Genomic DNA, 72,089 nt, shown 5'->3' with positions numbered 1-72,089 from the left:
TCCACTTACATGAGATATTTGAAAGATTCCAATTCATAGAAACAGAGAGTGGGATGGTGATTGCAAGGAACTGGAAGAAGGTGAAACGCAGACTTGCTATTCACTGGCTATGAACTTTCAGTTACGCAAGACGAAGAAGTTCTGGAGACTTCTGTACTGCACTGGGCTCATGGTATGTATGACATACATACAGGCTGTGGAGAGGGGCGCTCTCCTGTGAAGTGTAATTTGTTAACTGCGAGCACTCTTCTCTGATTGTTCAATCCATGGTTCTGAGCCAAAAATACCCATAAGAACTGTGACCTACTCTAAAATGCCTAGTTCTCAATCCAAATAAAAAATTTTGTTGTAAAATACCTAATTTATATCTGATGTCCCTTATATTTGATGTCCTGAGGTTTATGAATTCCATATAAAGAAGGCTTTCTTGGTCCTCTCTGTATTTCAAAATTACCTTATCTTTGGGATTTTACTGCTGAGGATTTACACCTCCATGAGCCCAAGAAAGGCAGAGCACAGTAGTTAACAATGAGAGCTCAGGAGTCAAAAGTCCGAGGTAAGATCTTGAGTAAATTGTTTAACATCCCCAGATGTCAAATTTATATAGTGATAGTTTGTATCAGAGATAGTTATACATGGGGAGATAGAGAGGAGAAGGGAGTTGGGGGAAGTTGGAGGGGGAGGTGAACCATGAGAGACTATGGACTCTGAAAAACAATCTGAGGGGTTTGAAGGGGCGGGGGGTGGGAGGTTGGGGTACCAGGTGGTGGGTATTATAGAGGGCACGGATTGCATGGAGCACTGGGTGTGGTGCAAAAATAATGAATACTGTTATGCCGAAAATAAATAAAAAATAAATAAATAAAAAGAGATAGTTAGGATCATTAAATAGGTTCATCGATGTAATGTGTTCTATACTTCTCTCTCTCTTTTTTTTTTTTAAGATTTATTTATTGATTCCAGAAAGAGAGAGAACATAAGTTGGGGGGAAAGGGAGAGGGAGAGAAACAGATTCCCCTCTGAGTGCAGAGCCTCATGTGGGGCTCAATCCCATGATTTTGAGATCACCTGAGCCAAAACGAAGAGTCCAATGCTTAACTCTCTGAGCCACCCAGAACCCCTGTCCCACACTTTTCTGACACATAGTAAATTCTCAATAAAAACTGAGTTCCCAACTATCTCCTATGAAATTAATCTTGTTAGCCACACTTCTCTCCTACCCAGTACCCTAAACTGTATGCACCGAAGGTGAAACAGAGTAACAACAACTCATGCGAAAACCACACAGGCAGCAGCACCTTCAGAGCATGCAGGGTGAGCAAGTTGCTCTTGCAAAACTCTCAGGCTTCCGGATTCCAGAGCAGCAAGAGGCCAGCCTTTTCTGCTTCAGACCAACAGGTGCCTCCCCATGGAAGACTGGGTGCATCTTAGATGAAAGAATAAAAGGAAATGTGTTCTCTCAAACATACTTCTAATCCGGAATTTGGAAGGATAAACTAGTAGTCTTTGGAAATCACATGCAATCCATACCAGCTCTCCAGGTGAGAGCAGAGCCCAAACCGGTGATGGAGAATGAGTTTCATTGGGTGGTCGGTCCTCTGGCCCTACAGCTTGGAAATTCTTAATGATGAGGCAACGGGAGCCAACAACTAGCGAAGCCCAGCATGTCTTACACTCAATGATCCAAGACGATTACTGCATTTTCCCCCAGATTTATCTCCCACGTGCAGCCTCTCCTAAGTCCCGGGAGCTCAAATCCGGTCACGGGTGGAGTCCGCAGGCTCATCCTCTCCTTCACCCGGGCAACCTGCCTCCGGACCAAGGTTCTCCTCTTGAGCCCTCTGTCTTCTCACAGTGATAATTAATATTGAACTGTGCTTTAGCTTTTCTTCATCTCATTTAAGGAGAATTGGATTGTTCTTGTCACCCTTCCCAAATCTGAAACACTCTCTATGGTGATTTTAATAAGCTTTTGCCACTTATGTGAAAGCAATAATTTTTAATTTACAAAGGAGAGAGAAAATGGATATCACGCTTCTGCAAAACAGGTAAAAGTGAAGTGCTGTTAGAGCCTAATTGATACAAACTAATTAGGAAAATGACCAAGGAGTTTTTCCGATAGCATTTTAAGTGTTTCAGCAAAATTGACTTAGGAAGTCATATTCAAGAGTATAAAGATGATGACAAAAATCCATGGGGACTGATGACATTTTCAAAATCATCGCAGAGGTATGGGGGACAAATCTGCGCACCAATTCTTTGCCACCCTGTGGGGTCTCACCTAATTTAATCTCACTTTTGCAGAGGCCTCACACTGTCTCTGTATTCACGCAGCCCTCAGCCAGGACCAGTCCTTCTCCATCAGATTTCCTTGGGTATTACCTTCACATCTTTGGCCAACAAGTTTTAGTACATTATACATTTAATTTCAATTCCATAATTATGATGGTGGGCTGCTTCTCTTCTTGTTCTAGAGGCAAAGCTCCTCTAAGTGTGCGTATTCCCTTTCCATGTTTCAGCACCGAGACAGTACCCAAACCACAGAGAGCACTAATAAATATTTGTGGAATGAAGATAAATGAATAACCAAGTGAACTCTATGTTTGCTGACTGCTGATGATTCAGAACCGGTGACTCAAGTGTGCTTGTAGGCAAACATGATGACAGGTCTGGTAACATTCACGATATAATATCTGAAGGAAAATAATTTGAAGGTGGACCCCATCGTTGGAAGATTTATTTCTTCATGCGTACACTTCCTGTAGCTTCAGAGCTACTCATTGTCCAAGCACCCTTCCAGAAGAGTGGCCTGGGTGGTGTCGTGGAGAGATTAAGAAGGTTTATAACCTGGAATGTGAAGCCCACCTTCCTGCTGGGATACCATCTTGGACGTCATAAACTGTCAGTCACATTTTTTCTGGCTTTCCATCTATAGAAATTTGTGGGCTGGAATATCTGAGTTTCTCAAGATCCTTACCCAACAAAAGACAGGACCAGAAAGACAGAGTCCATCTGCCGACGTCTCTCCCAGGCAGATCAGAATTGGATAGTGCTTGTCTCCTGTCAGGGACTCGAACTATGGGTCATCTCCAGCAAGCATCTAACCCAAGGTCTTATCACCAATGCTGATAAGCCTCGGGAGATAGCAGTCCACGTCAGGACTCTGTGCCGAGGAAGCATCTCTTCTGCACTTTTAGAGCTAGATTACCTTGTGCACTTTCTGTGTTTGTAGCAACTGCTCATCCTAAACATTCTGGTCACGTGGTATTTACATTTAGACCTAATGTTACATATTTAGCATGAAAGTCGTAATTACCAATAAAGTCAAAGCATTTAAAACTGCAGTTTGTGTGTGTGTATACACATACTACCTATGTACCTGTACATGCAAATATTTAAAAACAGTATTAGGAAAAATATTTTTTGCACAAGATGAAAAATTTAGACTCACCTTATATTCAGTAACCTAGCTATTTGGCTCATTTTAGTTTCTAAAACAAAGTTCACAGCTCTCTAGAATTTCAGTGACTAATGGTGAGAGCACATCCTCTGGGGCTCTTCCACCTCAGTTTGGATCCCAGACCTCTCTCTTCTGGACTATGATCTCGGGCAAGCTCTTTATCATCCCAAGCCTTAGTCTCTTTTTCTTTAAAATGGGGATGATGATAGCACCTACTTCATAGGCTTGTTTTAAGCTTTAAATTAGTTAACATTTGTAAATTCAGTAGTTTGTAGCACATAATAAACTTTTCAGGTGAACTTGATAAGTGAATAAAATATCATATTTTTCAAACTGAGGGCTGTTACCCATGTGAACACAACAATGTGCCATGGGGTACTCAGCACCATAAGATGCATTCCAAGACCTACCTGTGGTAAGTACTGAAGTCAATGACGAGGAATAGAACAACTTTATTGTAAGTAAAGGCAGATGCATTAAGGAGTAGACATTTTAAGATAAAACATGGGCTTTCAAGACGTTAATTTTTGCAGCTAGTTCCTCTGTTGCAAGACATGCCATTCCTGTCCGACGTATCTTTCATCCCTTCCTTACAATAATCCAAATTCTAATCAGACTCTCAGTTTTCTGAGCCCATTCCATACTTTCCTATATCGCCTCTGCCAGTGATGACCACTCCTCCCATCATGGCCACCCACGGAAATCTAGCCCCCCTTCCAGAGCCACAAAACATTTTCTTTCCTGGGAGGATCTCTTGAGGCTGCTATTGAATGTAACTTCCCTGTCGTGAACGGCCCGAACACTGTGTGACTACTTCACGACAGGTGTCACATACGGAATAGGCACGTCTTCTGGGCAGGAACACTCCCACGCCTCTTGTTAGGCTGTAAGCAACTTGAGTTCGGATATGATTCCTCCTATTCTGCTCTTTCCTTTCCCCCACAGGGCACCCAGCACAGTGTCTCTCACTTTACGAGGTGTTTATTGAGGTGACTGGCCCCCATGTCTCCATCAGGAAAAGCCAGCCACAGGGCAGTTGGAAATCATTCATCTTTTGTCACAATGGCATCAATGAAAAGATAACTACTTCAAATGGGTTATTGACTACAATTCCAGGAAAGTACCAAGAACAAGAGTTCTAATTAATCATCCAGCCACAAACTCTTAACTTTCCGGTGAGTCCAATTTACTTTTCCCCAGGGGTCCTGTTAGCTTGGCTCAGCATTTGCGAAGAGAAGTGGTTCAATAAGGTGAGCAACACCTTTAATGAGCAGCCTCTTTGCAACAGGGTATAATTCATACCTCAGCATGAGAAGGAAACCTAAACATTCTTCCTGGGCTATGACGTGACAAGCAATTTCTTATCTAGTCCTGCCCCTGAAGATTCTAGTAGCTGTATTTTTGTTTTACAGACTTTCTTTGGAGATAGTTGACATCAAGGTTTACAGGAAACAACATGAGAGCATTAACTAATTTTTTTCTAAAATATTCCCTGCATGCCCGCTATATACCAGAATGGTCAAGATGGAGATGAGTCACAGTCAATAGTGAAATTCAGATAAGTAAGTGCAAAATTAAGGGCAGGGTGATATGTTGTGAGAGTGGGAGTATGGTTTGCCAGACAAATATAGAGGACCTAGAGTCAATAGGAATTGCTTGTAGCGTGTGAGAGAAATCAAGGAAAAAGCCCGGCCTTCTGTCCTGATTACTCAAGGGACACTAGGAAAAAAGCAGGTTCATCCAGGGTAAGGGTGAGGATGATGATGGTCACTTCTATGCTGACCAGGCTGAGGATGAAAGGTCATCAAGACATCCGAGCAGAGATGTACATTAAAGGGCTCAAAAGCAACTGAGGAATTTGGGAGAGAGATCCTGATAAAGGCACATATTTCTTAGATACAAAATAAGTAATGGTGATTGAAACACCAGGGAAGATTGAGACCGACAAGGGAAGATGCTTCTAGAGCAGAGTCAAGGATAAGTCCAGGAGGTAGGAGGAAAGCCAGTAAGGATGTCATGGAGGTCAAAGGAGATTCAAAGAGAAGGGACAGGTTGTGCATAGCCAACACCAGTGAGCAATCAAGAAAGATGAGTACTGGAAGGAGACACAGGATTTAGTCAAAAGAATTCTCTGGTGACCTGAAAGTGTAATGTAGTGAAGAGATAGGGAAAAAAGCCAGTAAGGAGTGGGTGGAGAGTGATGGGAACACATGCCCAACAGAGATGGTAAGCGTTCGCTGCTCTTCTCAGAAGCTTGATGGTGGAGAGAGAGCACGTGTCATCCCAGAAGGAGACTTTAGCACAAGGAAGGAGTTTTAAATGATATTTGGACCTTAAATATACTAACATATTTTGAAAAAAATATCCAGTAGCAAGGAAAAGAGGAAGAGGAAGCCATGCATAAAAGAATGAGGGAGGAATCGGTTTTAGGGCACGGGCAGGATAACATTTAGCACATTGAATCTACAGAACTTAGTTAACCAAATACAGTGGCCCATGGAGAAGTAAAGCACCAAATCATGAAAGTGAACTACGTTATTAAACTCAGAGTTCTTATCCTACCAATATGCAGAATTCCAGAGGTCCCATGTAAGCTCTGAATCTGCCTCTGATCCTCGGGGATGTCTTGGAGAAAGTATGTCATGTTCTCTGCAGCTTTCCTCATCAAAAACAACACAAGTTGGACCAGCTGCTCTACAAGGTGTCTCCCCATGGATGGGGCTCATTTGCACGCAGAGTGTAAGCTGAGGAGGCTTCGGTAAGCGCCTCCAGGATCCTCTCCTTCCTTAAACCCCTTTTGAGCAGGTGTGGGTTGCTGGCTGCAGAGCTGGGAATACCCAAAAGCCTAGGAGTGTAGATACTCTTCTGCACTTGCTCCCTCAAGATAAGGTGAGGACTTGTTCCTTTATAAGGCTCAGAATGTTGGGCCCTTCCTTGCTAAAGCTAATCTGCTGGGTGTAGAAGTTACTCCCTGGTCCCATCCCCCAAATTTCTTTCTTAACATAAGCCATTTCACTTCAGTGAGGGAAGAAGTGTGTCCTCTGTCCCTCACATTTATTATTTTTCTCTTGTATTTATTTTTAATACCCAAATCATCCTCCTGGAAACTGCAGTGAACTGGTTGTTCAGACTTATTCCCCTCAATATGCCCCCCTCCATCTCAAAGGTGGAGTCTTCCACAAATACTCACCAGCCTGTGATCAGGCTGTTTTCATTTTAGCTTCCTCATTACACCATCGGGTCATACTGCCACCACCACCCTTCAGGTCATCTTTGCTCAGCTCTGATGACCGTTTCACAAGATTGTGCTGCTCCTGGGGAAAGGAGGGGCCAGAATGAAAGACTAAGCTGAGAGTAACTCACTTCTGCCACTAGAGGTGGCCACTCTGGGACACCTGGACAAACCGGACCTCAGATTCAATTCCAGGCTGTTTCTTAGATTCATCCTCATGGGAACGGGGAGTTCCCCACAGCTGACAAATCACCACTGTCTGGAGTCCACGCCTTAGAATCCAGGCACAAGATCTCTGACCCTGAAGAACAGTATCTCTGTCTCCTAGTGTAAGTGCTGCCTTCTTGAATCCGCATTACCCATCCCAAGATTAACCTCTACCTTGGCCGATTGGCAATAAATACCCAATACTTTCAGAAGGTGTGTATTCTGCATTCCATGACCCTCAAAAGATCATCCCAACAGTAGCCCGACATTCTTAGTCTAACTGACGCCTGCCCATTTTAAAAGGATTTTTATTTATTTGTTTGACAGACAGACGCCTGCCAGTTTTTAATGGTATTTCTACTCTCAGATGCAACTAATTTCTTCACCTGTTGTTTTAGTCCAAATGAATGGTTCTCCATCTGGACCATGTGGGAATATCAGCTCTGGACCTTTGAATAACAAATGCTCACTCTGGACACACCCTCTGCTATGCACTGAATTGTGTCCCCCACAGTTATACACTGAAGCCCTAACCCTTGAAGTGACTATCTGGAGATAAGGCTTTTAGGAGGTAATTAAAGTATTGAAGGAGGTCATGTGGGTAGGGTCCTAGTCCAGTAGAATTGTTGACTGTGTAAGAGGAAGATCTCCCTGTCTGTCTCCTTCTCCTGTGTAGGGACAGTGAGAAGGTGGTCATCTCCAAGTCAGGACGAGGGCCTCAACAGCAGCCAACCACACTGGCACCCCAGTATGGGAGCTTACAGCCTCCAGAACTCAGAAAATAATCATTTGCTGTTGTTGGCATGACTATGGTATTTTGTCGTGCAGCCTTTGCAGACTAATGCCCTCACCTGGCATCTCTAGGGAGCAGCACAAGGACAAATAAAGATGAGCCGCCTCTGCAGCCGGACCTACTGACCACTGGTACAGCCAGCGCCCAGGCCTATTTCACAAGTAGCCATGTGCCTCTACTGAGAAGGAAGGTCGTTTCTTCTCTGAACTTCTGCTCCATTTTCAGACTTTCTGATAGCTAGCAAAAGGCTCGTGTACCTTCCCCGTCCAAGCTTCGGTTACGAAACTTCAGTTTCCTATCTTACCTACATCGTTCTGGTCTCCTCTTCGAGTAATGCATAAGGGATTATTGGGTATGGCCATTTCTCCCACATCAAATATCTAGCGCACCTCTCTCCTAGGTTCCTTCTATGACAGGAGTTCTGGACCTCATTAGCTTGTGGACCCTCTTTGAGAATATGAGGAAAGCCGGCACTACGTCTAAAAAATACACATGCCTGCATGCCGACAGATTGCGCATGACTTGGGGGCTCGGGAGATCATAGTTCTGCCAAGGCAAAGTTACCAGTCTAAAGAGTCATGACCTACAGCCTCGCTATGCCTGGTCTTCCCATGAATATTGTCACTGAACGCAGAGTTTCAGGGCATACCCAGGACCTACTCATCAGAATCTGCCTCTGAATGAGACGCCACGTGACTGTGTTCGCACTAAAACTTGGGAGGCACTTTACAACAACTCTGGCTATAAACAACTAATTTATACACATAGTATGAGCAGGATGAGTTATTATAATTAAACAATTCCCACTCTGAGGGTTTCTCTGGAGGGAACTGAGAGAAGAGAACAGGCATATCGCCAATGTGCTTCCACAGAGCACTAGAGATGGGAGTCTTCATCCATGTACACTTCCTGACCTGGCTCCTATGGCCCCTAATCTCCACCTTTGGAGGAGACTTCCATTCATTATGAATATTCCTACTGAGCATCTTTTCCTGATAAAATATCCCCAGTCCTCAAATAAGAGGGGCAACAGTGAGGTAGTCACCAAAATAACTCCTCTTACTGCTCTTTGAGATTCAGGTACTAAGTCAGATGGCGAAAAAAATGATCCCTCAACACGTTTCCATATGTTCTGACAACGTAATCGCATTGTATCATTTACAAACTTCACATACTAAATTAAAAACTGTATTGACTTCATCTTCTTGGTGTGAAATCACCCCTAGAGCCTGACCTTCTATGAAAGTCTCCACAGCTGACAAATCAATCTCGTTCTCGCCAGTGATGAGGGATACACTTCTCTGCTCCCTGAGCAATTGAAATGTACAGCTGTCTCTTGTACATATTTTAATTAGAGATTTTTCCTTTTCTGTGCCCTGGGGCTTTTTCTGAAGGTACATTTCCCAAGACTCGTGATAAAAATAACGATATTGCATGGTGCAAATTCACGCAACAGAACACAGGTGCCAGACTTCTACTTGGATTTGTCATGGCTGAAGGATGTAAAAGGTGGTTGTCCAGGCTAAAAGTTAGGGAGCAGAATGGACGAAAGAAAGTGAAAAGAATGCAATGTGCGTCTGTAATTCCAGAAAGGCCGCCATGACCTCCAATGCCAAGCCTTTCTCCTCCCTTCACCCAAAGACGCTCAGAGACAACACACAAGACAAGAATCTAGTCCATGTAGGCTCAGTCACTAGCTTTTGGTTCCATAGATTTGTGTAGGTGGATTCAATGATTTTATGATGTGAGTCTACCCGGGCAAGAGACTGTATTGAATCTATCATCTTCTCTCCTCTGTCCCATCTCTCCTTCTCTGGAAGAACATTCCATGAACACTTTCTTCCCAGGAAGCTGCCAAACCAAACCACCTTGCCCACAACTGAAAGTGTCTTCACCTGATCATTGTGAGCCCAATCCTCTGTAAAACCACCCCCAAATCCTTCACCTGCTCATGCACACACACACACACACACACACACACACACACAAACACTCAGAAACAGACTACGGGGGAATGCTTAATGCTTACAGTAAGCTTCAGAAGATAGCAAACGTGTAGCTGAAAGTGATGTTAATTTTTGCACAGCAGCACAGTGAGGAGACAAGACATAGGAGTTGGGATGTGTTTCGATTTAAAATAGTGTTTCTAACCTCTGGAGAGATGTCAAGTCACTCTGTTTTTATATTCCTGGTCCAGATCTTCACTTCTGATGGAGCACTGGTCTGAAATTGGGGCATTTTCACACACTGCCCCTTCCCCAAACTGGGTGACTGTGGGCGGTTTTCCAGTGTTCAAGTATTATATATTATACATACCATTTGAGGATATAGCCCTGCCTTGAAATATCTGTTTAAAAAATGTGACTTTTTCAATGGTATTGTTGGGTTGCATTAGTCAGAGCGATGCTGGGAACTCCAGTGAATGTCCTTCAGATCTCGGGGCATGAGTCCAACACACATCTATGTCTCTCCTGCATGCACCTCCAGTGACATCTGGGAGGCTCTGCCCTAGGACTGTACTCACCAACCCGGACTGCTTTCTCTGGCAACACCCCCATCTTCGACATGAACCTGCCCTGTGTGGCCAGCACCCAAGGAGAAGAGACCGTGGAGAGTCATATGGATGGCTTTATGGCCAGGCCGAGGAGTTGGTACATCACCATCATCCTCATCCCATTGGCCAGGGCTCAGGACTTAGCCCCAACCAAACTGCAAGGTAAACTGAGATACTGTTTTCTCCATGGCCAGGAAGAGGGAAATGGAGCAGGTGCTCCCTGTCAGCATGCATGCACGCCCTGGTCAGCTTGACATTACAGAAAACTGACTGTAGATTTCATGAAAGCAAACACACAAATCATCCAACGTCTGTGCTACGGCTTCATGGTTTCCTTGCTGCCAGGTACAGGATTCTGTTTTGCTAAAACAAAAGCAAAATGTGGTCTGAGTGTGCATGTGTATGTGTGTGTCAGAAAATAGTCCTTCTCTGAAGAAGGTGTAATAAAACAGTTTAAAACATGTTTTTTTAATAATCCCTAGAAGCCCTAACAGCAAAGTCTGCATTTCATCTGTTGTCTGAATCCTGACTTTGACCATCTTCTATTCATCTTCCCCACCCCTTCCTTCTCTCTGCCCGCCTACCCATGAACACCAAGCCAGTGGGCCTCTGGTGTTCTAAAATTAAGTTTAATGAAAGCCATTTAATGCTGAAAAAAAAAGAATTCATAAAAAAAACTGAGTACAGAACTGACCTAGATTACATGGGAATTCTATTTATGATAAAGGAGATGTTTTAAATTAATGTGAAAAAAAGGAATGTTTGGTAAGTACTGTTAGTACAATTGGTTATCTGTTCAAGTAAAAGAAAACTGTAACTTCCTCTCCACCACAATAAAATTTCAGATAAAAAAATGTAAACATTTAAAAAATTGACATTATAAAAATCCTAGAAGATCACAGATGAGTTATTTATAATATTAGAATAATGAAGGTTTTTAAAAGTAGTACACAAAATCCACAGTCCATATTAGTAAATTTGACATAAAAATTTAAAACTTTTGTGTTATAAAGATACAGAAAATTGGTTACTAATCATTCATTTCCTGTGATATACTATTTCACAATTTAATAAAAATTACATACTATAAGTAAATAGAACTTGTGGGAAAAGAGAGACATTCACTTTTCATTAAACTTTTGCTATGTTCTGAAATTTTCAAAAGATAAGCCAGTAATATTTTTTAGTACACAGGTTTAATTTTCCTCAAATTACAAAAACTGTATACAAACCAGGCAAAGAAAATAAGAGATCAATGAAAAGACGTCAAATGGTATTGATGGGCATTTTTAGAAAAGCTGACCAATGGCCAATAACCATGAAAAAATTCTAAACTCAAAATCAAAGACATGCAAGTCAAAAATAATAATGATAAATGTCATGTGTGTTCTTAACTTACCAGCTACTTAAAAGGGGGAAAATATTGATGATGCTGGTGCTGATATAGGTTGAAGAAATAGACAATCTCCTTACGAGCAGGTGGAACTCTATGTACACAAAATTGTGGCATTCGATTTACAAATATAAACGAAAATACTAAATATAATTAACCTTTGCCCTGGAAATCTACTGCTAAAATTTTATTCTACATATATCTTGCTTTTAAAAGCTTTGCAAAGGTGGGGCACCTGGGTGGCGCAGTGGGTTAGGTCACCAGCTCTTGGTTTCAGCTCAGGTCATGGTCTCTGGGTCATGGTCTCAGGGTTGTGATCTGAGGGTCGTGAGATTGAGCCCTGTGTGGGGTTCCGTGCTCAGCATGGAGCCTGCTTAAGATTTCCTCTCCCTCTGCCCCGCCACCCCTGTTCTCTCACAAATAAATAAATAAATCTTAAAAACAGTAAAGAATAAAATGTTTGCAAAGGAACGCATGTGCAAGGATGCCCCTTGTAGCACTGTTTACAAAAGCAAAAACCAAATAGAACTGAAGAACCAAGAGTAGGAGGCTCATAATGTGTTATGATCAATGCAGATATTAGAATATCCACAACAGGGAGAATGAAGAAGCTTTTTCTGTACTGATGGAAAAAGACTTAAAAAACATTCAAAAGGAAAAGAGCAAATGCAAAAGAGCAAGCTCTCTGTTTTTATCTTTGCTTTCGGGGGGGAAGAAATCTCAAGATACTGTTAAAAGTTTGCATTAAAAAGAACTTGTCAGAAAAGAGAGACATCTGCTTTTCATTGCAAACGTTTTCTAGGTTCTGTAATTTCTAACTTTGTCTAAATATTTCTTATTTATTTAATTTATAATTATGAAAAACAATTATAATTGTGGTTGTTGGGATGAGATTTGAAGTTCATATTTTGCTAGGGATAAATCCTCCCCTCGCTGAGGTAGCTTACAAAGGAGAACCATAACGACCCATCCAAATCCTTTCCCATCGTGTTCTACTGCAAATCCACTACCAAATACAGGCACTATACGTCTTCATATATAGACGTACACATCTATACACTCCAGCAGTGGCACAAGCTCTATTTATAACAGCACACACCCTCCCTGGTGATTTTCAAGACTGACCACAAATCCCCTGCCCCGGTGTTTTGCAGTGCGACACAGCAACTCCCCCACAAAGGGGGAGAGCCTGGGTCTCCATCCCTGCCGCCGGTGGGGCCCAGACCAGTATGTGGGCAGAACGTGACTTGACGTCAGTCCCCAGCCTGTTGTGAGGTCTCCCTGTCAGTGGTGGGGGACACAGTCAGGCAACCTCCAGCCATACTTCAAATCTGAGTCAGGTCCCCCCTTCTCGAGACAACCTTCCCCAAGCCCACACGTTTACTCTCTGGGCCAGTTATGGGCTCACTTGTGTTCCCTCAAAATTCCTATGCTGAATTCCGAACCACCCCCCCACCCCCTGCTCAGAGTGCCTTCAGAGATGCGGTGGTCAGGAGGTGACCAGGGTAAAATGAGGTCACCGGGGCACACCCCAGTGCGATATGACGGGTGTCCTTATACGAAGAGGAGATCAGGACACAGTCACACACAGAGGGATGCCCGTGTGAGGGCACAGGGAGAAGAAGGCTGTCTGCACCGCGAGGTGAGGGGCCTTAGGAGAAACCAATCCTGCCGACACCTTGATTTTGGACTTCTAGCTTCTCCAGAGCTGTGAGGAAGCAGACTTTGGTTTTTAAGTCCCGCATCTTCGGTATTGGTTACCTTGTGTTCTTCTGACTCCTCCTTCCCCTGCCATGTTGTAGGCATACGTGGAATCCCGAATCTTCCCCCTCGATGGGGGCGTCGGGTGGAGACTTCATCTACCCATCTTTGTTTCCGGAGAACAGAGCAGACCCAGCGGCTGGAAAGCTGGAGCCTCCGTGCAGATGCCAGCAATTTCCTTCTGTGCCAATTTTCACGTATTCACTGCTGTTTCTCGCAGTTCTTGGTCCCTCCTGGGCCCTGGTGTCTGGCACTTGGGCATCTACAACTCTTCTCCGCATCTCCCTCTCATGCCCAGGTCAGTGGTCGCCCTCTGGTGGGCTCTCAACCATGACTGACAGACCCGACAGGACCACAGAAGCCGGACACGATGCTTTCCAAAGCAAGAGGGAGGCCGAGCCAGGGATCTCTCCTTCCATTCCAACAAGGCTGAGTAACGAAGTTGGTCCGTCCTCGATTTTGTTCAGGTAACTGGAAATGCAGACAGACCCAGGAGGCACTTTGGAGATGTAACAGCCTGAGTGTGTGTCTGCAGAATCAGAGCTCGCGCGAAGCCCGAAGCAGGCTGTGACACTGAGGGGGAGACTCGGGAAGCCTGGAATTGTGACTTCGCACCGGCCCGCATCTGTCTGCAGGTCAGGCACACGAGGGGACGATGACTCTACTCAATGATGCCCCGGGAAAAGCAAAAAGGTATTTATTGAAAATATGAAGCCACATATTGTTACCCATCTGAGTAAAAGTTCTCCAAGATGTAGTCAGGGTAAGAACACGAAAGACTGGTGGACGTGTAGGGTTTTTCGGTCTGAGTAGTTTCTCACAAAGAGTTTTGAAGACCATTTCACCAGGCAGCCCAGACCCCCACAGCGTGTGCTTCTGCCCACCCGCTCTCCTCGCTTGTTAGGAGCCAGCGTGTGTGTGTTTCTTTCTTCTCGCTTTGAGCATCTCCTTCCCACGTCGGCTACTGTTTTTCCTCTCTTCCTTGCAGTAACACCCCGAGTTCCTGCACATATTCATTCCACGCCCACTGTACCTGTCTTCTCTAGGGAGCCACCTGTCACCACTAAAGTGTCGTTATTGTCATTTTCTGCTTTCGTGCAAGCCAGCATAAGGTGTTTTATAGGGTAGACAGGGCGCTGTTATTCAACCGTGCAGCATCAGGAGAGACCGAAACTAGGCTCTGTACACCAATTTTAGTTCAGGAGAAATCACTGATACCCTTGAAGAATGAGAGTGATGATGTACTGTATTCTGCTACTCACGAAGGCAGTGTCGATTGGGAGCTGGAGGCAGACAGTGGGAAATTAACATAAATCGAGATTTCTTACATTGTGTGTAGTTGGAAAGTAGCACTCTTCCGAGGAGGAAGTCATAAAGCACTATTACCAGATGTTTTCTTGGCAGACTTTAATTACTCTCCTGCTCCCTGTCGTTTTTAATGATACCCATTGGCGACAGCTACTAATGCATGCTTCCCTGCTTATCCCCTGGGATTTCAAGTTTTTCATGTGTGTCTGCTCTTCCGCATAGGTCTGAATTGTCAGGTGATTACAAAATACCATCAGCAACTCTAACAAACAGGCCAAGGGTTTGGAAGTATAAGTGGGCGTCTAAGTATCTATGTGGAGAGCAAAAGGTGAAGATCGTGACAATGTTAATCCGGGAAGACCACAGAGCGCGATGGAATATGGCGCCGTGCCCAGAGCTAAAGGGTCACATTCTTGGCTAAAGGTAAGCACAGTGAGCATTCAAAACGTCTGCGCTCAAATTTCCTTCCCATCTGGAAACACTGTCCTTACTAACTGCTGACCACAAAGATTGCTTCTACTGGAAATAGCAAGGGAAAATGATCAGTCTTCATAGACGACTGCCAATAAGAAAACACTGCACAGGGGGAAAAATCTGCACAGGAAAATAAAAAATTCCCTAATTTCAGTCATGGCTTTTCTCCCAGTGTAATAGTAAAACTAAATTGAAAAAGATGTAAGACTATCAATAAATTTTACTGATTTCAGGCAAAGATGTCACATACAGGTTCCTAAATTTAAAACTCTTTCCTCCTATTCTAATCTTTCCTAAACTTTGGCTCTATCCCGGTGTATTTCCAAATTCCTGGGTTTCTGCCTGCCCTTTCAAGGATTATTTTTAAGAGGATTCTGGCCTTTCTGTGGTTAATGATTTAAGGCAGAGCCAAACTGGAAACTGTCACCAGGAAAGTGACAGGGGATGCTTCTGTTGACAAATCCTTTCAGTATCGCACTGAAGGCCTTACTGAGTCTCCAAAGAGGGTAGAAAAAAGATCTGAATGCATTCTTATTAAAATTTTTGAAGAGAAACTTTTGTTTTGTGGAACTGGAGTCTGTAAATGCATGTCTCCCCAGAACATGAGGACAGTTCATTTTATTGAGTAAATGAAATATGCCTTCCAAAGTACTGGTGCAATTTTAGGGTATTTAACCAACTTCTCCATTCTTAAGAGTATACGCATCAAGGTAATCCTTTTCTACTCATTCTCAAAATACAATTTAAGGTGATCTGAATTACTGAGGATTTACTACATTGATTCACTTCTGATCTTGAAAGAATAAAATGATTTGTTAAAAATAAGATACTTGGAAGCTAAATGTGCTTTAGAAAACTGAGCAACCATCATGTGCTTTTTCTTTTTGTTTTTAAAGGGAGAAGGACCAGCAAGGGTATAAAATTTTAAATCAGAAGCTCACTTATGAACACACACAGAAGCAAAATATTTTTAAAGGAGGTTATTATGGCATGAATCACTTTTATGAGGCCGTATCAGACCTGCAGAGGCCGTTTGACAGAATATCTATGAATTGTCAATCACCTAATTATGCTGTTTGACCTTCCTTCTCCTTGAACTTCACAGCCGTAGTTAGCTGGACAAGAAAAGCCGACATACCTGAACAGATGTATTCACAGCCTCGGTTCATTCTAAGTAGAGGACATTCTCTGTGATTTAGAAACAGAGTTTCTAGCTTAAGACATCATAAAATTGAATGAAGACATTACTTTCCATTTGTCTGACCTGAAAAGAAGTATTAAAAATGTAAATCACCAAATTACCTAGATCATTCTAGGCTCGTCGAAATATCTAATTCATTTTCTCCTAGACTAAATGCTCCATGATTTGCATTGTATACATTAAGTAAAATAATGTGATATACACTGATACCAGTGCAGGGTGATTTTTTTTTCCAATTTTTTTTTTCACAGTGGGTATTAGAACCGTACTAGAAATACAATTACTAACATCACTTATACTGGTGACACCAAGGAAACCAAGGTCCTATCCCCATTTAGAATTTAGAAATCAATTGAAATAGTAGGTCATTTATGAAGGGAACCAGCCTTCAAACACATTTGGACTCCTAAGTCTGTATGCATTTCCTTTTTTCTTTTTTTATTTAAATTCCGTTAGCCAACATATTGTACATCCTTCATTTTGGAAGTCGTGATCACTGATTCATTCATTGTGTACAACCCCCAGGGCTCACCCATACGCACTTGAAGGAGCAGTTTCACCTTCCAGTCACAGGCGTGGCGTGGCGGAGCAGCATTCCAGACAGACCCACAGAAAGGCCTGATAAAATTAAAAGAACATAGCACAGACATGTTTTCTTTCCTTGGGCATCTTAAAAGAAAAAAAACAAAGTGTGCAGGTTGATAAGAACGGATGAAAAAAAGCAACCGAAGTCGTAACCAAGGGATTTTCCTGCACGGAGATCCTGGGAGTCGAGAATTCCAGGACCATGCAAGGGTTTGCTTCGGACAGACCATCTGGATTCACCGCCAAAGCGTGGAGAGGAGAATCAGCACACCTAGGCTTCAGACTGACATTTGAGTTCCTTGAATGTCAGCTTTCCTCAGGGTCTAAAATGGGGAAAATAAAATCTGTTGCTCTTTTACTTTCTAACACATCATTTATAGAAAGATTCTGATCTTAAGACCAACTCCTGCAGTCTAGAGTCTAGGCAAGTATCATGATCGTGCGGAATGTCAACGTGTAGGTTATTCGGAGTTTCCTGCAAAGGAATTCAAAATAAAAAACAAAATCTGTCTGTTGATGGACTTTATGAACCACATTAAGTTTTCCAGATTCATCCACATCTGCATCCACAGTGATGCAAATGAACTGAGGAGCCTCCAGTAAACAACTAACGTACACATTATTTCCTTGCCTTCTGCCCAGTACTGACCATGGTGTGCTAAGCAGTAAAACCAACATACGATTCATAGACTTCCAGCTTGACCGTTTTATAATTAGCAGATTATAAACCCAGAAAATCTGGATTAAAAACCCAGAAAATGTGATTTCTTGGTGTACAGAGACGCCCAGTACAGCACAAAGAGGCTGGCTGACTAGGAGGAAAGGGGTTTTTTTTTTTTTTTTTCCATTTCCCTTAGGGAAACCAAAAAATTGTGTTTTTTTTTAAATTACTAAAATAAAAAAATAAAATAGGACTTTTTTCCTAAATAGAATTATGACTAAGTTAGCTAACTATAAGCTCTTTTGAAAAAAGAAAGATTTTACAAATGTTTAAATTTACCTTTGTGTTTTAAGAGATCTCACTGACCGAAGTTATCATGCCACTTAGTCATGTTAAGTGTCCCAGAAAAACTGAAAATGTAAATTAATGGCAGAGCATTTTATGCCCAAGGCTAAACCACACATACTACCTACCAGAGATAGGACCTGCACACAAAGCCCTGCTTGGTTCCCTGCAGGCTCTGGGGAAAAAAGCAGAGATTGCTTCCCATTCTCCTTTATCTTCCTTTGGTCTTTCTTTTCTAAGTTGTAACGGGTTCTCCTGGAGACCCACAGTCCTGAGTCTGACTCCGATCCTTTCAGTGTGATGCGTCTCCTTCCAAACTCTAAATGTCCAACTAGCACCTGACTCCTTTGTTTCACCAAAAAGAAAAGAAAAGAAGGCAAACCCTCAAATTTCTTGAGATCCAAACTCTTAAATGTTTAATAACAGAAGCAAATTCCACTAAACAACCAAACTATTTTCTATCAAACTGGTTCTGTGCAAAGGACAGCACCTTCTCGACGTTTGTGGTTGCTCACCCCGAATGCCTCAGGGACCGAACTCGCTCTCCAGACTTCGCCTCTTCGCCACACTGAGAAATTCCCAGACCATCATCGTCTCCAGCGCTTGCTGCCATTCCTTCCCGCCACCTCCCTGTCTCTCTGGCTCACGCTACACTTCAGCGAAGACTTTAATGTCAGGGTCACACTCATTTATTTCTCCCTAATACAATTCCTTCCCATGTAACTTCAGTGTCATTGGGAAAGCCCATCCGGTGTGCCTGTCTCAAAGTTCTTCTCACCTTTCAGTTCCTTCACATTTCTTTTCCATTTTACCACAGTGGTTGTTCCCCCATGGTCACATCCTGGATCGGGTCATCTCTTGGAAATCCTTCACATCTGCAAACAGGAACTGTGAGATGTCCCAAAGCCAACTCCCCCCTCTTGTCCTCTCTTCCTCCCACCACATGGGTGGCTTTTTTGGCTTCAGACACCCGTCGTTTGACTCCTCTTTCCTTTACGTTTGTTAAGCTACCGTGCATCGAAGAGCGTCAGCACATGGGGCTTCTTCCATTCGTGTTTCTGTGCCTCACGTGTGCGGCGCCAGGCTAGACCAGCGGTTGTCTTCCATGCGTGGAGAGATGCTGTCGTGCAGAATTGCCCAGTCCTCTCTCCTGGCCTGGTGTAATCCACTCCACCCCTCAGGCTGTGTGACAGAGCGGTCCGCGTACGTCCTGCAGACCACTCCCTCCCCCGTTCCCTTTGCTGACTCATAACCTTCACCTTGAGTTTACTCCAAATTAATGAAACCTTTAAATCTATCTACACGTCTAATAGCCTACCTGCTTTTCCATCTCTTCACCTACTTATTCAGCCACTTATTCAAAAATATTTATTAAATTGTCCATAATATGCTAAATAGTATATTAGATGATGGGGTAAAAAGAAATTCTGACAGGGATGTTTATTCTTGGGGAGCTCATAGAATAACAGAAAAGAAAAACATAAATAACTGCAGCTTCATGCTTCATGGGTGTTTTATTATGTTAATGGAAAAGGTAGGTAAAGGATGGTTATGTTTCATTTGGGGACTCTTGATTGCTCAGAAGCATTCCAGGGTGCAACTTGCCTGCACCTTGCCTGCACCTTGCCTGCACCACGGACGCATTCAGCTACATCTTTTCAGCCGTCTCTCACCACAATGACTAGGAGGAGGAATGCCCAACAGAAGAAAAATACAGAGGATGGGCCTTCTGCAACAGAGCTAATGGCTATCGACATAGACAATATGTCAGAAAGGGAATTCAGACTAACAATTATCCAGGCAATAGCTAAGTTGGAGAAAGCCGTGGATGACAAAATGAAGTTGATTAGGGCAGAACTGAAAGCCACCAGGGATGATGTTCACAATGTTCTCAATGTCTCTGTACATTAGGATTATAATTGATTTTAGCTTACACTTTTTACTTATTTGATTTCTTATAAAATTTATCACTTGAATATGTATTACCATTAAAATAAGAGAAGTGGTACATGTTGGTCAGGACTCTCCAGAGGAACCAAACCAATAGGATGGATATAAATTTTCTAAGGGAAGAACTCGTGGGATTGCAGAGGCCAGCGTGTTCAAAGTCTGCAGGGCAGGCCGGACACTCGGGCAGGATTTTGGGGTTAGTCTTGAGGCAGAATTCCTTCTTCTCCAGGCAACCTTGGTTTTTGCTCCTAAGACTTTCAAACGACTACATGAGGTCCACCCACATTATCAAGGGCAATTGCCTTTACTTAAAGTCAGCTGGTTATAGATGTCAATAACATTAACAAAATATCTTCACAGCAGCATCTAAACAAGCATTTGTCCAAACAGCTGGGTGCCTAACCTAGCCAAGCTGATGCATAAAATTAACTGTCCCAGGATATTATGGACTGAATTGTGTCCCTCCAAAATTTATATGTTGGAGCCTTAATCCCCAGTAGGGCTGAATTTAGAGATAGGGTTTAGAAGGAGGTGATAAAGGTTAAATGAGCTCAGAAGGCTTGGACATTAATCTGGTAGGACTGGTGTCCTTCTATGAAGAGGAAGAGACACAGAGATCTGAGGACTCAGCAAGAGCTGGTCATCTGCAGGCCAGGAGACTGGCTTTCCCCAGAAACCACCCTTGACGCACCTTACTCTCATACCTACCACCTCCTGAAATGTAAGAAAATAAATTCCTGTGGTCTAAGCCACCTAATCTGCGGTGTTTTGCCATGTCACCCTAGCAACAGTAATACATAAGGTATTATTAAAGAAGAAAAAAGAGAGAGAAAGCCACCTACTGAAGACAATGATTGGTACAATACTAATATTCAACCTGGCTGTGTATCAGATTACCCAGGGAACTTTCACAAGCATTGTTCCCTCGCCCAAACCCTGCGGTTCCCACTCAGTACTGGGGGATGAGGAAGGCGTGCACCCACATGCTGCACTGTTCACAGCAGCACGCTGCTGAGCAGAGACTCTGCAAAGAGGGTTGTGACATGGGACGCTGTAGTCAGGAGGAAATCTTATTATTTCTGTTTGCATGATATATATTTGTATCATATATATATTTGGGCCTGAACGATACTGAATGTGAGGACTGACGTCCGCGCTCCTGCGGGCCCAATATCAAGTAGTCACTCTAACGAGTAAATGGAATGAGGTCCTCACCGTGACGAGTCAACCTCTGATGGGTTAACCCAGGACAGGTTTTCTGCACTCCTTTGTTCACCCTCAACAAACACTGTTATGGATACCATACGTGCGGCCAACTTACAGAGGGCAAGAAATAGATTTATGGGTATAATCAAATCTCAGTGAAACAAATCCCCACAAAATGGACAACTGGCTTTAAAGGACTCCAGTACAGAAAGTGATTATTAACATAAGGCTCACAGTGCAAGCACAGGTGACCAACAGGAGCGGGCAGAGTTTCCAGAGTCTCCTTTAGTCTTCAAAAGAGGCAAAGGCTAATGGTCTCATCGAGTTTGACCAGAGTCAGTCCAAGACCCTCAGAATTGTCAGAAGACCATTAGTGCAGATTTACATTCACCCACATTAGCCATCATACTGTGCATTGAAATATTAGCAAAGGATAATTTGAAGTGGTGGCGATTTTGGGAAAATGTATGTCTTAATCCACTTTATCTTTAATGTAAGATTTTTCATATCTCTTTTGGGATACATTTCATGATTCATATACTACATTAGCACATTAGTGCGCATGGAGTCTACCAGATGGTGCTGAGAACTGGAATGGGCCGTAAGACTTGAGAAAATGACAGTTGTTGGGGTCCTTGATAATGATGGTTTCCATGGGATTGTTGGGTCGAAGTCTTGCTTGAAATACACTCGGATGAGAATAGAGGTGAGAAAGTGAAGACAAAAAAAAAAAAAAATAAAATAAAAGTGAGAAAGTGAAGACAAGTCTTCTCAGGAAATTTGCTCTCAAGGGTCAGGGTGAAATAGACTAGGAGCTTACGGGATAATCACGCCATGGAAGGATGTTAGAAAGGGAGAAAACACGGCATTTTTAAATGCTGATGCAAATGACCCTGTGAAATTAAAATTTGATTACATAATATGTAAAGGGAGTAATTTCAAGAGCAAAATTCCAGAACAGATGAGAAGGGGGGGGGGGGGAGTCTGGTACACAGCAGGAGAGCTGGCCTTTGCCAGGACAAGAATCCATCCACTGTCATTGGAGAGTCAGCAGAGTTTATGGGTATAGACCGAAGCCACGGGCAGAGCTGGGAGAGGGTAATGAAGTTCTCCTCTGATTGCTTCTCCATGAAATCAGGAGCAAGTCTGTCAGGGGATGAGAATCTATGTGCACCGATATATGCAGCTCTTCACCTAGTGACCATAAGAAGCTTCATGGCAAAGGATGACCCACATTATGCAACTAGTAAAATCTATGGTTTTCCCTGAATGTCTTGAATAGCAAGCATTAAACACCACAAACTCTCAATAACAGCTCATCAACTTCTAATTTCTTGTTGTTATGGAATTAGAGTAAAACCCTCGGGGCCCCTGGGTGGCTCAGTGGGTTAAAGCCTCTGCCTTCGGCTTGGGTCATGATCTCAGGGTCCTGGGATCGAGCCCCGCATTGGGCTCTCTGCTCAGCGGGGAGCCTGCTTCCCTCACTCTTTCTGCCTGCCTCTCTGACTACTTGTGATCTTTGTCTGTCAAATAAATAAATAAAATCTTAAAAAAAAAAAAAAAAAAAAACCCTCATTCTCCCTTTTATGGACCACTCCACACTGATGTTCTTCATATCTGGATCTGGATCCACTGCCCACTCTTGTGTCTCCCACCACTCTTGTCCCACCGACTCCAATTTTTCTGTTACCATGTCCTACCCTCTGGATGTTCACTCCCATTTTCAGAAAAATCCAGTCTTGCTGAAAATCCCCATAGAATAGGTTCAGCCCCAACTCTATGGCTGCATGAAATTGTGTTTGTTCCCCCAATCATAATGACACGCCTGTCCCAACTGAACTCTCTTTGCCCAAATCTTCAGTGCTCATGTCTTATCAGTGTGTCTCCCACCAGGTGCTTACGATCTGAAAAGCGAATGTCCCACTCTCCAAGAAGATGCTTCCTGCCTCCTGCTGTGAAGTAGCCCTCGGACAGCAGCTCTGGGGTTGACCAATTTCCGTCTTGGCTCCCAGTGTCTTGCTGGCATGGGCCAGTAGAAGCAGTTGAAAATGAGAAGAGAGCCCAGAGGGAGGGCTTCTAGAGAGGCCCTTCAGCACTCTAAGCCAGGACATGGGACTCAGAGCAAAGTCCTTTGCAAGCTTACAGCCCGCCCATCTGCTCCTTTGTAAGAGACCAAACAAACCGTATTCTCATGCAAGCTTCCCACGTGACTATTCTCTCTGCCCCTCACATTCTGTGCAAACACGTGGAATCCTAATGGTTAAAGCACAGAAAGGGCCAGGGGACTCCAGGTCAAACCTTCATTTAGAATACCTCTCTCTGGCGATTTAGAGACATTCGCTGCGGCAGGAAAAATAAAACAAAACAAAACACCAAGTTATGTAACCTGCCCGCTATCACACACGACTCTTATTATCACCACCTGACCAACACAAGCAGAATGAGGGCTTCACTTCAGAAGTCATTTCTGATTCAGGGAATGGGTCACGGCAAGTTTAGAGGTAGGGACCTGGCAAAGCACAGCCCCACAGAAATTCACAAAGAGGAATATGCACTTGGAAGTTGCATCTGATGGGCTTCTTTCAGGCTGAAAGAGATTCTTGGCTCAGGGGAAGAGATGTGGCATGACATTACAATCGAAGGAGTGACGGCGCCCAGCCTCCCTCTGCGCTGGGTCTGCTGGCTTTCAGACCAAGGCCACAGGTTTGGTTTTGCTTCTCTTTGCCTGCTCCCTCTCAACTTTATCCCCAAAGAACTCTATCTGGATGGACCTAAAATCACTGACTTGTCGTGGCTTTTTTATTATGCACCCAAGACCCAGTTGGTTTCAGGTGAGGAGGGAAGTCATAACCAGCTATAAATATGCATAAGTCCTCTTCCGGTTATTGATTTTCTCCTTCACACCTAAGTGCTAGCGAGGGAAGAAATGGAATGGAATGTCTCTCAGCCTGCAAGCCACAGAACTTGTTGATGAGAAGTAGCATCAACTTAGAGAACCTTGAGAGGAGGGTTGGGGCACGAGCTGACACCCCAGTAGGCAAGGAGTTATCACTTATGAGGAACTAAATATTGCAAGTTTCTGTGAAGGAAAAGAAGTTTTTCCATTATTCATGCAAGCACAGTTAATGATTTCATTTCACATTCAACCAGGGAGGCCTAGCATGACTAAAAATAGAAGCTGATCTCAAATGCCACAGGCATCGGTTTCATTGGTACCTATAAAGAACGAAGCACTTCAAACAGAATAATAAAAATAGTACCACATTTGTTCATAATGGGTAAGAAAATCCAGGCAAACCAAACTTTGCAGGCTTTTGTTTCTTGGGTAAAATAATTCTACTTGATTAAGTCTATGAAAATACCATCTCAGTTTATAGATTTAAGCCAACCTGCAAGATTCATATTAACTTTATTGATCTTAAACTTCATCTGATCTTGCCTGTATTTTACATTTAGTTCCATGCCAAAGAGATGTATGTTTTAGGGTATGAGTAAAATTTAGAGGCTGGCAGCACTAAGCCTTCACCACTATTCCCATTAACATTTTTCTAGCTATATTTTAGATAACATTAAGAATTTATTCATAGTTTTATTAGGTGGTATACTTGATTCATGTGGTGCTGCCCAAGCCTGCCAATAAATACTGGCCTGTCCAATGTATTTCATTCGCCTGAGGACAAGCACAGATCTATAAATCTTCATTCAGTGTCCCAGGATTCAAAATCTAGCCCAGGGTCCCTGCGCAAAGAGAAATTCAGAATCAAACAGTGCATGACAACAGCAAGAAGGGCAGGAAGGCACAAGACCAAAGTGATGTGGAGGCATATAAAGGAATATTTATTCGGAACCCAGAGAGGAGGTGAGCACAGTAAGCCAGAGGCATTGGGTGGAACTCCAAGTTTAAGAACAGTTGGTCTGAGCCGTGACAAAGAGGCTGACCTTGGAGAGGTGGAGAGGAAAATTTGGAGGATGGTTGCCATTAGGTAGAGCAAAGAGATTGAGCAAAGTCAGAAACGTAGAAAATGCATAGCAACTTCAGACGGCAGTTTACCCGAGGCGAGCTCCTCGGAGGAGAGCGGGGGAGATGGAGTCTGGTACTAGAAGCCTTGAATGCCAGATCAAAGAATTCAACATTTATCCTCTAGATAATAGGGAAGCCTTAGATATTTTAGGGTCCACTGATAACATCATAAAGCGTCAATTTAGGAAGGCTAGACTTCGTTGGCATACACAGGGAGAACAAGAAGCCATACTTTGGAAGCTGTTGCATGAGGGCAAGTAACAGGCGACAGCGCTGCAGTGAAACGGTACGGGAAGGAGCGGACAGCTGGAAGCAGATGGGAAGGCTGGGGTCGGAGGGTGCAGCAGCTAGCCGCAGGTGCTCAGGAGAAGGTTGTGGCGGGGACAAGAGCTGGGAATGGGAGTCTGGCCGGAAAGGGGCTTGCGAGTGGCCGCGTGGTGTCAAGCTCTCGGAGGGAGAGATGAGGAGGAGAAAATGAGTGCGTGGATTCTGAATGGCGGGGCTGTAAGCCTAACGTGGTTATTAGCCGCAGGAAGGAGCAGACGGAAAGCTGGATTCTAAAAGCAGCCGAACAGTTCTGAAGGACAAACTTCTGTTCAGATCCCAATGGTTTCAGAGTTTGGGGTTAATCGAAACTGTAGGTCTGAAATTGGAATTAATCGTTTTCTTTAATTTTATAAAAGAACACAGAAAAATTAGTAAAAACAGATGGGAAAATAGGCTATTGCTAAGAATTTTTACATTATTAATTAAAAAATGATTTAAAACATTAAGAAATCATTGTTATGCTCTTATCAGACCTTTGGTTAATCTGGACTCTAGGTCTGGCTCCTTAACCTGCTACATAAATGTCTTGCATTGCTGGAGATGGACGGTAGGTGGATGATGGATAGACGGGTATCAGGGTGGTATTAGTTCTTGTGGTACACTAGTAACACCAGGATTCGTAAATAATTGCTTATATCCAAGAGAAAGTTATTTTCAATGAAAGAGGAAAATTTAACAAGCCTGAGATAATGCGCACCGTGGGGATGCTTCCAACTAAACCTTTGGAGAGAGGTTCAACCACATGACAGTGGGAGAGTTGCCATGTAAGCCAGGAGGCGGGAGACTAGGGTCCCAGGCTCATTTCCATTCTACGAAACATCTGTGCTACCTAGTGCATGTCTTGGGCTATCTGTGGCTTCAGCCGTGAGTCATGGTAATTATGCCTTCCTTTGCCAGAGGCAAAATATTCCTTAGAGCCATTTTGTTGCCTAAGGCCTCTGATACAGATAATAAGAAGTGACAGGCCTCGCAGTTCAAACATGGTGGGAAGAACCCACGCAACAAGGCATCATTCTCCCGAGTCCCTACCACAGGAGAATGAAGGGGTAAAAAGCTCATGAAACACAAAGACAAAGCAAGGAGAACGGGAGACAGTGGTGAATGAAATCAAGTTTTGGGAGCTAGAGACCAGATGTACCCGTGAGTGGTAACTCTTTTAGCAGAATGGGAAAAGTACAAAATAAGGGCCTACGGTGGGAGATCCCAGGAGGAACGTGGTATCATGTCGCAAATGAAGAAGGTCCAGGAACCCAGCGGCCATCTATGGAGGAATGCCTGATGCCAGTGTGGGACGAGCAGAGTCCCCACCTCTATCCCAGCCAAATGCTGGCATTTTCTTGTTGGAGAGACTGGGCCACAGAGACTCTCTTCTTCGGGCACCTGGCTCAGCCAAGGACAGGCTGCCTTCCTGAAGGTGAATGAAAGTCTAGAATAGTGGTCTCCCAAGGAAGTCTCTGAAATGACGAGAATGTTCTATGTATAAGCTGCCGCATGACTCACAAGCCACTCTGGCTCTTGAACACTTGGAATGTGGCTAGTGCAAGGGAAGAAGTGAGATTTTCATGTTAATTCAGTTTAAGCCATTTAAATTTAAATAGCTCCATGTTGCCCGCTGTCGAAGAGCAGAGGTCTAGAACCTGCAGGTGGTGGTCCCTTTGCCTTTATTTTCCCCACCCAGAATCTAGGGTAACAGCAGCCAGCTTAGGGCACAGGTGGAAGAGGATGGCAGATTTCTCCTGGGAAAACTGAGCTGCCCAAGAAGAAAAACCTAGATACAGATGCATCGGTGGGTTCTCTAGGAGAACAAGGTGGTCTCCATCAAAACCGCCTGCAGGACAACCCCCTTCAGGGAGGCCCTCACTTGCATGGTACGGTGAATTGGGGTTTTTATCAACTCCCTTTCAAATAAAAATGGGCAACCAAGCATTGTCAGTCGTTTGAAGAAGACCTCTAACATGCATCCACGAAAGGATAGGAAACTTTTCGTGGGGGGCAGTGTGATGGTTATCAGGGAGCAGCCAGCACGAAGCCCCGGGGAAATTAAACCATAGAGAGAGAACAATTCAATCAGGGAGTGAGGAGGGAAGGAAGGTGAGGAAGTCTGACGAAGGCTGAGGTCAACAGTGAGAACACACAGTCCATGGCAAGAAGCCAGCTCCAGGCAGTGCAGGAGACTCTGAGCTGTTAGGTTCCCTTGAACTTCACGGGTGTCGCAGGGGCCACGTAGCCTCTCTTAGCTATACTGTTGTTCAGGCATAGTAGGGAAGAACAGCAGATTCAGGGCAAATTCTTCCCCACCATGGAGCTGAGGAACAGTAGCTGACATCTGGATTTGTTTTTGTTTTTTTTAAAGTAGCTCCATACCCAGTACAGAGTCCAAGGCAGAGCTTGAACTCAGGACTCTGAGATCAAGACGTGAGCTGAGATCTGACTCTTAACTGACTAAGCCACCCAGGAGCCCCTGACATCTGCATTTTACTTAGAATGTAGACTAATTCAGCCTAGGAGCCCAAGCCCTCCAGAGCCCCTGGGAATGGTTCCCTTTCCCCCTCCCCTATTCCCCACACCCGCAGTGTGACGTGATGGAGGGCAGCCCTATGGCCTGACAGCCTCCGTGTTCCATGATGGTCCTGAGTGGCTTGGGTTTCACAAGCAGCCTCATGAAATAGGCACATGACAATGAAAAACTTCCAATTTAAAGCAGCTTCGAATAAACATTTATTTAGAACAAGGAGATAATGAGCGATTATTTTCATTTCTAGAACATCACAGATGTTGTTCATTAGGGTATGTCAATCAGAAACAATTCTTTCATGTATGTGAGTTCATTGTCAAGAATTCCCAGGGACTCATTTGAATAAAGTTGAAGGGCTTCTTTATAACCCAAGTCTAGAATCTAAGGGAGCCATTGAGGGGGAAATGCAGAGGCTAGGGTGTCAACACACACCAAGACATTTCAGTTGAGAGCTTAATACACACAGCCTTTTCATCTGTGTCCCTCATGATCAACAGAAGGTTTTTCTAACTGATTTTTGTTTAGGGGTTGCTGCTTGTAAAATATGAATCAAGTAAAAAAAAAAAAAAAAACTCTACATCGCAAGAACCAAAAAATACAACATAACTTGCATCCTGGAATTCAGCCTCCTAGCCAGCATTTCGTACATTATCAATATAACTAAACATTTCAGAAGTACAAGATCTGAGTTCAGATCCCAGCAGTACTATTTGCTTGCTCTGTGACCATGGGAGAACCACCTAACCTGTCCATCTGAACTTTGGCTTCCTTATCTGATACACGTGGTACTGGGCTGTAAAGTGAGGAGTATACTAAGCATGAAAATTCCAGTTATTAAAGAGAAGACAGAGTCCAGAGAACCCATACCCTAGCCATGGCTACCCATGAATATTAATCAATATTTAGTCATCCGAAGAAATGTCTATCAGAGCCACTTGATTAACTTAATATATTATATTTAGCACAATACAGTTCCTATTGTCTCCAAAAGACATTCATCAATATTTACATTCTGTTCCTCTGTTTATTGAAATTTCACAGAAAACTGCCATTGGCATTTTCTATAAAATGAGCAAAAAGTCACTTTCCAGAGCTATTTAAATAAATAGCACCGGGCACCTGGGTAGGTCAGTCAGTTAAGCACCTGACTCTTGATTTCAGCTCAGGTCTTGGTGTCAGAGTGGTGGGATCAAGCCCACGTCAGACTCCGCACTGGGGATGGAGTCCACTTGGGGGTTCTCTCTCCCTTTCCTTCTGCCCCTCGTCCCGCAGTAAATAGATAAGTAGCACATACCTCTCTCAACAGACACACATTCTCAATGTACTTCGTTACAAGACATCCCTGCTGCGGCTGATTTTGCCTGCTGATAGCGAGTTCAGGGATTTGTGGAAGTAAAAACACTATTTTTCATTTCCCTGTTGATAGTCCTGGAAGACCATGACCATGCACTGCCAAATCTGGGGCGTAACCACGGCTGCAAAGACTACATTTGTCACTTAATTCAACACCCTTTACAATATTCTTGGCCATCATCATGCAAGGCCAGGCATGTGGTGAGCGACAGTACGGGGACAAAGACCTGAGTTAAAGCAACGCTAGCAGAAGAGCAAGGCCCTAAATTCTGAATTGGGGGCTCAGTCACGGAGGGGGCTCCATGCTGGGTGCGGAGTCTGCTTGAGATTCTTTCTCGCTCTCCCTCTGCCCTTCCCCTACTGTCTCTCTCCCTTTCTCTCCTCTTTTTCTCTCTGTAATGAATAAATCAGTCTTAAAAGAAATAATAATTAACGATGGGGCAACACCTGAGCTGCCAGTGCTGGTGGAGCTTAGCAGAGGAGGGAGGTCAGAGCTGCACAGCCCGCACGTGAGCTCGCGGGGGTGCGAGTCCGCCTCTCCCCGGGGTGGGACTGGTCATCGCAGCGGATTCTGCCATGTCCCTGCTTTGAGTTAAGGGCTTTAGACATTTCAGACGAAGATAAATTTTAAGACCAGCTCAAAGATCCTATCCGCTGAGAGTTCCGAAAAATGTTTTGTTTTGTTTTACTTTTGGATCGTAGGTCACTGCAAGAAATAAAATACAGAAATACATGAAAATTAGTCTATTAACAAAATATCCAGGTCTTCATTTACGGCCAGGGTTGAAGCAGCTCTTGCTTCACCTCTGCCCTGAAGCGGCAGAGAGTACAGAAGATCACCGGGCCCCCGCTGCCCGGCCAACAAGCACAGGGTGTCTGCTCGCACAGCAAGAAGCCAGTAACCTGACCGAGGGGGAAGGTAGGTCAGCACACGGATTTGTCAGCATTTTTTCAGCTGTGTGGCCTAGGCAAGTCACCTCTGCACACAAGGGCTCGGCTTCCGCATCGTGAACTACAGGTAAGGGCGTGTAAAGCATTTCGCATTTACCTTGCAGGGTTGTTGGGAGAGCAGAGGAGAGGACAGTGTTGGAGGAGGCCGTCGAGAGGTCGTGACCGCTGGTTCTGGGCACCTGGTGGCTTCTCACCTCCTCTTCTGCCCTCGGAATATACATCTGGCCCCTGTCCCCATGCCCGCTGCCATTTCAAGGCATGGCCTTGAGAAGCAACGCATTGCTGGGACCATCTGGCCTGAACGTGTGACTGAACTCTGTGAAGGTGTCGCGACGCTCTCTGAGGATTCTGGCAGGTGGGCCCGCGGGTCTGCTCGGCCTGCGGATCTGCTCGGCCGGCGGGTCTGCTCGGCCTGCGGATCTGCTCGTCCCGCTGTCGAGACAGGCCTCTGTGAAATTTCCCTTGCTTATGAAACCTGCGCATACCCGTGGACGCGGCTCCCCTCTTTCCTGAGTCTCTCCTTGTGAACCGTGGGTAGGAGCTGGTTTGCGAACCAACAACAAGATGGTCAGAGGTGAGAGGAGGGAGGAGGTAGAAGATCTGGGCTTGGGCCTTGAACTTAGCCGGCCGGCATTCCACGCCCGGCTCTGCCGCTGACCCCCTTCACCTCGGAGCTTTGCCAAGCCGTTTGCCCTGGTGTGCAAGGGTAACGCTGGTCGCCGTAGACACGCGGGGGGCTTGAGGAATGCTGCTTCACATTTAAGAGCTTATCACACCATAAGAAATTCATCATGATTTCTGGCTATAAAAGAAAAGAAACTTAGAGAATAAGAAAGGTTCATAAGGAAAAGGTTTCGAAATGTAAAACCTCCTCCTCTGCTTCCCCTTCTGCAGAGTGGGTGGTGAAGGAACCAGGAGATATTCAGCCCTCCCCCAATCAGTATAAATTTTGCTAAGCAAAATATAATTTTGCCAGGGACAAAATGTGTTGCTAGTAGAATGAGGGTTGGTGTTTTTGGAAGCAATCGGTATGATAGCCATGCTTTCAGCCTTTAACCCCTTGGGCAATTTCTGTAATGATTCTGTTCATACTAACAGACTTAGCTTTGCATTTCTGTATCAGACCTTACAGCACATTTCAATAGTATCCACACTGCCAATTTGAAAAACTCATCATCTAAAGGCATATTTACTATTTTTCTAAAGCTAATCATTAAGCAATTGTAATGATCCAATACAAACATTAAATTATTAAAATACTGACATAAGAAGATTTCTCACTACAGGCTTTGGGAGAAACTTACTTGTTTGCTACATAGATTTCATAGCTATTTAAAACAATCTGTTTCTATACAGCTCTCATTGCCTATTCCATTATTAAGAGAGATAACCCAAAGACAAAGGTAGTCAGAGGGTAGTCCGAGGGTAGTCAGAGGGCAGTCAGAGGGCCTTTCACAGCTCTTCAGGGTCAGATGTTCTCTTACAGATGTCTGATCCTCTGAATCCGTAACACTGGGTGAGCACAGAAGCACTCCGCACGAATGGACGCAGTACCTCCAAGATCAGGCCCTGCCAGCATGGCTAAGGCACATGGAGGAGGGGCCCAGATGCCCATGGTCCCCTTCTTGCTACTCTGCTTTCTCTCTCACTGCCTTTTCCTCAGAGATGAAGACCCAGAGCCAAGTGAGCTTCCCAAGGCCACAATGCTGGGTCAAGTTTCCTGATTCCCAGCCCAGTGCTCCTCTACTGCTCCGTTCCATCTGGGATCCAGGGAGCGAGATAATGTGGAATGAGCTGGACTTGAACTATGGTAAGACCACTGGAAGCATTCATGAACACAACACTTCACTGTAGTTCTGCCAGGAAGAAGGCTGAATTCTCTTGGATTTTGTGTTTTGATGTTTGGCAGGGCTTCGAGTTATGAATGGCTTTCCATTATTCTCTTGTATACAATAAATATTCAAATCAAATTTCCACACATCACTCCTTATGCTTTTGGAATAAATATCTGTCAACGACTTGATTCTACAGAAGCTATTGTGGGATAACAGAAACACACAGTAATTATCCCAACACCACTGCTGTCACCACACCCTGACGGCAAGACTGATGCCATCCACAGGAGCAGAGAAACGAATGTCTGCGGTTAAACGTCGGTGTGTCGTGTACCCACCATCCTTGTCAATTACATGCTCCCAGAGAGCGAACTGAAGATTTATTTACAATCCATTTTTCTAGCATTGATTAAATTTTTAGCCATTCTAGTGTTGGAATATTTAGTCTCGAGATGAAGAAAGACACATTTGGTTGTGTTTATTTTCTGGAAACACATAAGAATATATTCTTCAGAAAAATAAATTTTGTGAATAAGCATATTTACAAAGTCATAGTTATGTATAGACTTTTTTAAAAAAATTTTGAAAGAGTATTTATTTATTTGGGAGAGAGAGAGAGCACAGAAGGAGAGGGAGAGGGACAAGCAGACTCCCCGCTGAGCAGAGAGCCAGACATGACGCTCAAACCCAGGACCCTAAGGTCATGACCTGAGCCAAAGGCAGTCACTTAACCGACTGAGCCACCCAGGCGCCCCAGTATGAAGACTGTTTAAACAAAGTATCACAGCATTGTTACTATGAATGCTGCTAAGAGACTAGATGTTAAAAGTTTTCACCACCATAAAAACAAATTATAATTATGTATGGTGATGGATGTTAACTTGACATTGTGGTGATCATTGCACAATATATACATACATTGAATTATTGTATTGTACACTTGAAACTACTGTAATGTTATATGTCATTTATATCTCAATAAAACTGTAGTATACTTTATTAAAAAAATAAAAATAAATAAATGATCAGAAGTGATCATGGCGTACCTCCCCATTAAGTTCAAATCCTATAAGCTAGCTGTCTGAACAGTTAACGTTTGAGAAGTACGAGATGCTAAAATAATGCTACCTGAGTTGGTTCGGATTACTATAACAAAAGCAATATAAGCTGAGTGGCCTGTAAACAACAAACACTTATTTCTCCGGAGGCCGGGAAGTCTACGACACTGGCTGACTTTGTGCCTGGTGGAAGTCCACTGCCTCCCTCATAGACAGTGTCATCTCGCTGTGTCCTCATGCAGGAAGGGAATAGGGAGCTCTCTGGAGCCTCTTTATAAGGACCAGAGTCCTATTCACAGGGGCTCTGCCCTTATGACTTAGTGTCCTTCCAAACGCCCCACCTCCCAATACCATCACCTTGAAGGTTAGGATTTCAACATATAAATTTAGGGGTTATGGGGAACATAAATGTTCAATTATAAATACTTTTGGTTAAAAATAAGCAAAGGACATTTATATCACACAAAAGAAGATGACCCCTTTTATACATTTTATAAATTTTTATTTATTTTTTAAATTTGTTTTCAATGTTCCAGAATTCATTGTCTATGCACCACACCCAGTGCTCCATGCAATCCGTGCCCTCCTTAATACCCACCACCAGGCCCTCCCAAACCCCCAACTCCCTCCACTCCAAAACCCTCAGTTTGTTTCTCAGAGTCCACAGTCTCTCATGGTTTGTCTCCCCCTCCAATTTCCCCCTACACCCTTCTCCTCTTTTATATTAATGATAAGTTCAGTCTTACTGCAAATAACATGATATATTGAGTCAATAATCAGCATGATGAAATTAACTTTTATTATTTTTAAACCAATTTATTGAGGCATGATTGACCTTAAAAAAACTGTACACATTAAATGTATACAACTTGTGAAGTTTGGAGATAAATATATTATCACCACAATCAATGCCATCAACCTATCCATCGCCTCTAAAAGTTAGCTCTTGATTGATTGATTGATTGATAAGAATATTTAACCCCAAACATGAAAAGGTGATCAACATAACTAGCCATCAAGGAAAGGCAAATTAAAACCACAGTAAGACATCACTTCTTGCGGGCGCCTGGGTGACTCAGTGGGTTAAGACTCTGCCTTTGGCTCAGGTCATGATCTCGGGGTCCTGGGATCGAGCCCCACATCGGGCTCTCTGCTCAGCAGGGAGCCTGCTTCCCCCTCTCTCTGCCTGCTTGTGATCTCTCTTTCTCTTTCTGTTAAAAAAAAAAATCACTTGACATCTGTCAGGATAGCTATTATTAAAACCAAAGGGGTGCCTCACTGGGTTGGTTGGAAGAGTGTGCAACTCTTCATCTTGGGATTGTAGGTTTGAGCCCCATGTTGAGTATAGAGATTGCATGAAAATAAAACCTTTAAAACAGAGGGCGTCTGGGTGGCTCAGATGGTTAGGCATCTGCCTTTGGCTCTGCTCATGATCCTGGAGTGATAGAGTCCTGCATTGGGTTCCCTGCTTAATGGGGAGCCTGCTTCTCCCTCTGCCTCTGCTTCTCTCTCTCTCTCTGTCTCTCATGAATAAATAAATAAAATCTTTAAGAAAATAAAAATTTAAAAAATTTAAAAAACAGGGCATGTGGATGGTTCAGTTGGTTAAGTGTTTGCCTTTGCTCAGGTCATGATCTCAGGGTCCCAGGACTGAGCTCCACATCGGGCTCCTTGCTCAGCAGGGAGTCTGCTTCTCTCTCTTCCTCTGCCTGCCACTCCCTCTGCTGTGCTCTCTCTCCATCTCTGTAAAATAAAGAAAATTTTAAAGAAAAAATAATTAAAAGATAAAAAACAAAAACACAAGTGCTGACAAGGACATGGAGAAAAGGGAATCTCTGTGCACTGTTGCTAGGATTATAGATTGGTATAGACACTATGAAATACAGTAAAAAGGGTCTTCAGAAAAATCATATATGGAACAACCATACGTTAGAGCTGTTCCTCTACTAGGTAAATGTCCTAAGGAGTTGAATTCAGAATCATTCTCTCTCACTCTCTCTCTCTCTCTCTCTTTTTTTTTTTTTTTTTTTTTTTTTTTTTTTTTTTTGAGAGAAAGAGAGCGAGCCCATGCAAGAGAAGCGGAGAGAGGCAGAGGAGAGGGAGAGAATCTTGGAAGCAGGCTCCCACCCAGGACCGAGCCCAACCCGGAGCTTGATCTCATGACCCTGAGATCATGACCTGAGCCAAAATCAAGGGTCAGACACTCAACTGACTGAGCCACCAGGCTCAATCACAATCTTGAAGAGATGTTTGCTTTCCTGTATTCGTTGCAGCATTATTCATAGTAGCAAAGACATGGAAGCATGCTAATTGTCCATCAGTGGATGAACAGATAAAATATGATGTGCACACACATTATTCAGCCTTATAATAAAAAGGAAATGCTGGGACGCCTGGGTGGCTCAGTTGGTTAAGCGGCTGCCTTCGGCTCAGGTCATGATCCCAACGTCCTGGGATCGAGTCCCACATCGGGCTCCTTGCTCAGCGGGGAGCCTGCTTCTCCCTCTGCCTCTGCCTGCCATTCTGTCTGCCTGTGCTCACTCTCTCTGTCTCTCTGACACATAAATAAATAAAATCTTAAAAAAAAAAAAAAGGAAATGTTGTCATTTGTGACAACATGGATAAACCTGGACACCATTATGCTAAGTGAGGTAAGCCAGATTCAAAAGGACAAATACTGCATGATCTCACAAAGATGGGGAATGTACAACAATCAGACTCACAGAAGCGGAGTGTAGACTGCTGGTTCCCAGGTGCTGGGGGGTGGGGCATGGGGGTATGGGTCAAAGGGCACATGGTTCTGAAAAAGGGGCAAGTCCCAAAGACCTACTGTACATCACAGTGCCTACATTAACAGTATCAGACCATGTGCATAAAAACGTGCTAAGAGAGCAAACACTGCTTGTGTTTGTAGCTAAAAGTTAAAAGAATTATACAAACAAAAGTCCATTTCTTTTTTCCTTTTTTTTTATTTGACAGATAGAAATCACAAGTAGGCAGAGAGGCAGGCAGAGAGAGGGGGAAGCAGGCTCCCTGCTGAGTAGAGAGCCCGATGTGGGGCTCGATCCCAGGACCCTGAGATCATGACCTGAGCCGAAGGCAGAGGCTTTAACCCACTGAGCCACCCCGGCACCCCCAGAAGTCTATTTCAATCTTTTTGTCTGTAGTGATTTGGATCCATACTCTCAAAGGAAAACTGCCTTTAAAATTTCTGACCTACTACCAGTGATAAACTGTTGTGACAGTACAGTGAAAAAAAATCCCATGACAAAACATAACAAAATATATCATAACAAAACATAACAAAAATAACAAAATACCCAGGAACCAGCTTAATAAGATGTGTTATGAACAAGATATGCTACTTTTATAAAGAAAACCAGGAAAATATTTTATAGGAAAATAAAAATGACTTGAAAATATAAAATCTGTTGATAGAAAGACTGACTACAGTTATTTATAAATTTCTCAAAATTAAATCAAAATCCCAACAGTATATTTTCCTAATCTCACCAAATAGACTCAGAGTGCTTTTGGAAAAAATAAACAAAAGGTCGATAATCAAAAAGATACTGTAAGATTAATGAAGGAAGCTTTCTCTAAAAATATTAAACTGAATATCAAATAACCAAAGCAAAAAAAAAAAAACAGTAAATGTTAAGGATGGGTCATTTAAGAATGATGACGATCTGGGTAATTTGGATTTATATTTTTACAGTCTCTGTGATTTCTAGGGTGGCCATGAAACTCTTCTCCGTGTAGACACAACACAAGATTCCTGAGAAGCAGGAGTCACTGTCAGCTTCACTCCCCTTCCTCGCTTGTATCCATTTCAGAGGTGTGGGTGCGTGATGTAATTTGGTTCCACAGCACGTTGATTTTCTGTTTCTCTACTGGTTTTGTCCGTCACCTTATAAACATCTTTTTATCACAAAAAAAATCCTCCCTTGACCCACACCCTACCCGCAGTCCCCTTCTCCTCCTCCAAAGCACGTCTCTCTGAGAGGAGGTTTGTGGGCGTTGCCTCCCACACACACCCCCACGAGTCTTCCTTGGCCACCACCTGGCTACATGGCACTTACACTGCACGTGGAAAAGTCACCTCTGAGCCCATGTTACAAACCCAAGGGTCACATCTCTGTCTTCATTTGACTGCACCTGCTAGAGGCATTGGTCCCAGTGGGGCAGTTCACCTTTCTTGAAGGATTTTCCATCCTGGTTTCTGTTCTGTTTTATCATTCATTGTATTATATAACTCATTATATTAATAATTATCTCACTTGTTAGTGCTTCCCCATGTTGCTATGAGCTTGAGAGCAGACCGTGAATTAGACTCATTAGCTTTACTTTTAAATGTGAAGCTATTATAAATAATTAGTATTTCTGAAAAGTCTGTCCCAGATTTATGGTGGTATTAGAGGACATGGGAAGATTATGTAACATAACACTGGTCACCATGATCCACATGGTAAGTGGGAGACAGCATTCATATGAATGAAATATTTGGCAAATGCCATACCATGGTGTATAGTGGACATTTAAGTTGAGTGGTATATTAGTCAGGGCTATGTTTATGTATATTTACAAATCTTTCTCAACTTATGACAGGGTTATATGACAGTAAACCCACTGTAAGTTGAAAATATCATAAGTCAAAAATGCACCTAACCTACCAAGCATCATAGCTTAGCCCAACCTCCTTTAAATATGCTCAAAACACTTACCTTAGCCTATAACTGGGCAGAATCATCCAACACAAAACCTATTTTATATAAAATGTTTATTATCTCATGCAATTTATCAAATGCTATACCAAAAGTGAAAAACAGATTGTTGTGTGGGTATAGAATGGTTGTCATTGTCTCAGATCACGTGACTAACAGAGTTAGGGCTCCCTGCCACCGAGAGGGTCATGAGTAACATGAGAGAGGGTCATACCACCAGCTCAGGAAAAGATAAAAATTTAAACATCCAAGTATGTTTTCTACTGGATGCGTATCACCTTTGCACCATCCTAAAGTTTGAAAAATCCGAATGCAAACCATGGTAAGCTGAGGACTGTCTATATGTGTATTTACACACACAGACATATGCTGTATACATATATTTATACACATATACATCTACATGTATGTATATACACACAGATATACATGTATATACACATGTGCATACAACATAGATACACACATATCCACATATATCTTTGTGTGTATACAAAATAAATTTATTAAAATAACTGGCTCACTCAGGAAGAAGGCCAAGAAGCCCCTCAAACTTCCACCTGGAGAAGCAGGAAAGCCAATGATATTACCAATCTAAGTTCAAAGGCCTGAGAATGAGGGATGCTTGTGGTGTGACTCCCAGTCTGAAACCAAAGGCCTACGAACTGGGCAGCCACTGGGCTTCAAAGGCCCAAGAACCAGGAGCTCTGATGTCTGAGGGCTGGGGAAGATGGATGTCCCAGTTCTAGCAGAGAGAGAAAGAATTTACCCTTCCTCCACCATTTCATTCGACCAGGCCTTCCAAGGATTGGATGATACCCACCCAATAGGTGAGAGCAGATTGTCTTTACCCGTTGTGCTAAATGTTCATTTCTTCCAGAAATGCCCTCACAGACATACCCAGAAATGATGATTCACCAGTTCCTTGGGCCTCCTTTAACCACTCAAGTTGACATAAAATTAAGCATCATAGGTGGCAAAGAATATAAATTACTTATCTTATTTTTTAAGTAAAGATATTTTTCAAGTCATAGCAAATGTGGTTGGAAGGGGCCATATGTGTGACCTAGTGTTACTTGATTTTGTTGGTTCACTCTAACAACTTTGAGTGCAACAGGTAGAATTCAAGACACATTTCACCAACAGCATTCCTTTGATCTTTGGTCTGAATAGATGTTTTCAGTCATACAGTAATTTTCTTACTATTTGGTTCTTTCTAGATGCTATCTAAACTAGCCTTTTTTATGTCAATAACTTCGTAGAAATTGCAATAAAATACATTATCTCAGTTTATATTAGTTGTGGTTTAGTGCTCCAGTGAGATTGGAGATAAATTCTAAATCTCTGAAGAGCTGGGAAGAGCACTCTACTTCCAGCAGTAGGACAAACTCTAGGAGAAGGTTTGGGGGGGGTTTGCACATAGAAACGTAGACACACATTTGAGACTATCTTCTTCTGACTCTTCACGTCTAGTGGATGATGAGCAAAGAGAAGGGGAGCGTCCACAGTCTTGCACCTCTGTGTCGACGTCATGAAGTTAGAAACAACCAACCAACATTGACTTGGGGAATAAGAATCCACATAATGGTCCCAATAACCAATCCAAAATCTAGACGTCTAAATGATTGTTTGGTATCAGTAAACATGATTTCATTAGTTCTTTCTCTTTCTAATGTTTATTTATTTGGTTTTAGAGAGCGGGAGAGCAGGGAGAGGAGCAGAGGGAGACGGAGAGAGAGAATTTCACACAGATTCTGCGCTGAGCATGGAGCCTGATGTGGGGCTCATCCTCACAACCCTGAGATCGTGACCTGAGGTGACTCCAAGAGTCAGATACCATCCACGGAGCCACCCAGACACCCTCTATTAGTTCTTTAATGGGAATAACAATATCTGGGCTAATGAAAAAGAAAAGTCCAATAAAAAATTGATGCTCATCCTTCTCTCAATGGCATCATGATCTGAAGAGGGTTGAGACAATTATAAATGAGCTTCAGACCAGTTTTCCGTGTGGTGGTTGTAGTAGTCACAGATAAGGTAACTGGGAAGAGTCACGTGGTTCATCGTCTTACTGGACTATGTCTCATAAGCAGCACGAGGAAACCTCTTTACTAGAGCAAGGACTGTAGACCCCAGAAAAGCTGTGTATGGCAAGACCCATGTTGGTCAGCTCCCCTCGTACCCACTGAGAAACTCAAGTCTCGTGAAAGATGAGCACATACATAATCACAGGGTTAGTAAAGCAGTCCACGGGTCAGAAGCCAAATGAGTCAAAGAAATGGCTTCACCATCTGTACTTCTATTGGGGCCATTCTGTTTGCTCCAATGGAAACCTTGGTGGATGTTTGACAAGGAAAAGCTTGTCTGTTAAATGGCACCTGTGCCATGTGGTTTTGGCTGCCAGTTCACAGCCAGCATAGAGACCCTCATTAGGGTGACGGCGTAGCCTGCGTCTGGCATAGTTGGGAAGACCCACCGGATGTCCCGTGGGGGATTAGTCACCTCATCCAGGTCGAGCTGTCAGCAGGAAAGTGAGACTATTAGGTACAATAGTTTGTTGGCAAGTGTGTTAAACATGAATCAAAGAATAAATTACCTCCATAAATCACTTCACGGAGCAGAACTCAGAGTCTGTGCCCAGTATTTGATAAAACCAATAATAACCAGCACAACAACACAACCATTTTTTTCTAGAACATTCACACATTTAATTTAAAGAAGTTCTAACTCCTGGCCACAAGAAAAGGTGCGCCATGTTTTCAAACTAAGTGGCTCCTGGGCTCCCCTCCTCCCAAGGACACACTGAAGATAGAGCCACACAAAGAGCAGTTTCCTCTGAAAGAAATCAGAAACTAGCTGGAGGACCCTTATCCATCAGTGGAATGAGAAACCCACATGGAAACAGGTAGGAAAGACAGACACTCTCCACGTAAACCTTACCCCTGGCTCAGCACCACATGATCAGGAAGGAGCTCCCAGCCCCCAGCTTCTGCCTGAGGAGCAGATGTAATAAAGATGGGTTGCTTGTTTTATTTCGCGTATCCCCCAGGTAGCTAAAAGCACTAGTGTGGATGCAAGCTCAATCAAGCTCATTAAACTCTGTCTTTCTGAATTTCAATTACAAAGAACAATTAGTCTATGCTTCTTAACCAACTGAATAAAATTGTACACAGAGGGAAAGCAACACCGAAAATTAAGGGGGAAAGGTCATTGCATTAATGCAGTTCGAAGGCAGAGGCTGATGCTTGTTTCCCAGACCTGACATCGGTATAGCTCCATACCAGAGCTCCCCCATGGCTGGCCCGGCCGTGAGCCATTGTCTGAGCACACTGGTGAGCGTAATATCCAAAATGAAGAGCTGAGGAGCCTGTGTAAATGAGCATTTTATCTGTAGACAATAGTTGAAGAACTCAAAAATATCACATTACTTGAGTATTTGGGGACAGGAAGATAATTCTAGCTCATTCGCACTCGGCATATCCACATCATAAAACGCCTGCTCATCAGATAGCTGAAGTAATGTCGGTGACGAAGGGACAAAGAGAAGGGAACCCAGGATTAAAAGGTGGTGTCGAACTCTCTTTCCCACTTGGAGAAGATGAGGAATGTTTAAAGGGAACTGTAATTTAACAATGTAGAGAGAGAGAGATGTCCTTGTTTTCATCAGAAATCTAATTTCCAGAACTATATTTTCAACATGTGAGGAAAGTATGTGAAAACATGACAAAACTGAAGCTGTTTTAAGTTAACATATGCAGACTAAAATCCTTTCAGCTTTACGTTCATTGGAGCCTTGAGCTTAGCAGACAGGTGTGCCCACACGCACACAGGTACACGTCCGGCACACTCTACTGGGATTTTGTCCATATTTAAGAAGATAAGTGCCAAGTAATACCACACACTACTCTGACATATTACAAAATATTTTTGACCACCACTGACTCCAGACCAATGAAAATGGAATGCAGGACTGAATAATCCTTACGAGCGATTGATCTCAGGAAGGACAGAAACAAACAGAAATGACATCATTGGCTTGGACAGACAGAAAGTTTTGTTTTCTGAATTCTTACCAAATTACTGATGGTGTATTTTTCACTGATAAGTGCCCTGGGGGTTTCAAGTAGACACAGCCTCATGACCACAGAGGAGAAATGTTCATTTTAATTAGGAAATCCTTTTTCAGCCTAGAGAGGGAGTTTTTCCAACAGAATGGGTGGGAACCCATCTTCCCCTGTCCCTCCCATTGATCCTGCTAATGAACTGAGCCTCATTAGAAGAACGAAGATGAAAATCGTCCTAAACTAGAAGCTAAAATTCTATTGATTAAAACAAAATGGGGACCATAACCCATATAACAGCTCCCAAGGACTTGCTTTATTTCTTTTCCTTTAAAAAATATGGTAAGAACACTTACATAAGATTTGCCTTCTGAAGAATTTTTAAGAGTACAATACATATATTGTTAATTATAGCCACAATGTTGTATAGCCAATCTCTAGAACGTACTCATCTTGTATAATAGAAAATGTGGGTTTGTCATTTTCATTTTTTTAAAGTTTTTATTTAAATTGCAGTTAGTTCACATACAGTGTAGTATTAGCTTCAGGTGTACAATATAGTGACTGAGCACTTCCGTACGACACCCCGTGCTCATCACGACAGGGGCCTCCTTCGTCCCCGTCACCTGTTCCCCCTCCCCTCCCCTCTGGGGATCGTCTATATGTTCTCTAGAGTTAAGAGTCTGTTTCTTGGTTCGCCTCTCTCTCTCTCTTTCCCTTTGTTCATTTGTTTTTTTTTTTCTCCAAGTCCACATATGAGTGAAGTCAGTGACTTTGTTCAATTATCATTTGTTAATTAGAACTACTGGACATTGTATGGTGAGCCATGGTTCAATAAAAGAACACAGAGAAATTGGAAAAAAAACAATGACGCATGCAAAAGATGATGAGGGTCAACACCTGTGAAGGATCAAGGGACGCCGGGAGGAGCATGGAGAGCCTTCAGGTCAGGATGAAAGTCTCTTTCTGGTAAAAGGACAGAGAACAGGAAGGCTTGGGCAGCCGAAGTCTCAGAGTGCGGGGAGTGCTGAAAAAGCCTTGCCACACGATGCAGAGTGCCTGGACTGACAGTGCCTCTAGGAGGAATCTGCCCTGGGAGGGTGGCCAGCTTCTGGTATGCCCACCATGCTCAGTCATTGACTAGATGCAGCCCCAGGGGAGTGTGGCTGGCTCGACCCACACGCACGGCAGCTGGAGGCTGTCATTAATCAGCCATGCCCTTGGAGAAGGTTCCTTCCAGAAGAGATCCTTGTGGGACTTCACAGTGGACCTTCCCTCTTCTCTCTCCTTAATTCAGAGCCTCTGCTGTGAGAAGCATCTGTTATTTGTGAAGTTAGCCTTAATTTCCCTATCTTCTGGTCACAGCACCCAGATTTTCCTTGGGGAAACCGCAGTGCATTGTAGTCTGTGGTTTAGGTGAAACTGACTTTCTGCTCCTCTCCCTGCACGTGTGCTCGTACGACCCTACTCAATGAGAACATGGTCCGTCCCCACCACAAGGGACTAATGAAGGGATGGACACAGCATTCAGAGCCTCTGAAATCATTCCAGGGCTTTTGCTTGGAAAGTTGAAAGCAGAGACTGTATCTTTCTGTTGGGCTTGCCAAGGAAATTAGAATGAGCCTAGAGCCCTTGGAAGTGGTCTTGACATCACAAGGCAAAGTCTGCTGGAGAATGAAGCTGACAAAGAGAAAAAGGAAAGACAGAGAATGGAGGAAACAAAATTAAGACATTATAATTTCTGTTCAGCCCCTTGGTCCATTCATGCTTGGAGGCAGGGTTTTTATCCCTAGACTCTTCAGTTAATGAGCTGATGGATTTCCTTTTCTGTTCAAGTTACTTGCCGCCATGAGTTCTGATTGATATATTTTGTTTTCACTAATAGCTTTGGTGGACCATAGCCCATATTTTGATCCTTTTGTAGCAGGTTGAGAATATGATTTCAGGCACTCTAGAAAAATTATACTAGAATAAATTTGTATTGCCTATGAAATTGATGATAAGAAATTCTACTTAACGTTATTAATGACATCATCCATATGAGCTAAGATCCACATAACATATCAGTTAATGTAACCAAGAATTTAAGACAAAGAATCATTAAATGGGTATAAAGATCTCTTAAGCAGATAGCTAAATGGGTCAAAACAGAACCACTATGGTTCCACGAGGACAGGCACTGAAGGAAGCTGCTATCATACCAGGGCTGGGGGGAAAATTGGAATAATTAAGTTGGAAGCTTGGAGAGAGGACCCCGCAGAACTGAAACTCAGATCTCCAATGAGGGTGTCTCTGAGCCAGAAAAGGGGCTTCATGGCCTGGGATCGTGGCTCTGAGGAGGGGCACTGCTGGCTAGTGCTGGCATCCCTGGGAAGGTGCCATAAATTTCATCCAGCCAGTGCGGAGAGAAACCTACAAAATGGACTCCACTCTTTCTATAGGAAGGAGGTGTCACGGCCAGAGTAAAAGTGCCTGGTGAGTTCAGAGTCACAGGAACAAGACAGACAAGAGGTCCAGTGTCCTTCCTCTGGTCTCCAGTAGTTCCCTATACACTACAGGCAAAGCCTAGCAGTGATCCAGCCGGCCAAGGACTAACATGGTTTGCAGAGACGTGGCATAGAAAGGTGAGCTGGGAACTGAGAATCATTGACTTAACAGTCAGCACAGGGTCAGACCCCCCGCCCCCCAGTGAGCCCAGCAACACTGGCCAGAGCTCGGGGTGCCCGGCAAAAACAGATGGCCCATGCAGTGCTGAACCCCCACAGAAGTAACCTCATGACTGACAGCCCAGGAAATGCCCAGGAAGGTAATTTCAAATGTTGCAGAAAGCGTTTGTAAGCCATCAGAATGAGATCATTGGACATACCAGTTTAGGGATGGAACCTCAAAATTCATGAACCCTCAATACCTCAGGGCGGCCCTCAGCACCTCGACTGCAACTTGAACATGAAGACCCCACTTTTTAGTTTAACCCAGAATGACTTGCCCCTGGGTTCAAAAATAAATAGGTAGCCACATATTTTTAAAAAATATATATCCAGTAAGTTAATTTTTTAACCTACTATTAGCTCAAGCAGAACTCTGAGTTTACTGTTTTTCTACTCAGTAAAGTTTTGGAAGGATAACTATATTATATGTTAAAGCCCTAAGTGGAAAGGTATTGGTTTTTGTTTTGTTTTGTTTTTATCTGAAAAGATCCATTTATCATTTTTCTGAGAGGCAGTCCTGATCCAACATAGCATACTTCGCACATAGGTCTACACCTGAGGCTTTTAGGTAAGTAGGGGAAAAAAATCCAAACTAATTTTGCAATTGAATTCTTACTTCTCCATAGTGGATCTCCATGGTGAGGACCTCAGTGGAGCAGGATATTCGGAACATTTTTGTTGCTTCCCTTACCCTGACCATCAAGGCACATTCCTGTGGGGACATGGTGCTAAGTGCAAGTGCATAGGCTGGTCCTGAGAGTGAGCCCGTGATTAAAGGAGACCCCATACAAGTCCACACATATGGTAACCGCCCCACCTGGCTCATTTCTCAGACCTCCAAATGCACTCTATCAGTGAAGCTGAAAATATTGTTTGACCATCTGGGTCAAAAATTCTTTCTGTCCATGACCATTTTCATATTCAAATGTCTACAGGGACAGTGAGCTCCAAGTTGTCATCCCTTACTAACTCAAGGGCCCACTTTTTTTTTTTAATTTCTTTTCAGTGTTCCAGAATTCATTGTTTATGTACCACACCCAGTGCTCCATCCAATACATGCCCTCCATAATACCCACCACCAGGCTCACTTTTGCCGAAACTTGAGTGATTCCATTATTTGCAGAGTTTTGTCGACTTTCATTTCAAACACAGTAGGTGTCAAAAATTGCTTTCCATGGTAGTCAGTTATTTTTGTCTCTAAACACTACAATTTTGTTACAAAGAACTTACAGGGTTATGAACTTTGTTCTAATCTCCTATGTGCAAAAGAGCTGATAACACACTGTTCCCTATAATGCTAAAACCACTTGCTTGATGCCATGGGGATTTTTAAATTATTTGTTTCCAAGTGTTTCAAAGTATTTGAAGTTTTCATTCTGATTTTCTCTAAGCTCAAATGTCTGTTTTAAAATTATAAGACTCCTTGAGATTTCCTGGAGATTTGATCATGTTGCTCATAAATACATTCTGGAAAAAGAAATAACACCTTTGAGTCGTTTTCCTAAACATCATCATAAGCCAGCGTCCATTAAGCACATATTCTGGGTAGTACATCAGGACACATTCTGAGGGTCAAAGTTGAGGGACTCAGTTTCCGCCACTGAAAACCATCCAGCTGACAACCAGAGAAAAAAACAGTTCAGTGTTAAAAAGGGCATAACCTTGGGGACAGGATCATCTGAACTAACCAAAGGATATCTCCTGGAAACACATTTTGCAGACTCATCTGCTCTCTGCCTTTGAAAAATGCAAACCAGACCATTCCTGGAGCTTAAAATGCTTGACTTCCAACAAGGTACATTTCTGAGAAGATGTTATCTTGTTACTGAAACACAAGAAATGACTTGATTAGAACCTCCCTGAGGGTAGAAATACCACAGTAAAGGAAGAACCAGAGAGCGAGCGAGCTCCCTCTCATGGTGGAGGAGGGTCCATGCAGGAAGAGGACACCTGAGTCCCCACCCTGTGCTGTCTAGAACCTACCACAAGGTTCTTTTGTTTCTCCCACTCAGAGGAAAATTGTCACCTAGGCTCGGGCGTTCTATGAATCACATGGGCTTATGGAGGGGACATAAACCTTAAAGGATGAGTGAGAGAGAAGAAAGATGGGCAAATACGTCGAGATAAACCAAATGTTACCTGCCATTCTTACCTGCTGGTCTTCAGATGTCTGGTCTCTTTAACTTGTCAACTTTCTAGAAACAAGGACATCAATCAGAGATTTATTGTTGCACCATCTAGGCCATGAATATGTACATATCCCCCTGAATTCATGATAGCAAATTACCATCTAAAAATAAGCCTTCTCCAAAACTTCAGGGACCACTCCTCTGAAAGCTCTCTCTTTCTCTGAAATCTTCTGTAAAGTGAGTTCACTGCTCACAGGAAACTTGTAGCCAGATCAGTTCTGTTATTTAAAACAGTGGCAGCCAGCCACACTGGGAAAGCAATTTTGTAAATGGATTGGCAATTGACTTATATTTCTCCATAATATCCATCATAAAACTGGATGAACCAATTTGGGAAATCATAGCTCAGTCCAATAATGCAAGTCCCCAGAGGTTCTGGGAGCGTTCCTTCTATTCTAACCCACAGAGGAAAAACCTGCTCCCCCAGAATAATCAGGCTGCCTGGACTGAGGAAGGAGAATCTTCTTGGATCTTAATACACAAAGCAGACAACCTCACTTAGTCCTGCTTGGTCCAGCAACTCCTCTTCTAGAAACTCAAACCAAATGAGCCTCCCCTCTAATTTCCCCTTCAAGGGGAAACTCAAAGAGCCACCATTAAAAATCCATATGCCACTGCTTACGGGAAGCAACCACTACCCTGGCCCAAGAACCAGAATCAAGTAGCCACTTGCCATCTGCTTCTGATGGGAAAAGAAAGGTAGCTTATAGACTACAGCTATCCTCCCAACCACCACGGGCAGTACAGCCACGAGAAACATTGGTCAGGAAGAACAGGGAAACCGAGTTTGGGAAATTCAAATTTCTGGGCTTTTTTGGTCCTGACTATGTATATAACGGCCCTTCTCAATCACTGTTGAGGCAGAGAAACAGTAGTTTTCCTATTGATATAATAAGAAATAATTTAAATTAAAATGTAAAGGCACTCAACATTTTGCAAAATAGTGTTCACATTCATTTTCCACATGCACTATTTCATCAGCTTCCAAGGTGACACTGTGCGAGAACCATCTTTCTTTTGGCAGAGGAAAATGACCCAAGAGAATACTAGAAATCAGAATCATCAATCAGGTTACCGGTAGGATCCAAGAAAATCAAGGCATTATTGGGGTGGAATAGTTGTTGTGAAAACTTGTCTCCATAATTCATCTGGTTGTGCCCAGTGCCTGGTGACTCAGTGCATCAGGATGTCTGAGACCTTAGAGCATAAACCACACAGCAGCACTGGGCAGACGGCATTCTTGAATCTTGCTATTTAGTCATCTGAGCTGGATTAGAGTAATGGCTCTTGGACAACATGGCCTTAAAACAAAGATCTTTTGACGGGGTCATCTTCTTTTTGAACTGCAGCAAGAGCCATGGAATTGATTAGTAGGCATGAAGTAATGTGGGTCACCACGATGACAAGACATCTGATGTTCAGTATTATATATTGTTGGGATTTACTGCCAGAACAGGGCCTGGGCTGCAGCCTGATCCTTAAAAACAAGAGAGAGGCTCAGTGAGAGCATCTGAGACCTGGACTGACCACCCTACTAATGTAGAAAAGACCTGGGGGGGGGGGGTGCTTATTTAGCTGGATGGGGCTGAGGTCAGGGAAGATGGTGGGGATAGGTCCTATCCAATCAACCCAATACAATTTCCACTGCAAATAGCAATAGCAGATCAGAGTCCAAGCAAGCTATCAGCAAGAGGGTCATTGGGGTATGGAGACTGGCAGAGCTTGGTGCTAGAGAATGCATTTGGAAAGTACTTAGAGACCTGCAGATACCAGCTCAGAGCACTCTGCGGTGAATGACCAGTCTCTGGGAACTGGGACAGGACCACAGTCTGTAAGGGAAGCTGGCAATAAAAAGGTGGGGTTCCACTGGGAAAAGGATGCCTCATTCTAGGTAAGTGAATTGAAACAGGCATGGGTTCAGGCACAGCAACTATCACCAATATCAAACCATGAGAGTGAAGAAGGTCTATCATCTGGATGTCCGAAATGGATGCCAAAAAACTACCTATATGCAAAGGTCTTTGTGGCAGGGACAGCCGACTATCCCCCAAAACTCGTGGTTTCCCTATCCCATATTAGATAGTTGTCACTGAGAAATGGCTTCCCAGCAAGGGCCTATAGCCACTAGTCCTTTTTGTATCCAGAAGGAGTCATGTGAGAAGCCTTTGCCAATGGAAGTGAGGGATGAATTGGGTGCCCCTCTGCCCAAGGTGAGAAGTCACCTAGCCTCCACTCTTTCTCTCTTATCCATCATTTGGGAGTAAAGAACAACAGACAGATGGACCTTGGAACTCTGAACTATCACAGATAGGACACTGCCCTTGGGTTAGAAACAATGCATCAGACCTGGGGGAGCAAGAAACAAACATTTATTGTGTTAAATTGTTTAAATATAAAGGTTTATTTGTGGCTCACTCAAGTCCCACATCAGGTAAATAAAAGTCTTGAACTTGAGCCCCATGTCTACCTCCTAGCCCAGTACTCCTTCCACTGTGCTCTGGCTGTCCCTGCACTTGGACTTCTAATCAGACCATGTCCCATGGTTTGGTCTGACAGCCCACATCCTCCCTCAGTTTTGAAGAATGATAAAGATCTTTGAACTTGGAGTTGATAATCTCATTCTGCTACCTAACAAGGCATGTATCCTTGAACCAGGCTTCTACCTCTGTGGATTCAGTTTCTTCCCTCAAGAAATGAGGTGAGCTGGCCATATGGGTCATGAAAAAATAGAATAGTACATGTACAAAAGTCTGGAAAGTTTGACAGCTACCCTACTCAACGACCCTACCTAGCGCCCTCTTCTGACTTGACCTGACCACAGCCACTAAAGACCTGAAATTGATGTTATCCTAAGGTTGCCCCCTAAGCCCTAACCAAAGTCATCGCTTACCAGGCCTGAGATCAGTGTGCAATGGCTTCAGATTCCTCTCTGTGTGCCTGTAACCCCTGTTACAGGATGATACATTCCACCAACTGTTCAGGTTATCTATTGCTGCATAACAAACCACCCCAAAACTAGTAGTTTAAACAACCATTATAGCTTGCCCACAGTTCTGTGGGTCAGGATTCAGGGAATAGCCTACTAGGCAGCCCTCATGTGGACTTTCCCAGACAGGTGCAGTAAGATACTGACTGGGCTTCAGTGATCTTATATCTCTACTATGCTGTGTCAGGATGTTCACTCTGGGGCCTGTTGACCAGAAACCTCTGACCCTCTCGGTGTGAGCCTCTGATAAAGCTTCGTGGGCTGCTTCTAAGCAAGAGGGAGTGCCCCCAGAGAGGGCATTTCAGGGGAATGAAATGGAAGCCTCACCATCCCTTATGACCTAGCTTCAGAAGTCCCAGTACATCACTTCACTGCCTTCTGTTGGTCAAGCAAATCACAAGTCCAGCCCAGATTCAGGGGAGAAAAATGTATTCCACTTTTTTTTTTAAGATTTTATTTATTCATTTGACAGAGAGAGAGAGAGAGAGAGAGAGATCACAAGTACACAGAGAGGCAGGCAGAGACAAGAAGGAAGCAGGCTCCCCGCCGAGCAGAGAGCCCGATGCGGGGCTCGATCCCAGGACCCTGAGATCATGATCTGAGCCCAAGGCCGAGGCTTAACCCACTGAGCCACCCAGGCGCCCCTGTATTCCACTTCTTGAGGGGAGGAATAATAAAGGATTTGTAGCCATGTCTCCCTTCCACACCATCCTTGATAGACAGCATCCAAATATGCCTACCAAGGACCACCTTAAGAATAACCATTTTGCATAAATGATAATAGATTAAATGTGTCTCCCTCAAAACCTGGGAGACACAAATCTTGTCCATGAAGAGAATTCTGACCAAGCCCAGACAGCTCCTGCTGATGCCATCTTCTTGCTGAAACCTGATTCCTTCTAAGACAGTGTCCCTCTCCTCCATGAACCCCACTGGGTTCCATAAATACTTGCCATTTCTGATGTGAGGCAGATTCATAGATTGATCTTGCCTACAAGGAGTAGCTTCTAAGACAAGCTTCAGAAGACATTGTCTATCCTTCCATTTCATCTCCCAGGATGTCATCATACTTGGTGAAAAGAATGTGAAACACTGAAGACCTGTATAAAATATTAGGTGCTAAGCCAGGTCAGAATTTATCCCAGAAATTTTGATGCCTATACTTTAGATATTGAACATTGGATAAACCTACACTTGGTCCAGATATGAGAGAGGAGCCATTAGAAAAACACCGTCTAGTGATAAAGATGGAGGCATGAGTGTTAACCCTACTTTGTAGCATCTCAAGAGTGGTGGGTACTCATGATTGGGTGTTGGTAGATACAAGAATGCTTTGACTGGGCAGGCTATTCCAATTCAGTTTATTCATCAGGGAGACCACAGATCTTGGTTGCTGGATTTTTTTTTAAATCCTGACTCCATTCACCTAAGAAAATTGTGATGGGTCTAATATGTACTTCCTGGGGCTGTTGCAAGAATTAAGAGTTAACATATATTAAAATACCTAATGTCTAGCATTCATGTTAAATGAATTTGAACAGGACTTCAACCCTGTTCTTTTGGACATTGGCCTCACTCTACCCACCTAGTGCCAGTGCCCTGAGTCCAGGTGATTTCTTTCTCTAGCCTTGACATACAGCCCCCATGCCCAGTCTGATCAAAGACTTTCAGACTCTGCTCTGGAATATGTTAGAGCCCACAAAGTTGCCCCATCTTGTTGCCCAACCCCACCAGTTCTTTTGGGTTACGATTGATCATAGTCTCATGTCCACAAATTCACATTGTCAAAACCACTGTAAGACTTATCTCAATATATAATATGGAACTGCCAATGACCAATATCACTCACTGTTGAACATTTCCTTTGTGCATACCCTATGTTTCACTTTCTAAATATTTGTACAAAATTTTAATGTAATGAGACATTATGTACAAGTTCATGATCAATATTGACATGCTTAGAAAGCACTATCTTGACAAAGTTATCTTAGAAATCAGCTCTACATAATAGAAAATGTAGGCATTTCTAGGGCTAGTCTGACTTATTATGGAATGCTCTAGTTTTGCTATTTATATCAACCTCTTAAACACAATCATGTAGGAGTTTGCACTTTACAAGAGACATGGTTCTTTAAAATAGATTATCATCTTCTTAAGCTCCCTCTGGTTTTCTCTATATAATTATGGCTTGTTTGAGTAAAGACCAGGAATGCATCTGGTCATCTGGTTGTCTCAGTGCTTCTCAAGCTTTTCAACCTTTTTACTTTCATGGTACCCATTGAAAATTATATTCGTACATGCCATTTGCATAAATATTGGGTCTGCTGAAAGCAGAAGCCAATAGGCCTGGAGCTCCAACAGCTCCAAGGGCCAATAAAATGTGGGAGTCATTCTTAATGCAAAGGTTGGGAAGTTGTGTTTCAGCAGATTGACATTGGTGACTGTCTATCAAAAGAGAGAATAAGTATCTTTCCAGCCTATTCAAGGTGCTATGAAGGATGCAGCTCTATCATGTAAATGAGGGTAATTCTTAAGCAGCTTACAAAGCATTGAGACCCTGAATGATTATAATCAGGTGAAATAAATGAATGCATGAAAGAGATTAAAACAATCACAATAAAATATACAGCACAGATCACTGTAAAACCATGTGTTTCAGTGCAGGTAACTTATCAGTACAGCTGTCATGATTCAGAGGTCAATAGTAGGATGGGTAGGGAAGAGTGCAGTGAGGTAGAACCTGAGCAAGACCGGGTGAGTCGAATTTGAATAAACAAAGGTGGGAAAGTTCCAGGTGAGAACCACAGCATTTGTGAAGAATGGCCATGACTTCCTTTTGGTTTGGAGAAGAACTATCTTGCTAGATATCCAATGAGGTCATGTTTATAAAATTGTCCTGCTCATTATAAAGCACCTATTAATGTCATGGTATTAAGAACGTTTTTATTGTAGTGGATATTATAGCAATCGAAGGCAACCCAAGAACGGCTCTCATCCCATCTCTCTCATATACTGGGTAATTTTGTGTGATTGACTTAGACCACCTTGCTCACTTAGGCACAAAGGGTTCTTTGGGGAATTAAAGATCTCATATATAATGTACTTTCCATAGTGTCTGGTCTCAGATGCTCATTAACAGTGCTCAGCATGAATGCCCCATTTGTAACGTTATTGTGTATCTTGTCTTCCACTCTATCAGGCGTGGTGTTCTTAGTGTTCAAGGCAGGGCTGAAAAGGAGTCATTTGAAATCCCAGGATTGTATTTGCTCTCAAATGTCCTAACTGACTTTGTAATTCCCTCCCTTTGGGTCAACATGAAGTTAGGGCGAGTCATTTACAACCAGAACCAAGCCAGGGTGTAAGTTTGCAGGATACAGCTCATCTACAGACCAGACAACACCCCAAAACCACATTTCCAAACTTCCTGGGTGATCAGCTTTACTGGAGTTCTTGCCATATGTTCAGCTTCCCAGTCCTCCTCTGGAGATTCTGATCCAGTGGGTCTGTAATCCTGCAAATTACTTTTATGCTAGGGAGGCTTGAGAAAACCAAGCATTATCCTCACTACCCTGAGAAAACAAAAGTTCTGGATAAGCTGGAGCTCTTTTCATACAACAGACTACCGACATGCTTTCATAGGATTTGTGGAGGAATGGAGATGCTCCCTGTGAAAAGTTGCTAATCTGGCATGTAGAATGTAGAGGACTACCTTGACCTAGTAAAAATCTATAGAATGTGAGGTCTACTTTTATCACAAACTGCATCCCTTTCCTGTGAGGTTAAATAGGATAAGATATATACAATTTTTATTTGTCAATTATATCTCAATAAAAACAGGGGGAAACTTTTGAAAAGCTCATGCTAAAACTCAAAAAAAAATTAATCAAACTGTACTTTAAATATTTTAGAAGAAACTCATTTAAAATCCAGAAGTAATATTGATTTTTACATATTAAACCAGTTTAATATTATTTTACATCATATGCTGAGTTTTCTCAAAGCATGATTCACTTGAATGTTTGAATAAATTTTTTATAAATAATTAATAATAATTTTTATTATTGTATTTATTTTATTATTCTATTTTATTTATTATTAATTTATTTTATAAATAATTAACAAATAATTTTTTACAAATCACAGTATGAATTCTTCTGCAGACTTAGTACCAAGAAAAAGCCTATGCCTTCTGATGAATTACTGAGTCTTTTGTTATTGGATAATGAGAACAATTTGACACCTGAGTTTGACATAATCATAAAGCAATCAACTTCTAAATATAATCAGCTTCTAGATATAATCCATATAAGTTAACAACATTAACTGTAAACTTATAAAAACTGGATGACACCATTTATATCATACAGAAACAGGGGAGCCTGGGTGACTCAGTGGGTTAAAGCCTCTGCCTTCAGCTCAGGTCATGATCCCAGGGTCCTGGGATTGAGCCCTGCCATCGGGCTCTCTGCTCAGCGGGGAGCCTGCTTCCCCCTCTCTCTCTGCCTGCCTCTCTGCCTACTTGTGATCTCTCTCTGTCAAATGAATAAATAAATAAAATCTTTAAAATTAAAGAAATATATATCATACGGAAACAGTAGTTGAAATATCTACCAAAAAAGTCTGAGTTCATTCATAAAAAACATGACTCTTTACCCCCGAATTTTGTCATATGTGTATTTTTGACCAACTTTCACTGTCTTGACATGATCTAAATAGTTGTTCAATTGTTACTCACATTCAAAGGCACCATAGACCTATTGAATTTAGGGGTGGGGGGTATTTTATCTATTTCACAGAGAATCAACACAAGATTTACAAAAAAATACAGAATCCTGGGACTTTTATAGATGGCTCACCATGGCTTAATCTTTAATTTCATGGAGGGCATGGAAGACAGAGATGTGGGATTTGTTTGTGGTATGAGAACAGGGAGGAAAACATGGACCTGTGGCAGGAATCCAGGACAGAAGCAGGGCCTTGGGGAACCTCCTACGTAGAGGGGCCCAAGCCAGTGTTTACTGACTCTGTTTCCACCCTCAGAGCCTGGCACACACTAGGGTCCCAGGAAATTGTTAAGTTGGATTGAATTCAATCACTCTTATAAAAACCATTAGAACGATTGATGAAAATACACCATAAAACATGAAAACCACTCTCGAGGAAAAAAGCATTGCTATAAACGTTTCAAAAAGAATCCAGACAGCAAATGGCAAACTGGTTTTTGTTCTGGAAAGGACAGGGAGGGGGAAGTAGCATCGTGTTAACTGAAACTCTGCAGATGTTGGTTAATTTTGGATCTCATTTATTCACAGAGAAAACAAAATGTGGCCTCATTACAGTCAGAAGAGGGTTATTTGAGGCCAACTGATGTAAACTTTTTAGTAAACACATACACACACAGGGGTGCTCACAGAAATGTGGACATCTATGTCAAAACAAAGCCTGAAAACTCTTCGCCTGTCTGCCTCAGAGGAGAAGTGGGTGATCTCTCAGTACCCTCAAAGCCACTGCCCAGCACAGCAGGCAGAGACACTCAGGTGACTGATCTTTATACAGAGGCAAGACTGTGGACTGTCACTTGGAATCCCTCCTAGCCGGCATTGTAACCAAAACCACGACTGACAAAAACAACAGTATAAGGCATATATGCACAGGGATCGGCACCAGTGAAGCCAAGAGGAGGCCTGGTACCATGTGCAGTCAAATCCGTCTGAGGTACCTATCAGAGTCCTCATGTGTGGACACAACAACCCTGCCCATGATCATAGCATCCCAGGAGAACTCCAGGCACTCAGTGCACTGTCTTTAGGACCCTCTCCAACAAACATCTGTGCAACTCATCCGTGTGACACACGGTCAGCAGGGACACGTATGGATTTGAGGTTTTGCTCCGTTCCTCACTGGCTGCATGACTCGAGTTGACGAATGTTTCCATCTCCTGATGAGGGTAAAATACCACCTACCTGGTAGAATGATGGTGAGGAGTAAAGGGTCAAAGGAACGTACAGTGTAGACACACACCACAAATGGTACAGATGGTGGTTACTGGTATCACCGCACAAAGTCATGTTCCTTGAGAAACAAACAAGGCACATCGAGGTGGTAGAGAAAGGAAAAGACTTGTCTACCCCATCCTACTCACCAGGCTCCCCCATCTGCACCTTCCTGCTTATTTTTTGGTTTCCTCATTTATCCTGCCTTCCCTGAAACCCATGTCTTCTCTACCATTACATTACGAGCAGCAGAAGCCAAATTAAATACTTGTTGGATTAATGACTTCTCTCTGTCCATGCTGACCTTTCTTCCATATTTGTCTGTCTTCTCAAGATAAGTTTTAGAAAGAGGAAGGATAAGAAGAGGGAGGGAGAGTGAGGAAGAACTCCAGAGAAAACCCAAATCTGAGATAGAGCCTGTAGTGCCACCATATTTCTCTCAGGCCACATCAGTGAGTATGAGTCTAATAGTTAAAAGCAGGAAGAACAATGAAAAGGGAGATGCTAAACCACTCATTTCTATTTTTTTCCTTAAAAAATATAAATGTGATGTATTATTTGTTTCCGGGATACAGGTCTGTGAATCATCAGTCTTACATCATTCATAGCACTGCACATAGCACACACCCTCCGTGACGTCCATCCCCCGGCCAGCCCATCCCACCCAGTCCCCTCCACCCCAGCAACCCTCAGTTTGTTTCCTGAGATTAAGAGTCTCTTATGGGGGCCCCTGGGTGGCTCAGTGGGTTAAGCCTCTGCCTTCGGCTCAGGTCATGATCTCAAGGTACTGGGATTGGATCTCAAGGTCCCCACATTGGGCTCTCTGCTCAGCAGGGAGCCTGCTTCCCCAACCCCCACCTCTCTCTGCCTGCTTCTCTGCCTACTTGCGATCTCTCTCTCTCTCTCTCTGTCAAATAAATAAATAAAATCTTTATTTTAAAAAAAAAAAAAGATTCTCTTATGATTTGTCATTTGTCTCCCTCCCCGGTCCTGTCTTACTTCATTTTTCCCTCTTTTCCTCTCATGACCCCCTGCCCTGCCTCTCAAACCAGAGAAATCATATTATAATTGCCTTTCTCTGATTGACTTATTTCATTCAGCATAATATCCTCTAGTTCCATCCACATCATTGCAAATGCCAAGATTTCAATTTTTTAATGGCTGCATAGTATTCCATTGTAGATATACACTGCATCTTCTTTTCTTTTTTAAAAAGATTTTATTTATTTATTTGACAGAGAGAGATCACAAGTAGGCAGAGAGGCAGGCAGAGAGAGAGACAAGGAAGCAGGCTCCCTGCTGAGCAGAGAGCCTGATGCAGGACTCGATCCCAGGACCCTGGGATCATGACCTGAGCGGAAGGCAGAGGCTTAACCCACTGAGCCACCCAGGCACCCCATACCACATCTTCTTTATCCACTCCATCTGTTGATGGACATCTAGGCTCTTCCCACAGTTTGGCTTTTGTGGACATTGTTGCTATAAACATTCAAGTGCAGGTGCCTCTTCAGATCACTACATTTGTATCTTTGGGGTAAATACCCAGTATGCAATTGCTGGGTTATAGGGTAGCTCTATTTCCAACTTTTCGAGGAACCTCCATAATGTTTTCCAGAGTGGCTGCACCAGCTTGCATTCCCATCAACAGTGTAGGAGGGTTCCCCTTTCTCCACATCCTCACCAGCATCTGTCACTTCCTGACTGGTTAATTTTAGCTATTCTGACTGGTATGAGGTAGTATCTTGTGATTTTGATTTGTATTTCCCTGATGCAGAGTGATGTTGAGCCCTTTTTCATGTGTCTGTTGGCCATCTGGATGTCTTCTTTGCAGAAATGTCTGTTCATGTCTTCTGCCCATTTCCTGGTTGGATTATTTGTTCTTTGGGCATTGAGTTTGCTAAGCTCTTTATAGATTTTAGATACTAGCCCTTTATCTGTTATGTCATTTGCAAATATCATCTCTCATTCTGTCAACTGTCTTTTGGTTTTGTTGACTGTTTCCTTTGCTGTTCAAAAGCTTTTGATCTTGATGAAGTCCCAATAGTTCATTTTTGCCCTTTCTTCCCTTGCCTTTGGTGATGTTTCTAGGAAGAAGTTGCGGGGGCTGAGGTCTAAGAGTTTGCTGCCTGTGTTCTCCTCTAGGATTTTGATGGATTCCTTTCTCACATTTAGGTCTTTCATCCATTTGGAGTCTATTTTTGTGTGTGGTGTAAGGAAATGGTCCAGTTTCATTCTTCTGCATGTGGCTGTCCAATTTCCCCAACACCATTTGTTGAAGAGACTGTCTTTTTTCCATTGGGCATTCTTTCTTGCTTTGTTGAAGATCAGTGGACCATAAAATTGAGGGTCCATTTCTGGGCTCTCTATTCTGTTCCATTGATCTATGTGTCTTTTTTTGTGCCAGTACCATACTGTCTTGATGAATACAACTTTGTAATAGAGCTTGAGGTCTGAAATTGTGATGCCGCCAACTTTGGTTTTGTTTTTCAACATTCCTTTGGCTATTTGGGGTCTTTTCTGGTTCCATATAAATTTTAGGATTATTTGTTCCATTTCTTTGGAAAAACTTGATGGTATTTTGATAAGGATTGCATTAAATGTGTATATTGCTCTAGGTAGCCTAGACATTTTTCAATATTTGTTCTTCCAATCCATGAGTATGGAACATTTTTCCATTTCTTTGTATCTTCTTCTATTTCTTTCATGAGTACTCTATAGTTTTCTAAATACAGATTCTTTTCCTCTTTGGTTAGATTTATTCCTAGGTATCTTATCATTTGGGGTACAACTGTAAATGGGATCAATTCCTAAACCACTCATTTCTAAAGAAATGAAGAATTCTTCAGAATGCATGTCATCCTAATTATAGGGCCTGGAGGTCAACTGTCATGATTGTGAGACTAAACCTACATGGTTGGATTGTCTTCATTTTCTGCAGAGATCTTTCACTTAGCCTGAATGTTTAACCTACACACAATGCTGTAAGTTAAATGGCTCTATCCATTGTGTAATCAAACAAACAGACTCAAATCCATTGTGACACCCCATTAAGCATCTGGGAAGTGAAAGAAGATTCAGTCTAGCACTTCCAAATGCAAATCCAGGTCTCTCCACAACACTCTGGCTCCATGAGCACCCCAGCCCCATGGACACCCTGGCCCTGTGGACACCCTAGCCCTAAAGACATCCAGCCCTATAGATACTCCATCCCTGTGGACACCCTAGCCATATGGCCCTAATATCTACAGGCAGTTCCCATGCTTTTCATAGCACTCAATGCTGTTAGATCCTTGTTGAATACCCATTGTAGCCAAGAATGTGTTGGGGGTGTTAATGGTCATCCTTTGAGGTCATGTATCAGATCTCAAAGGCCTTATCAGGGGAAGAATTTCAAATTTTGTGAGAAGAGTGGCAGGAATAGCCTACTTCCTATCCTTTTTTCCTTCACCTCTTCATTCATGTCTTTCTCTTCTTATCTCTAACTAGTTGATCCCCTTTTCATCTGACATCTTGTCAGCCAAATAAGTCAGAGTGCAGGGTGGAAGATGCCATGGTGCTACCTCTTCATGCTTCAGACCTGCATTTGGGACCCTACATTTGGATAGGCAGCCCGTTCCCAAATTCTTTTACCAAAGGAACAAAGAAAGTGAGTGCATCTGGTATCTTATGAAGGAAGAGAGGGAGGGAGAGGGGAAAGGAAAGGAAAGAGGAAAAGAGAAACCAGAGGAAAGGAAAGAGAAAGAGAAGGAAAAGATATAAAAGAAGGATGAAGGGAAAAAAGGAAGAAGGAAAGAAAAAAGAAAACCTTCTAGTTGCCTGGAAAGGATTTTTGTTTCACTCTTACAAAATTCCCAACACATGGTTAATAATTTGAAAACAAACAGGCTACCATGAAGCATGACCAGCTCCCAAAAGAGAGAAGTCTCCAAGGGGTCCTTGGACGTGAGGATTGTGCACCTCTATTCCTGTTTGGTGTTCTACAGGGCTGCTATGTGATAGATGCCCTCAGTGTCTGTTAAGTGAATAAACACCTACACAAAACTATAGTCTTACACAAATTCTTTTAAGAAAAGAGGGGGGAAAACCTCAAAAGTGCTTTAAATTTTTCTTGTAAGCTAGTTCATCTTCATCTGCCCTATCTACAGAAGCCAACAAGCACAGTTGGAACAAATAGGTTAATAAAACCAAGCCAGATGGCCAGCCATTAATTTTGCTGCTTCTCTGCAGCCATTAAAGATTTATCCTTTAAAGTTCTACACTAATCAGAGTGTAAATTCCCCTGAAGCCATTTGGTGCCTTGGCAAGTAAGCCAGACCATGAATCCAGTATTTCTAAGAATACTGCACCCTCATTAGTCCCTGCAGACTTCCCCTCACCCTGTTATTGACCATGAAAAATCAGCTGTGTTGAAAACATCATTCTAAAAAATTATACTTTGATGTTATATTCTTTCATTAATTTTTATTTACCTTGCTTGAAATGTGTGCTCATTAGAACAGGTCTTCGGTTTACATTTGAACTCTGGGTGAAAGGAGAATTGAACTTCTGGCCCAGGTGGTGTGGTATATGTCAAATCTTCCTTCACTCCACCACCACCATCACCAACATACAGGAATAACCAAGAACATGCAACTGGGAAGGGTAGGAGAACATAACTGAGTAGAGAAGTAGGGCAAACATCTTTGTTACCAGAAAAGGAAAAGAAACAGAAAGGAGAAATTGAGGCTGACCTGTCCCTGCTGTTCTCCAACTCTGAGGGCAGATAGAAATGTCTGGAAGGGTGCATCTGTTAGGTTGTTAGGGATCGAAGCCAAGCTCTCAATCTGAACTGAGTTGGACGAGACTCCTCTTTCAATGAGGGAAGGACAGTAGGAGCAAATGTGGTGGGAAATATGAGCCATTTTTCTAAAAAGGCACAAGGAAACTGACCCTGACATGCAGGTAAGACCTGAATCTCAGCAACTGAAGTCTTTGTAACTGCCTCAGCAGAACAACACTTGGTTCTAGACTCTGAGTTCCAGGGAAACAAGGCAGAAGCATGCACAAAATGATTAGCTAGGTCAGGAGGAGAGAGTGGAGGGGCATGAAGGGAATGGATAGGCGGAGAGAGAATGAGCAGCCAGCAAATCTAAAGTGAGAAACACCAATGCTAAGAATAACACATCACAAATCAATCGCCAAGAAATGAATGACTCCAGGTGAAATAAAAATCATTTAAAAATGTGAAACATGGCTTTAAAGTAATGTTTGATATTCAGAGATTAAAGTAAGAAATAACATCTGTTAAAAAAAAATGAGGGGTGCCTGTGTGGCTCAGTCGTTAAGCATCTGCCTTCAGCTCAAGTTAGGATTCCACTGGGATCTATCTCTGCTCAGCAGGAAGCCTGCTTCTCCCTCTCCTATTCCTCCTGTTTGTGTGCCCTCTCTCTCTGTGTCTCCCTCTGTCAAATAAATAAATAAAACCTTAAAAAATGAGAGATTCTGAAACAAACAAAATGGAGAGTAATGGCATAAAAAGAGAGTAAATTAAAATCACTGGAAATTAAAGTAAAATAGTTTGTGAACTAGGAAACACCTAGTTTGAAAAAAAAAAACACTTGGGCAATATATTTTTAAATATTAAAGAATTAAGGAATATTTTTGAAGTGTATCTATCATGCAGAAGACAGAGATAAGACACTTGAATTATGAAAAAGACATGGAAAATCTCTACACACATCATGACATAAAGGTAAAACATAGTGGTTTTAAGAGAATCTTCAAGAGATTATGCTGAGTGAAATAAGTCAAGCAGAGAGAGTCAATTATCATATGGTTTCACTTATTTGTGGAGCATAACAAATAGCATGGAGGACATGGGGAGACAGAGAGGAGAAGGGAGTTGGGGGAAATTGGAAGGGGAGGTGAACCATGAGAGACTATGGACTCTGAAAAACAATCTGAGGGGTTTGAAGTGGCGGGGGGTGGGAGGTTGGGGTACCAGGTGGTGGGTATTATAGAGGGCACGGATTGCATGGAGCACTGGGTGTGGTGAAAAAATAATGAATACTGATATGCTGAAAATAAATAAAAAATAAATTAAAAAAATGAAAATCTTCAAAGTGGCCAGACTAAAAGTATTGATTACCTACAAAGAAAACAGCGATTAGCTGGAAAGTTAATATTTCATAAATGACAATGAATGACAGCCAATACCAGAAAACAATAATATCTTATAAGAACTCAGGGAAAAGTTTAACAACATCAAATGAAAAGCTATCATTCTAAAGTAACAAGGGAAAAAGAGACATTTTCAGAGCATTAAAAAAAAAGATTTCACTACCAGTCCTGGATCTTTTCTGCAGAATAGCCCAAACTATTAAAGTACATATTTAAAAAGCAGAGAAGTAAACCTGGGGTGAAAGTATAGTACTTGAGAATTCATGGTGAGTGTAGAAATTGATAAAATACATTGATTAACTTCATCAACTATGGAGTATTGACAAAACCAGAATGATAAAATATTGACAGCCATTAATAATCAAAATGAGGGGAGAAATGATTAGAGAAGTGGTGGAGAGAAAGGTAAAGGAAGCCAACGTTCTTGTCTTTTCAAGGAGGATGGAACAAATAAAATAAATTTAGACTTTAGAAATTTTTACATCTGTGTATACATATCTTAAAAAATTAAAGCAACCATAGAAAAAATAGAAATGTAATCTGTGGTTCCCAGACCAGAAGAAAAACACTAACCAAAACAAAACAAAACCTAGCTCCACTCAGCAAGACAGAAACAGAGGAAAAATATAAAAAGCAACATAAACAGAAAAAACAAAAATAAGAGTATCATATTCATAACAGAATGGTCTGAGTGTGAGCCCTCCCAAGCAGAATCCACTAGAAAGACTGGGACACGGGTAGTTGTTTGGGAGTTGATTCCAGCAAACTTCCGTGAGAAAAGGAATGTGAGAAAACTGTTAAAGGTGTGCTGCTGATATCGAAAAGATTCCTGCCTATGTTCTCCTCCAGGATTCTGATGGATTCCTGTCTCACATTGAGGTCTTTCATCCATTTTGAGTTTATCTTTGTGTATGGTGTAAGAGAATGGTCCAATTTCATTCTTCTACATACAGCTGCCCAGTTTTCCCAGCACCATTTATTGAAGAGACTGTCTTTTTTCCACTGTATATTTTTTCCTGTTTTGTCCAAGATTATTTGCCCATAGAGTTGAGGGTCCATATCTGGGCTCTCTACTCTGTTCCACTGGTCTATGTGTCTGTTTTTGTGCCAGTGCCATGCTGTGTTGGTGATCACAGCTTTGTAGTAAAGCTTGAAATCAGGTAATGTGATGCCCCCTGTTTTATTTTTGTTTTTCAACATTTCCTTAGAGATTCGGGGTCTCTTCTGATTCCATACAAATTTTTGGATTATTTGCTACAGCTCTTTGAAGAATACTGATGGAATTTTGATCGGAATGGCATTAAAAGTATAGATTGCTCTAGGCAGTATAGACATTTTAACAATGTTTATTCTTCCGATCCAAGAGCATGGAATGGTCTTCCATCTTTTTGTGTCTTCAATTTCTTTCATGAGTGTTCTGTAGTTCCTCGAGTATAGATCCTTTACCTCTTTGGTTAGGTTTATTCCAGCAACTTCTTTCAAGATATGTTTCCAAAGGCAAAGGAAACAAAAGAGAAAATGAACTTTTGGGACTTCATCAAAAACAAAAGCTTCTGCACAGCAATGGAAACAGTCAAGAAAACAAAGAGGCAACCCATGGAATGGGAGAAGATATTTGCAAATGACAGTACAGACAAAAGGTTGATATCCAGGATCTATAAAGAACTCCTCAAACTCAACACACACAAAACAGACAATCATATCAAAAAATGGGCAGAAGATATGAACAGACACTTCTCCAATGAAGACATACAAATGGCTTCAGACACATGAAAAAATGTTCATCATCACTAGCCATCAGGGAGATTCTAATTAAAACTACATTGAGATATCACCTTACACCAGTTAGAATGGCCAAAATGAGCAAGACAGGAAACAACATGTGTTGGAGGGGATGTGGAGAAAGGGGAGCCCTCTTCCACTGTTGGTGGGAATGCAAGTTGGTGTAGCCTCTTTGGAGAACAGTGTGGCGACTCCTCAAGAAATTAAAAATAAAACTTCCCTATGACCCTGCCATTGCACTCCTGGGTATTTACCCCAAAGATACAGATGTAGTGAAAAGAAGGGCCATCTGTACCCCAATGTTTATAGCAGCAACGGCCACGGTCGCCAAACTGTGGAAAGAACCAAGATGCCCTTCAACGGATGAATGGATAGGAAGATGTGGTCCATATACACTATGGAGTATTATGCCTCCATCAGAAAGGACGAATACCCAACTTTTGTAGCAACATGGACGGGACTGGAAGAGATGATGCTGAGTGAAATAAGTCAAGCAGAGAGAGTCAATTATCATATGGTTTCACTTATTTGTGGAGCATAACAAATAGCATGGAGGACATGGGGAGACAGAGAGGAGAAGGGAGTTGGGGGAAATTGGAAGGGGAGGTGAACCATGAGAGACTATGGACTCTGAAAAACAATCTGAGGGTTTTGAAGGGGAGGGGGGTGGAAAGTCGGGGTTCCAGGTGGTGGGTATTATAGAGGGCACTGATTGCATGGAGCACTGGTTGTGGTACAAAAACAATGAATACTGTTATGCTGAAAATAAATTTTTAAATTTTTTTTTTAAAAAGATGTGCTGGTGAGCTGGTGGGAGCTTTGAGCAGTTGGGGTTCAGTCACAGTGGGGACTTTCTCAAATGGTAAAAAACTAGTGGTAGAATCACCCATTGGGGGGGTCACTGAGGAATGGTCCCATTGACCACAGTTGCCTCCCTGTGGCTGAACTTCCCATCATTTCAGCACTGAGCCTGTCTCTGGCAGAGCAAGTGTCGGCAGCACCTGAGGAGGCCCTGAATCAAAAACAAAGGAGGACACAGACGTGCCAGCTGAGAATGCCCGCCTGCAGGGACATTCCTCAGCTCAGGAGGACTCAGGAGGGCAGAGCTGATGTGGAAAGTGGCAGCAACAGCATCTGCCACAATATGGAACGGATCTGAAATCATCCGCTTGAGAGATGATCAGACTGGCTTGAAAAAATAGCCACATGTTGCTTACAAGACACCCCCAACAAAATTAAACAAATAGTTTCAAACTATGGGGCATGAAAAAATAGACTGAAGAAAAATATTCACACTTGTGAATCAGAACAGTCACAAAGGTGCTTGCTGGGGCACTGACTGTAATGGCAACAAATCAAACACCCTTATGTTCATCGAAAGGAGAAGAGCTAAATAGATTGTAGTCACAGAAGGAACACTGCACTGCATCTATACCTCAAGGATAAAAGTTAAATGGGAAATCCAGTGAAAACACTGTGCCACTCTAACCAAATTAACAGAAAGACTTAACAACACTGTACATGTTTACAGGTCATTTATATTTCAGTATATTTCACTAATTTAATTATTCTAATATAGTTCAACATTTTTTAACTCTTAATATTGCCAAAACTTTGTGATTGAGTAGGTTAATCATGAGCTTTCCCTTTAACTGATTTTCCACCAAAAGTTTTTCAATAAGGAACAAAGACTTTTAAACAAAGATATTCATTCTTTGAAAAGTCATATGCCACAAAGATATTCACTGGTTTTACTAATAGTTGACAGCCTTCCCCTTGAGATCAGGAACACAACAAGGATGCTCACTCTTGCCACTTTTGTTCAACTTAGTATTAGAAGTCCTAGCAATAGCAATCAGACAACAAAGAGAAATAAAATGTATTCAAATTGGCAATGAAGAAGTCAAACTCTCTCTATTCGCAGATGACATACTTTATATGGAAAACCCAAAAGAATTCACCCCCAAACTACTAGAACTCATACAGCAATTCAGTAATGGGGCAGGATACAAAATCAATGTACAGAAATCAATTGCTTTCTAATACACTAACAATGAAAATACAATAAGGGAAATCAGAGAACCAATTCCATTTACTATAGCACCAAAAACCATAAGATACCTGGGAACAAACCTAACCAAAGAGGTAAAGGATTTGTACTCAAGGAACTACCAGGAAGAAGTTTCATGAAACACTCATGAAAGAAATTGAAGACACAAAAAGATTGAAGACTATTCCATGCTCATGGGTCAGAAGAATGCACATTGTTAAAATGTCTATACTGCCTAGAGCAATCTATAATTTCAGTGCCATCCCGATCAAAATTCCACCAGCATTTTCGAAGAGCCAGCACAAACAATCCTAAAATTTGTATGGAATCAGAAGAGACCCTGAATTGCTAAGGAAATGTTGAAAAAGAAAAAACTGGGGGCATCACATTGCCTGATTTTAAGCTTTATTACAAAACTATGATCACCAAGACAAGCATGGTACTGGCACAAAAACACATACACCAGTGGAACAGAGTAGAGAGCCCAGATATGGACCCTTAACTCTGTGATCAACTAATCTGCAACAAAGCAGGAAAAAATATCCAGTGGAAAAAAGACAGTCTCTTCAATCAATGGGGCTGGGAAAATTGGACTGCTATGTGTAGAAGAATGAAACTGGACAATTCTCTTACACCATATACAAAGATAAACTCAAAATGGATGAAAGGTCTCAACATGAGGCAGGAATACATCAGAATCCTAGAGGAGAACATAGGAAGTAACCTCTTCAACATAGGCCACAGCAATTCCTTTCAAGATATGTCTCTGAGGGTAAAGGAAACAAAAGTGAAAATGAACTTTTGGGACTTCATCAAGATAAAAACCTTCTTCACAGCAAAGTAAACAGTCAACAAAACAAAGAGGCAACCCATGGAATGGGAGAAGATATTTGCAAATAACAGTACAGATAAAGGGCTAATATCCAATATCTATAAGGATCTTCTCAAACTCAACACCCCAAAAAAACAAGTAATCAAGTCAGAAAATGGGCAGAAGACATGAACAGACACTTCTCCAAAGGAAATATACTAATGGCAAACAGACACATGAAAAATGTTCATCATCATTAGCCATCAGGGAAATTCAAATCAAAACCACACTGAGATACAATTTACGCCATTTAGAATGGCAAAAATTAACAAGGCAAGGAACAACAAATGTTGGAGAGGTTGTGGAGAAAGAAAAACACTCTTAACACTTGGTGGGAATGCAAGTTGGCATAACCACTTAGAAAAACAGTGTGAAGTTTCCTCAAAAAGTTAGAAATAGAGTTATCCTCTGACCCAGCTATTGGACTATTTACCCTAAAGATACATATGTATCTTTGACCACATGCACCCCATGTACAAAGAAGGGCCACATGCACCCCAATGTTCATAGCAGCAATGTCTACAATAGCCAAACTGTGGAAAGAGTGGAGACGGTCTTCAACCGATGAATGGATAAAAGAAGATGTGGTCCGTATATACAATGGAATATTACGCCTCCATCAGAAAGGATGAATACCCAACTTTTGCATCAACATGGATGGAACTGGAGGAGATTATGCTGAGTGAAATAAGTCAAACAAAGAGAGTCAATTATCGTATGGTTTTATATACTTGTGGAACATAAGTAATAGCATGGAGGACATTGGGAGAAGGAAGGGAAAAATGAAGGGGGGGGTTGGAAGGGGAGATGAACCATGAGAGATTATGGACTCCAGGACATAAACAGGGTTTTGGAGAGGAGAAGGGTGAGAGCATAGGTGAGCCCAGTGATGGGTATTAAGGAGGGCACGTATTGCATGGAGCACTGGGTGTTATACACAAACAATGAATCATGAAACACTACACAAAAACTAATGACGTACTGTAGGGTAACTAACATAACATAATAAAAAAAAAACTTAGATGACTTCTAATTATTAAAAATAAAATTCTTAGTTTTTTGCTTCCTGAAATCAGAATTTCCTACATATTAATATTTTAATAAAATTCATATTACCAAAAAAGAAGAAGCTTAAGTCAATTCAATTAAATAAATATTGAGGCTATGGGCTGGTCCCTAGAAGCCAGCTCTATGGACAAAACCACTCCTACAGCACAGTGCTCCATCCTCTGTCTGCTCCTGAGGACGCCACAGGGAAACTGCCACCCTTAGTAGATGGATGAGATGGAGATGCACAGGGCTCTTTGGTAGCTGTGACTGGTACACATTAGCAGGGACTGAAATTCTTCCTCTGAACTTACACTTTAAATTGGCTTGAACTGCATTCATTCCTTAGAAGGTGGAAGGGTGCATATGTCAAATATTACCTATGAAGGAGATATGGCAGAATCATGTTGGCTTCTTGAAAATCTCAGCAAATGTGCAAGGAAGTCCAGGGAAGTATGTTTGTGAAGACAGGCAGAAGCCACTTTAAAGATCTCCGACCTTTCCCCTACCACACACACACACACACACACACACACACACACACACACACCTCCATCAGCCTCATCATCTGGTGACCAGAACTTCCACACATTCATTCCGTACATGCCTTAAAATCCCACAGACACACTAAAGGCCTGAGCACAGAAATAGAACGATCTATTAAGGTCTAGTTGAATAATCATGGATAAAAAGTAAGGAGAAAGACCCAACTTTTTACATTGAAATTTTTAATAAGCCTAAAATCCCTCAGTCTATGCATAGAAACTGGCAATGCTATATATACTGGATGGTTTTTGCCACCAAAATCTATCAATGTTGATGAGAAAGCAAAAACATGTCTTTGTAAACTAAGTTTGAGAAGGAACCACTTACTAAAATATTCACAAAATAGAAAACTTATATAAAATTGGAGAATATTAAAAAAAATTTTTTAAATCTACATAACAAATGAAACTAGAAGAGGTACTTTATAACCCACACAAGGTACTAGATTTTAGTGACGTGAGAAACGAAGCAAGAGAACAGAAATCGTAATGGTGAATATTCATTATGAGCTCGAAACTTGAGAAATTGTTTATACTGCTATTGTCTAATCCACCTCCTACCTCTTTGCCCTTGTTTCCATTTAGATGAATGAAAAGAAATTGGGGAAGACAATCAACTGAATTCCTTTAAATACTAGACGATGAGATGAGTGTGAAGTTCAGGGAGGGTTGACCAGGATGAAAAACATAGGCCAAGGGAATGCTTAGGTCAAGGTCAAGTTCAATAGCTCCTACTGATTTTACTCATAAGGAAACTTACAAATATTCTTGGTTAGCCCCTTGTATAAACCCTGAAATGAGGGATTTCTGATTCATAATTGCCAAAAATGCAAAGAACTCAAACATCTTGCAACTGCTGTAAGGACAAGCAAATTGTGGTACATTCATACAATGGGATTCTATAGAGCAATAAAAATGAACAAACTGATACACTCATCTAAATGAGAATGTAGCCTGTTTTCTATAACTTATTCCATCGTTCACCTATCTCTGCCAAAGCATAGGCTGACGCCTCTTGGTGAATAATCATAAAAATAGTAACGACAAAGGATTATGGCTCACAGTAACCCCATGCTTGCCATATGCTGTGTGTTCTACAAATGCTTCGCGTATACTCACTTAACTTTCACAAAGTCTCCATGAAGTAGGTCCTGTGATTATCTTGTTTTTTCAATGAGCAAATCCCCAGAAAAGAAAAGGTCATTGACTTGCCCAAGGCCACATAGCCAATAAGTGGCACAGCGAGACTGAAGCCCTTCATGGCCTCATCGAAGCTGCCAGCATACTGGAACTACCTGCTTCTTACAAGAGTTTGGCTTTTACTGAACTTTCTAAGTTTTCCTTGATGGCACCAGAATTCCTTGCTCAATGCTAAATCATGTCAAAACAGACACAATATTCTCTAGGTGGAATAGGGAAACGTATGCCAATCTGACATGAGTGCTTCTGGGTTTGCACACATTAGGTTTTTTGCTACATATTGTTATTATGGTTTAATTGCCTTCAGAAATACTAGCTTGCCTTTACAGCATAGCTCACAGTTTCCATACGAATATCCCAGTATGCAGCAAACCACCCAATAAATGAACCCCGTCATGTAGGTGGAGGTGGGGTTTAGCCTCCAACCTTGTTTCATTCTGTTTCAAGCAGAAACTTCATTGAAACTGAGAGAAAGAAGTGGCATGCGTCCCAAACCAGCAGATGCTGCACATTGTCCCTAGACCCAGCAGTGAGCCCCCGTGGGGGACCCGTGCCCATGGGCCCATGTCCCAGTTCCTTGAGCCCAAGAGCAGGGGAGGAAGCACCACCTCCAAAATCTCACAAAGTGCCTTACTGCCCTTTGGTAGTCATGTCTGTGGGTCTCCAGGCACAGAAGGCAGGTGTCAGAAGAATTGTTCGAGTAAGAGAAAATTGCAGTGCAATTTGAGGATTCTTTTTAAAGCATTGGGGGTTTTTGTTCTTACTGAAACATGCTGTTTTTACATTAAATGCTAACGATATAGAAGCGATGGGAGCTGGAGAACTCTGAAAAAGTTTGCAGGCTAACAAATCAAGAAAGAGGCTGATTTGGGTGCAGCTTTAAAATTGCATTCCTAGATTCATGGAATGAAAGAACTAAAAGAGGCATTTTCATGGAGTCCAACCCTCATCTTACAGATGAAAAACGGAGTCCCAGGGGATTCACTGACTTGCAAAATTGTCACACAGGAAGTTATTTCTCGAGCCATTCCCATTCAAATACAAATCAGACCCCCCCAAAATACTACCCATGGGTAAATTATCTTGCAAGTAAATGTACAGGAGGTGAAAGAGGAGGAATGTAGTATAAAAATAAGAATTGGTCCAACTGTAGCAAAGAACTGAAGTCTGGAATCTTGGGCAAGTCAAAGTACAAAGAGTGAATCTGCTTTTTGCCCCAGCCTACCAGGATACAACGAGACAGCTTAGAAGAAAAGAGTGTGGGTGTGTTTGCTATGGTGTGTGTTTAAAGCCAACTGTGTGTGTTTGCTATGGTCCTAACCACCCTTGAAAACCAATGGCTTCTCTCAAATGAGCCCACCTATAATGCCAGCTAGCTTGCCTGTTTTGTGACATAAAGCATATGCAACGTATGCTTACGTAAGTGATATAATGACATAAACTATGAGACTTTCCTTTTTAAAATAAGGAGCACTGAACAAATGTTGGAATTTTGTCCAACAATACACAGGGAGGACAAATCAGGGAGATGGCGCTGCTCCTCTTTTAGATGGTGGGGGTTGAACCTAGCGGGGTAGGAAGGCAGAACAGTTACATATTTTCTTCTGAAGGGTGGCCCCGAGGAACAAAAACTGAGTTGATCCTACGCCCTAATGCTTGAACATCAGCATCAGTGGAGAAAACACTGGTTCCCTTTAGCATAAATTTACCCCTTTTCAACCCTATCCCAAGCCTATTCCCTTAAGTAAATGAAATAAGTACATAAGTGAAGCCACACTTAAATAAATGAAACCACTTAGTTATTTCCCCATACAAATGTCTAAGGATCATCAAAGTCTACACCTTCTCATACAAGAAGAGTCCTGAAGTGCACTCGTTCCCCTCCAGACGGCCTGTCTCAGCCATCCTTGACCAACACACTGGTCTTATCTAAAGCTTAGATGCACAGAACTAAAGGTTGCAGTATTCTCCTTCATGTCTCCCAGGACAGTTACTATGGCTCTTATAAATTTATGTTGTTGGTGTTTAATTGGTTTTTGCTTTACCTATTAGATGTTCCAATGGTTGCTTGTTTGACATTTGTCTTATAACTTTCCCTGTGAGATCATCTTTATTCCTTGGGAGGCTGCACTCCTGTAGCTAGCGCGATTGACTTGGGAGAAAGCGTTCTTGGTGAGCCTGAGAAGTAGGAGGAGCACTCCTGGAAACAGAGAGTGCTTCATAAATCCGACCCCATCGAGTCATCTTCTAGTCCCATCGCTCTCCACTTAGGTTATTTTGTTTTGTTTTGTGTTTTGTTTTGTTTTGTTTTTCCCAAGAGAAGTCACTCTCTGTTGTCATTTTTAGGGATGCCTCATAGGGCAAAGTTGGAATGCAGTATACACATAAAGGCAGCCTGCTACCTCCACTAATTGGTTTTAGTTCCCTCCCGCTCTGAGATTATCACCTGAATATTACTCTCTCCCTTGATTCACATCATTGTTTTCCAACCCCTTCACCACAATAGTGCACAATCTGTCTTCTGGAAAGTGGATAGAAATTCTTGGGTGATAGACAAGGGCTGGTTTCTCAGGGTTTTACCCAC

Source organism: Mustela nigripes, chromosome 12 (assembly GCF_022355385.1).
Source record: "Mustela nigripes isolate SB6536 chromosome 12, MUSNIG.SB6536, whole genome shotgun sequence".
NCBI lineage: Eukaryota > Metazoa > Chordata > Mammalia > Carnivora > Mustelidae > Mustela > Mustela nigripes.
The sequence above is the reverse complement of the archived record's forward strand: the minus strand, read 5'-3'. Positions refer to the sequence as shown.